This window comes from Oryza sativa, chromosome 5 (genome assembly GCF_034140825.1).
Source record: "Oryza sativa Japonica Group chromosome 5, ASM3414082v1".
NCBI classification, from domain to species: Eukaryota; Viridiplantae; Streptophyta; class Magnoliopsida; order Poales; family Poaceae; genus Oryza; species Oryza sativa.
In genome coordinates, this window is record NC_089039.1 from 13,850,670 (window position 1) to 13,921,078 (window position 70,409).

At 40.8% G+C, this 70,409-nt stretch overlaps 7 protein-coding genes and 1 pseudogene across 9 annotated transcripts in view; 5 read left to right on the forward strand and 3 right to left on the reverse strand.

Moving 5' to 3' along the window:
- The first annotated feature begins 899 nt into the window (after positions 1 to 899).
- On the forward strand, positions 900 to 10,553 carry LOC4338362 (transcription factor IIIB 60 kDa subunit). 2 transcript variants are annotated; one of them, XM_015785297.3, is made up of 20 exons: positions 900 to 1,223; positions 1,522 to 1,634; positions 1,799 to 1,880; positions 1,962 to 2,037; positions 2,113 to 2,198; positions 2,391 to 2,467; positions 3,235 to 3,291; positions 3,363 to 3,475; positions 4,278 to 4,357; positions 4,428 to 4,514; positions 4,700 to 4,780; positions 5,845 to 5,982; positions 6,059 to 6,244; positions 7,751 to 7,835; positions 7,947 to 8,005; positions 8,136 to 8,216; positions 8,298 to 8,372; positions 8,458 to 8,541; positions 9,655 to 9,702; positions 10,114 to 10,553. In XM_015785297.3, exons 2-20 carry the CDS (start codon positions 1,573 to 1,575, stop codon positions 10,279 to 10,281), a joined length of 1,725 nt encoding a protein of 574 aa, XP_015640783.1. In that variant the 5' UTR covers positions 900 to 1,223; positions 1,522 to 1,572; the 3' UTR covers positions 10,282 to 10,553. The 2 variants fall into 2 exon arrangements, with proteins under 2 accessions (XP_015640783.1, XP_015640784.1); XM_015785298.2 differs by having other exon boundaries at positions 1,016 to 1,223; positions 1,821 to 1,880.
- Positions 10,554 to 11,859: 1,306 nt separating this feature from the next.
- On the forward strand, positions 11,860 to 14,040 carry LOC9271601 (uncharacterized). Its single transcript, XM_015782435.3, has 3 exons — positions 11,860 to 12,008; positions 12,558 to 13,485; positions 13,656 to 14,040. The coding sequence occupies exons 2-3, from the start codon at positions 12,580 to 12,582 to the stop codon at positions 13,752 to 13,754; spliced, it is 1,005 nt and encodes a 334-aa protein (XP_015637921.1). The 5' UTR covers positions 11,860 to 12,008; positions 12,558 to 12,579; the 3' UTR covers positions 13,755 to 14,040.
- A 9,611-nt stretch (positions 14,041 to 23,651) lies between these two features.
- LOC4338363 (pentatricopeptide repeat-containing protein At5g16860) lies at positions 23,652 to 26,825 on the reverse strand. The gene has a single exon (XM_015782316.3). It carries the CDS (start codon positions 26,077 to 26,079, stop codon positions 23,842 to 23,844), a length of 2,238 nt encoding a protein of 745 aa, XP_015637802.1. The 5' UTR covers positions 26,080 to 26,825; the 3' UTR covers positions 23,652 to 23,841.
- A 5,945-nt stretch (positions 26,826 to 32,770) lies between these two features.
- On the forward strand, positions 32,771 to 33,373 carry LOC136356639 (uncharacterized; annotated as a pseudogene).
- A 12,375-nt stretch (positions 33,374 to 45,748) lies between these two features.
- LOC4338364 (disease resistance protein RGA2) lies at positions 45,749 to 50,904 on the forward strand. The gene is made up of 3 exons (XM_015785241.3): positions 45,749 to 46,006; positions 46,317 to 50,174; positions 50,477 to 50,904. Exon 2 carries the CDS (start codon positions 46,686 to 46,688, stop codon positions 50,145 to 50,147), a length of 3,462 nt encoding a protein of 1,153 aa, XP_015640727.1. The 5' UTR covers positions 45,749 to 46,006; positions 46,317 to 46,685; the 3' UTR covers positions 50,148 to 50,174; positions 50,477 to 50,904.
- A 944-nt stretch (positions 50,905 to 51,848) lies between these two features.
- Positions 51,849 to 57,300, reverse strand: LOC4338365 (uncharacterized). 2 transcript variants are annotated; one of them, XM_015782281.3, is made up of 7 exons: positions 56,878 to 57,300; positions 55,472 to 55,571; positions 54,325 to 54,384; positions 53,894 to 54,008; positions 53,345 to 53,427; positions 52,741 to 52,802; positions 51,849 to 52,326 (listed from the first exon to the last, which is right to left on the reverse strand). In XM_015782281.3, the coding sequence occupies exons 1-7, from the start codon at positions 57,060 to 57,062 to the stop codon at positions 52,224 to 52,226; spliced, it is 708 nt and encodes a 235-aa protein (XP_015637767.1). In that variant the 5' UTR covers positions 57,063 to 57,300; the 3' UTR covers positions 51,849 to 52,223. The 2 variants fall into 2 exon arrangements, with proteins under 2 accessions (XP_015637767.1, XP_015637766.1); XM_015782280.3 differs by having other exon boundaries at positions 51,849 to 52,329.
- Positions 57,301 to 62,757: 5,457 nt separating this feature from the next.
- LOC4338366 (leucine-rich repeat receptor protein kinase HPCA1) lies at positions 62,758 to 68,626 on the forward strand. Its single transcript, XM_015784189.3, has 19 exons — positions 62,758 to 63,039; positions 63,699 to 63,825; positions 63,942 to 64,013; positions 64,176 to 64,250; positions 64,387 to 64,458; positions 64,574 to 64,735; positions 64,823 to 64,897; positions 64,977 to 65,048; positions 65,137 to 65,205; positions 65,293 to 65,361; positions 65,452 to 65,526; positions 65,619 to 65,690; positions 65,765 to 65,896; positions 66,040 to 66,458; positions 66,539 to 66,670; positions 66,761 to 66,900; positions 67,007 to 67,226; positions 67,398 to 67,633; positions 67,829 to 68,626. The coding sequence occupies exons 1-19, from the start codon at positions 62,952 to 62,954 to the stop codon at positions 68,351 to 68,353; spliced, it is 2,832 nt and encodes a 943-aa protein (XP_015639675.1). The 5' UTR covers positions 62,758 to 62,951; the 3' UTR covers positions 68,354 to 68,626.
- A 620-nt stretch (positions 68,627 to 69,246) lies between these two features.
- Positions 69,247 to 70,409, reverse strand: part of LOC4338367 (uncharacterized) — an 8,306-nt gene continuing 7,143 nt past the window's right edge. Inside the window, exons 13-15 of the mRNA XM_015784190.3 lie at positions 70,348 to 70,383; positions 70,033 to 70,107; positions 69,247 to 69,571 (exon numbers count right to left, since the gene is read on the reverse strand). Coding sequence (XP_015639676.1) covers positions 69,503 to 69,571; positions 70,033 to 70,107; positions 70,348 to 70,383 — 180 coding nt within the window. The 3' untranslated portion in view covers positions 69,247 to 69,502. The remainder of the gene's footprint in view (positions 69,572 to 70,032; positions 70,108 to 70,347; positions 70,384 to 70,409) is intronic.

Here is a 70,409-nt window from a genome sequence, read left to right on the forward strand (position 1 = left end):
ATAAACAGAAAAGCCAAGACCGAGACCGAACTAACTGATTACTTTTTTTTGCGACAAATACAGGGAGCTTTATTAAATCATATCAAGATTACATTCTTGAGCAAGAAGCTCAGAAACATTCCCTGGAGCCTGCAGGCGCCAAACGGGTATCGTTCCATCGATCGGTGGTTACCTCTGTTGCGCCACCGCCACCACCAGCCAACCCATCAGTCGAGTTCTCGGCTTCACCCTTCCAATTCCCGAGTTGGCTTAACGAGTCAGCTAGCTCAATTCAACTCATCGAGTCGAGCCGACCTGATAGTACTATATAAAACTGATTGATTCATATTACTACGACGTTTTAGAGCATCACCAAGAAGTTTTCTAAACTGAAAATAGGAAATAAATAAGTTGATCTCCCTAAGAGAAAGCCTAAATTTTATCAAAAAAAAATATTTTTCTGGAAATATTTTTTTTGATAAAATTTAGGCTTTCTCTTAAAGTGATCAGTTTAGAAAACTGAAACAAATTTTCGGAGAGATTATACGTCTGTTGATGCTTAAGGCTGTGTTCGGTAGAACAAGTTCGCATCCGGAACAGAATAGTGATCACAGAAAACAGAGCGGTCTATTAGCGCGTTATTAATTATGTATTTGCTATTTTTTTTTCAAAAATGGATTAATTTGATTTTTTAAGCAAATTTCGTATAGAAAATTTTAAAAAAACACACACCGTTTAGCAGTTTGAAAAGCGTGCACGTAAAAAACGAGGGAGAGGGGTTGGGAAAAGGGGCATCCTAGCTGCAGCCGAAAAACCTACATCCAGTTTGTGGAAAACAAAAAGAAAAAAGAAAAAACCCAAAACCTAACTACTGTAGCCTGTACGCACATCTATCCCCCATCCGCCGCCCCCTCCCTTTCGTCTTTCGTCGCTCGCTACTACCGTGCCGCGTGCCGCCTCCCTCGATCTCACGATTCGCCTCCGCCGCCCCGTCCTGTTCCCCAACGCTAGCTCCCATTCCCCACGCCTCCCCTCTATTCTATTCCCGCTTTCCCTATCTTCCAAAGCCGCCGAGCCGCGCGGCCGAGTGCAAAAAGGAAAAATATCGGTCCCCGCGAGCTAGGGTTTACCACCCCCCCCTCGTCCACCTCTCTCTCTCTCCGGGTGCCCACGCCGGCGGCGAGCTCTCCTCAACTGCGCCGCCGAGAGCCCCCCCGCCCCCCCTGTTCGTGGGGGAAGTACAGGTTCGCAGTGCCACCCTCTGTGTCTACTAGTGAAGTTTCAGTTTTGGACTATGATTTTGTTATTATGCTCCATTATGTTGGGAGATTGGGATTGGGGAATTGAAACAGTCACGTGAATCCAATTAGGCAACTAAAAAAACAAAAACAAAGAGAGTACAAAATAGGGAAAGGCGAAAAATTGAGAGGCACCGCACTGGGGATGTTTGATTGCTTATAATTCAATGGCTGATCTGTAAATGTTAGCCATTTCGGCTTGGAAATGAGTGGAAAAAGCTAATTAATCGGAATTTTTTCGCAGGCTGATCTTAGTTGGGGGGGTATACTCTGCGGTCTACTTGCTACTCCAGCAATGTATTGTTCTCACTGTCAAGATAACTGCCCCGTCGTAAAGGACCCTGACAAAAACTACACGTGAGGCCTCCCTTCCTGTCTTTTTTCTCCTTCCATTTCGATGCAAAATCAGCTAGTACAAATTGTTTATAAGCATGGCCTTGTTGGTCACTCTTAAATTTCTGTGTACCAGCTCTAACACTTTTGTGCGCGTGTCATTATGTAATTTTTCATATGGTGATCAGATGTTGTGGTTTGTGTGGGAAGGTTCTTGATGATCAGGTTTACGATGGTGAGCCAACTTTCCAAAAGGGCGCCGACGGGCAGGTTGATCTTTCACTTTGCTTCTAATTTGGTTTGGTTTATTTATTTTTCACTTCTCATGTTGGTTGTTTTGGAGCTTTACAGGCCCGGTTGGCTGGTAGTATTCTATCAAGCATTGAGAGTGGTAATTCAGTATCCCATGAAAGAACTATAAATAAAGGTACGACTTTGAGGTCATTCCTCTATCTCATTTTGCTGCCACTTTGTGGGCTAATTTCATGCTTTGTTTTTCCAGGAAGAGAGGAGATTAGGCAGATTGTCAGCAGCTTACATGTGGCTGGTGGAGATACTATTATTAGCATGGCTCATCGCTATTATACAGTATGTATCTTTGTTACTACTACCTCCGTCCCAAAATATAACAACTTTTAGCTTTGAATCTGGACACACAGTTGTCCAGATTCATAGCTAAAAATGCTTATATTTTGGGACGGAGGGAGTAGTCAGTAGCTTATAATTTCTAAAATAATATGGTACATGGTGATGCTGATGTTTATTCTTGTTGAAGTTTAGCTAGCTGTTGACAAGAATTTTACAAGGGGCCGTCGAACAACTCATGTTGCTGCTGCTTGCCTTTATATTGCCTGCCGGTATGCTACCACCTAATTACTTTGTTGATTTATTGAAAGTCTTCTCACTCATTGTACTTGTTTTTTTTCTCAAGCAGTACCTTTCAATAGAATTATTTCTTGAGCATGATTCTTTTCTTTGTCATTGAACTTATAAAATGCCTAAACTATAACACAGCTAAGCTATTCCAGACTATAGAGCATGCATGGTGAACATTTGTGATGGGTTTGTTTAATACATATATATTTTACCAAGCACACAATCTGAACATTGCCATGCATGGCCCTCAAATATATCTTCCATGTGGAAAGGAATGCTGTGTCCTAAATTTTCAAGCGCAGAGTACTTAATGGCCTGGTTATGCTATATCTCATTTTTCCCTTTAGGAGAACATAATACTCCCTGTAATTGCAAAACAAATCCTAGGATTTGACACCGGCCAAACTTTTTAACCCTTGATCAATGGTCATATTGGAAAAAATAACTTCCATTTCTCTAGAGAACATATAACATCCATGATTGTCTTTATCCATAGAAATACATGAGCATGTAGGTGGTTATAGAAACTAGCAGTCAATGTGGCTCATTGTAGATTATGTCCATGTCCCAGATGGTGTGCTATATTTGCAATCATAGGTCGTACACAGTATTTTCATTAGTTATTGCTGTTCTTAAGTTGTCCAGCATTATTTTTTTTCCTATTAGTTCCCTTGGATATCTGTTGTCAAGTTTCAAACTTTTGTTGATATTCATTCCTGACATTCATTATACCTAATTTGTGTGCTAGGCAAAGTAAAAAGGCATATCTTCTTATTGATTTCTCGGACCATTTGCAGATAAGTGTGTAAGTGCCCCATTCTCCTGCCCTTATCTTGTAGCCCTTAGTGACATGGCTCATCTGGATTTTTCTTTCAGTTATGTCCTAGGTGCTGTTTTTCTGCAGCTTTGCCAAGTTTTGCTACTTGCGGAACATCCAGTTATCCAAAAGCTCATCGACCCCAGCCTTTTCATACATCGTTTTACAGAACGTAAGCCACACTAAATTGTATTATTTAAATTTAGCGGCTGAAAACACATGTGCCATTTCTTGTGTACATCTCTACATTTCCATGCACTTTGAATATGCACATTTGGTTTCTTCAATGTGGGGAGGGGGATTGTTCATGTCATGCAATTATAAGAGGCTGGGCCAGGCTGTTCCAATGTTGGTACCTGCCACATTTGCCATGGAGAACATGTTGGAGTGCAATTCTGTTTGGAAATTGCAATTACAACATGAATTCTGATTCTTAAATCATAGGCGCTGTTTGATTGATTTGCAGAATTGGATCGAAATTGTGGTATTCGAGTCCTGAATCAAATTTTACTCGAAACAGTCATAGGCTCTTGCATTTACACCCCAGTGAGAAGTGGACTGATGGATGGACCATTTGATAATTCTTGCACAAAGATTTATGTAGCTTTTGACTAATTTCTTCACCTTAATTTATCTAATCTATTCAACGTGCTTTTACATTCTTGTGAAAAAATATATAACAATTATTTAAAATCACATATGATATTTATTTTGAACTATTTGATAGATTTGTATATGGTAGAGTCATGTGTAGTAGTCAGACTGGGGCATACTATAGTCAAACTATCTCCTCGCTTGTGTTGCTCATGTGAAGGAGTTCAATTGCAATGCAAGCTCCATCCTTTTATCCCCCCCTTTTCTGAGATCTTTGCAAGGCAATGCCAGAAGGCAATTGCTTGGGTTAGTAAGGAAACCAAACATGTTTAGTCTGATTATTTTTGTTTTTTGTGTCACTTTGTTGGTTTTATCTGTAGGTTTACTGGGGAAGAGGGACAATGCCGTATCAGATACGGCTTTACGCATTGTAGCTAGCATGAAGCGAGACTGGATGCAGGCTAGCATATTTTTCTCCTTCCTTCTTTAGGTTCTTTTTTGTGATTGTAATAACTTGACTTATGTTGCAGACTGGGAGGAAACCAAGTGGATTGTGTGGTGCAGCACTATATATCGCTGCTCTCTCTCATGGATATGATTATACCAAGGCAGATATTGTAAGCCCAAGTACTTTTGTCTGATATACTTATTTAGAATTGTATTCTGAAGTCTTATGCCCTCCTTCTGTATCAGTTAGCATGTATCGGGCACATGCTACATTTTGTATTTTTTATAATTGGACATGAATATGATTCTATGCTACAGCATATAATGACATAAATTTCTGTTTTATGTTTTTTAGGTTGCTGTTGTGCATGTTTGCGAGGCAACACTAACTAAGCGCTTGATAGAGTTTGAAAATACAGATTCGGGTAGCTTAACGGTATGGATTCTCTCTCCAGGAAATTGCCAAATTCATAGGCGCTGTTACTTACCGCATACAGATGAAAATTTGTTGCAACGATGTATTTGTAATAAAGATGGGAATGACAGCGCTAAGTTGATTGTTGGTACAACTTTTCCCTCTGAAAGTCATTCTTAAGCTGTCTATGCTGAAACATATTGTAATTACTATCAGTGTATGGTGTCTGTTATGGTGCAAGTATTTGACATTACTCATGACACTAAAGCAACTATTGACCTAAGCAAGTACTGATTAGGGCAGGGCAGCCCATGTCAACTAGACATGCATTCACTTTCTTTACCCTGTCCATAGAGCTAGTTTTAGGTGCTTATTTTTACCCGTTGGTTCAGCATGGTCTATCTGGCAAAAAAATTGGGTATTGCCCCCTTTCATGTCTGTTTTTTCATGTCATCAATTCATCATCCACAACTGTTATCTACTACTCCCTCCGTCCCAGAATATAAGAAGTTTTAGGGTTGAACACGGTTATTAAGAAAGTAGGTAGAAGTGAGTGGTGGAGGGTTGTGATTGGATGAGTAGTGAAGGTAGGTGGGAAAAGTGAATGGTGGAGGGTTGTGATTGGTTGGGAAGAGAATGTTGGTGGAGAAGTTGTCATATTTTGGGACGGAGGGAGTATATGAATATTCTTTAAGCAAATGAAATAGTATTATGCTAGATTGTAAACGAAAATGGTCCTTGAGGTGTAAATGTGTCATTGTGAAGCCCATTAGGGGTCCATGCAATGGGCGAAGGATGCTGCCTCTGCCCACTACTGCCTAAGCACTGTTCATGGTGCCTTGTGCTAGTTTTATTTAGTTTAAAAATAAGATGAGATTGAATTATTTATCGGTTTGTTTCCTTAGTTTTAGAGCAAAGGGCAAAGGGTTTTTGCCTCTATCATGCACAGTACATCAGGATTAGGATTAGAGGTGTCTTCATTTCATACTTAAGTGATTGGACACATTTCCAGCTCGCATTCAACGTATTGTATCCATGCCAATTTGCATTTGATTAAACATTATATTTTGCTGCCCTCTTGCTAGATTGAAGAATTTTTGGCAAAGGCTGATGAACAAGTGCTTGTTACTAAAATTTCACCAAAGTCTGGAGAAGTACTTTGCAAGCACAAGGATAAAGCTGAGCATTTTGCTCATGGACTCTGTGAAAAATGCTACAACAAAGTAACAGACCTTTACCATGTTCATAATACATCAGTTTTGGGACTTCATTACTCCTGACACATGCATGACTGTTCAGTTTATGAAACTGTCTGGTGGACTGGAGGGTGGCTCTGATCCTCCAGCTTTCCAACGAGCTGAAAAACAAAGGTTGGAGGCTGCTAAAAATGCTAAAGGAACTGCTGCATCTAAAGAGGCAGCACTGGAATCAGTTTGTGAGGCACGCGAATCTGATGTTGAGAATAACATTACGACACCGCCAAAGGTAATATGTTCTTAACATAGTTAAGCTCATGCTTGTTCCCCTATTTACCATACATTCTTCCTTTGTTAGCCAACTAAATAATGTGCTCTTTTAGTTCATTAACAAGGGCAGAAAAAGGTGACTTTTGATCATCTAGATCCTGTACAAGTACAACAGTTTTGTTATATGAATATGTTGCATTCTCATGCACCACGTATATGAGTATAAATTTACACGAAACTGTATATAGGTCCCGTTTGGAAGTGGCAATCAGTAATAATCCGCCCTGGATTATTTGTTCCATGCACCTAAATTATGATTTTTTGAAAAACTCTCTTATATTGCCTTGCTTAGACAACTTGTTCCTAGCTACTACTCCATCTGTCCACAAATATAAGGGATTTTGGGTTTCTCCATTTGTCCACAAATATAAGAGATTCTGGAGTACTTTCCCAATCCATTGAACCATTGCATTTGTTTCTCACTGGTAGTTGCATCATTAGATGAAATCTTTCCCAATCAAATAAAGTCCCGAGAGCATCAAAGTAATTCCACCTTATGTCACGAGCTCCAGGAAGAGACTGGATTGGATATGTGTGGGATGTGGGCGGACGTGGTTTCGGGAGATTGGACGTGCGATGCCCCGTGATGGCGACGCTAGAAGAACGAGATGAGAAAACAGAGAAAGTAGATGAGAAGAGTAGATTGAATTCAAGCTTGATCTTTATTGAATGAAAGATTGCTTATATAAGCTTATATGCAACTGAATTGCTAATTAAAAGAGATAAGAACTAATGCAACAAACCGGAACCAACTAAACAAACTCGAGATAAGATCCTATTGCCAAGCCGTACTGTAGCGCGTCCGAATCACGCCATTCATGCTGCCGTTGCGCGATCTGATTGATCGCCCTCATCACGCGCCGCCGTTCCCGTGCATCCCGCATTCATACGCCTCCGATGATATCCAATTCTGACCATGATACCTTAACCTTAAACTCTGCTAAAAAAAACCTAGCATACTTATATATTTTCGAACTGAAGGAGTATTTGTTAAGTTTATTTCTCAAAATATTAATTTACCGTGTTAATCAAGTAGATCATCCATTTCATTTCACCCGTGTTTCATCACTTTCAAATGGGGCCTTATTTTGACAAAACTATAGTTTTAAGACACAATACCACAAAGCTAGTATCTATTTAGCATTGAATTTATAAAAAGAACTACATATTTATGTTCTACTATAAAAAAAACTTCAGATTTAGCATCTCATCACAAAGCTATGGATTTATAAGTTCTATTAGGACAACAGTGTGAGGATCTAACTCATAAAATCTATATATCTTTTATGGTCTATTTAGTTCTATGATCTGTGGTTTAATCTGCAGTTTTGTTATAATTTTGTGAAATTTCTGAATTTGTGATTTTTTTTCTCTATTTATTAAAACATCTGCATTTGTTATTTCTGTTGTATACCATATAATGTGTTTTTGTAATTTGAATACTCAATTTAACTTATTTTGACAGAATATAATTGGAGATAAGCATTCGACAATTCCTTCTGTGAAAGTTGCTGGTGATTCTGTAGCTACAGAAGATCCTGAAGGGGAAGGTTTGTTTGTTGCTGTACCATCAACGATGATACTCCACAAGAAAATTCATATTTCCATTTTAGGTCCCTTTTGATAAGTTCATTCCTGCTGCATGCATATTTCATCCTTAGGTAAAAATGATAAAGCAGATGAAGGTCCTGAAAGTCTCTCTGATATTGATGATGCGGAGGTACTTCATCCTATCCATGAGATCACTTCTATATATTTCATAGAGTAACTTATTTATGTCATCTTTAGATCTTGAAAGATAATCAGTTAGGCTCTTTATGATTTACTACAGTGCTACTATTAATTTCTAGGTTGATGGGTACCTTCACAACGAGGAAGAAACACAGTACAAAAAAATTATCTGGGAGGAAATGAATAAAGAGTACCTTGAGGTAGCTAAGCTGATTACATAGTAGCATAAGGACTTTCTTATTTTAACCACATAGTGTGGTTCTCAGCTGGTTGCTTTACAGGAACAAGCAGCAAAAGCAGCATTAGCAGCTGAGCTGGCAGCTAGAGGAGTGGTTGTGGAAGAGGGGAAGAGGAAAGTATGAAATGTTTCTAGTGCTACCAACCTTTCTATGCCGTGTGTTCACTGTAGTTCGTGATTAAGCATGGATATTTCATATGTAGAGAAGAAGACATAATGAAGATGGCAAGAACGCAACACCCGCTCAAACACCAGCAGAAGCAACACAGAACATGTTGAAGCGGAAGGTACTAATGGTCAATACACCCCGATGCTTTGTAAGGTTTTTCATTTACTTTTGATGGAGAATAGGAGAGGCTCCACTACATATTAATTTCATATAAGGGAGTTATTTGTAAGCAGTAAAGAATCAGAAGATGATTAGTGCATTTTAATTATACTTCGAATCATAGTTTCACAAGATAGTTTATAGGATAAGTGCATGGCTTTATTCATATCCATAGTATGCCTACTCATGAGACTGTCATGTGGTCCCTGCGCTCAGATGTTCCTTGGCATGTTATAGAAAATGGTTGAAACTTGAAACTGAATGGTTTTAAATTACAATACATCAATACATGGTTAGTCCAAACATGAAAAATTGCAGATTTTATTTTAAATTAGATTTTTTGCTTCCAGCATGACATGCTCTTTAAATGGTCTAAAGAGAAATCTACATTAAACACCTACGGAATGTTCATCTCCACCTTCTTTTGGTGCTTTCCATGTTGTATTAATTAGATCTAATCATGTGCAACAAAATCCAACATTGGTTCTCCAACAATGAAAAAGGAGGGGCAGATGTGCCAATGTTTGTGGTGTTGGTAGGTGAAACTAAACACCTACGGAATGTTCATCTCCACCTTCTTTTGGTGCTTTCCATGTTGTATTAATTAGATCTAATCATGTGCAACAAAATCCAACATTGGTTCTCCAACAATGAAAAAGGAGGGGCAGATGTGCCAATGTTTGTGGTGTTGGTAGGTGAAACAAAGGCCCATAAGAAAGGTATAGAAAACTGTGGACATGTTTGCATCATCTTAATTGGCCCATAAGCGAGGAATTTGCTCCAATAAGCCCATAGCAATTAAGCAGACACCAATTGAATTGAGTAGACACCATATCTTGATTAAGAAAACATGAACACTATTCAGCCCTAAAATTCCTGAGTCTCATATATTTTTCGTACCGCCCACCAAATGCCATTTTCCACATAATCCGTCGGTTTTCTAGTCGTCTACTTTTAGCATTTATTCCTTGTTCCCATGGTTTTCCTATTCATGCATTTTCCATCTTCAAAACATATGGACTAGTAGCATATAAATTAACTAAAATCTAACATATAATGTTGTTACTTGCAGAGACTTGGATCGAAGATCAATGATGAAGCTGTTAACAAACTGTACAATGTATGTTCTCTCGTTTTTTTTCTTTTTACCCACTGGTTTTATAAAATATTTGCTGCTGTGAGTTGAATTGACTATTCTGTTATGCGCTGTGATATTGTCACTATATCCAGAACAGGAATGAAACAACCATGCCACAAGTAGTGTGCCAAGGGTTCTGCGGACTTAAGCTGTCTTAGATTCTTTCATTCAGAACAAGATTTGTTAGCTCTTTTAGAATTAGGAATGGGTCGCAGGGCACTAGTCTGGGTCTGCGACCCATTCCTAATTCCCTTAACCCATGAACCCATGACAGATGCGCCTTGCTCTACCTTCTGTGGAATTACAGTCAGATACTACTACTGACTTCATTATGGTCTACTTTGTTATTTTCTGACTGAAAATACATATTGAATTATTGATTTTTGCGGGCAGACCAAAGATGAAGATGGCAAAGCAGATAAAGAGATGGACTTCAACGATGAGTATGGACAGGACACAGGTGATGGTGAAACATTCGAAGGTGGTTATGATTATCCTGATTACAACTATGATGGCTATGGTGATGGAGCCTACGGCGATTATGATGGTGTTGATTTTTAATACCCGATATATCAATGCTGGGTAGAATTGTTACAATTTTATTTGTGTGTGTATGGCAACAATTATCAATTTTACATGAATAGTTCTGATTAGTTGACGAAAACGGAGTTAATCAGTACTCAGTAGACAGTATAGCAGTGTAGCTCGTTGATTTCTCTGGTGATATGTTGAGAAGCTGTTGTAGTAACTGTATTATTTCATTCAGCGACCTATACTTGCAAGTTGTATATTAAAACAGGCCTCGAAGAAAAAGGAAAATTTTGAATGCCTCATGAGGTATCATGGTCTACACATTCGACAGGAGTGGTGTGCATGTCGTCATTTGCGTGAAATGTTGACTTAAGCTGTCCTGATTGGCGAGCACGTCTAGTTTTGAGTTGCAGTGCACAGTTCTTTTTTTCTTTAATGCAGCGTTGAATGTTTGTTTGCTGTTGTTGATGTAGTCTGATGGTGATGAAAGTAGTGTGCACTTCGTCGTTTGCGTGGCTGTGTTCCTTTCTTCAGCTTTAAACTGTAACTTTCTTGTTTTCTAGCACGTTTTGTAAAGTGTTTTTTGCAAATAACTTTTTATATAGAAGTTTCTTTCGATGATTAGGGCTATTACCTTACTAGTGGTCTGAACCAGTATAATCTATGTCTTCTATGTGTTTGATGTCGTATCGTGTAAATCATCGAATCAACGTACCTCAATACCTTCATAATACGGTCCGTGGGTATCCCTCATCGATAACTGTTCATCGTCTTCCTTAGCCGAAGGCGAGAAACAAAAGAGGGAAAGTCTTCCTCAGCCGAAGGCGAGAAACAAAAGAGGGGAAAGATGGGCACGGTGCTTTGGGTTTACGACTTCACGAGTTGTTGTCGCCGGCAAAATCTTGGTGAGAGAGAAGGGGAGAGTGGTGGAGAACGGTCATGTGGAGTGGGGTTGACGACATCATGAGTTGTCGTCGCTCGGTGCAGCTAGATGAGGTTGGTTTTGCTGGATTCGGCCTCTTCCTCCTCTCTACTGCTTGGATTTGGTCTTATTTGGTCCACCTTGTAGCTCCCGACCTCTCGCGCACAAACCATCAGTGAGGATGCTGCCACCTCAACCGGCCCACTCGTGTTGGCAGCCGGGCACCTCTTCCATCCATAAAGTTTACTGAGAAATTAAAGTTCCCCACCTTTTCCAGGGCGATGCGTGCGAACGAATTCGTAGGCGGACCACGGACGTGAACGCGTGGGAACCGTAGGCGGACGAAAACACAAACGCGCTCCTGAATCGGATGTGTGCAGTGGCCAACGGTGCAAAAGCGAAAACTAACGACAAGGGCAAGCATGAGAGTCAGATGACGTACAAAGAAATAACGCAGTTTCCTTTGCATCACCCGATCCAACGGTTACTCGTATGACGAACAAAGAGGACGGAAGAAGAGGGTGCGAGTACAGAATCATCTCTAATTTTTATAATAGGTAAAGAAAAGATAAATATTAGGAAAGGGGGTGAAAATTAGATCGAATGGAATATTCAGTTTTTGTTAGCAATAAATAAATAAATAAATAAATTCCTCAATAAGAAGGAAGGGGGTTTCTCTTTTCTTTGCTGCGTGCGTTCCTCTCCTCAGGTGGTGACCCGGTCTCCCCTTGCCTCCTTCGGCCACCCTCTCCTCCTCTCCTCTCCTCTCCTCGTCGCCCTTCCATCAAAGCGAGAGATCGACCGACTCCTTTCCCTCCGCCGCCGACTCCCCCAGGTGAGCGATCCTTTCCTCCTCCTCGCGTTGCTCGATCCCCACTCCCTTGTTGTTTCCTACCTGTACTGTATTGCGCGCGGTTCTTGGGGGAAAAAAAATCCTTTCTGATTAATATACAGAATTATTTTAAAACATCAATTAATTCTGTTTTTTCAAGTCTCTCTGGCTCTCGCTCCGGCGTGTGCGGCGCGTGTTAACGCTGATTCTTGGTAAAGATGTTCGTCTTGATTGAGGGCAAGGCGATTGGTCATACTGTAATGGGGGATTAATTATTTGCAATGTGTCCTCTTGGTGCCTGAAACTCTGAATTCTTTAAGCATTGTCATCCTCCTAGTAAATTATATATTCCATCGAAGATAGATAGTAGATTCTAGGACGAATTCGATTTGGACATAGCAATTTTCTGATATATCTAGTAAATTATATATTTAATTCCGAAATGTTGGGTGATACAGGTATTTGCCTTTCACCTTGAGTCGGCCCCAATTTCCAATCTTGATCTTGACTTCCGCATATGAATGTTGCTTGATCTGTATTCGACCTATGCAGGTGCTGTTGATCGCTTTGTGAAATGGAGCTCCCAGTTGCTGATCCTGGGCCGGTGAGGGCTGAAGGATTGCTTCTGCAGTGTCCCTATTGTGATTCAGAGGCAATGCACAAACTCGCGCAGTTCTTGCTCCCCGGCTTGGCTGCGGTATGCATTGACTGCACGACAGGCGATCTCTTCAGGAAGCCATCAGTTGTCGCCGTTGACATGAGGAAGGAAATGGTGGACTACGTCACGCAGAGAAGCGAGACATTCATATCCGATTCGCTTATCGAATCAGAAGCAAGTCAGGATCAAGAGAACGAGATGCCGGAGGACCCTTTTGAGATCGTGTCCATCTTCATGGATGATTTTAGTAGCACGAAGAGGAACATTATCGGCCATGTCTCTGGGTGGTTGATGAGCGACAGCCGCGAAGATAAGATTGATGACTTTGTCCAAGAAATGGAGATGACCCGCTTCTGGCCGCTGGAAAGGAGAGAAATTATTGCTGAGGTCCTCCTCAAGAATGTAGACCTGAAAACCAAGTACCACTGCCCTGAGAAATATGAAAATGAAGAACGTCTCGCTGATCATAAGGCCCAGTGTAGCTTCAGACCTGTTACCTGCCCCAATGATGGATGCCGAGCGAAAGTTTCTGTTCGCTGCATGCAAGACCATGATTCAGCTTGCCTGTTTAAAATCCTTACATGTGAGCAGAACTGTGAGAAGCGGCTTCTGAGGCGTGATATGGATAGGCACTGCGTGACTGTGTGCCCCATGAGGCCCATGAAATGCCCTTTTGGCTGTGATTCCTCCTTTCCTGAGCGTAATCTTGAGCAGCACTGTTCTGAGTTTCTTCAGGCACACCTCCATAAACTCCTCAAGGCTATTCATAAGAAAGGTTTTACAGATGAGGGGCTCAAGGACCATGCTCTACTGCTGGAAAAGGTTAGGCTCCTGATCTTGTTAATTTACAATGTGTAACATACGCTTTTCAATTAAAATGGCTGCCTTATTTTCTTGATTTGGAAACATTGCTGTCAAACTATTGTGAAAAAGAAGACATACATGGACTGCAGCAATATGATTTACTGAAATAATCTGGTTTTGTTCTGCAGCATGACAATGATGGTAAACTGGCTAAATCTCGGGATGTAAGATCTCTTACTAATGTTGTAAAGAATCTTGAAGCCAAAATAAAAGATGATTCGAGTTAGAGTGGATGGCGTCTCCAGAGCAAAATGCAAGTTTTTTTTGAGGCAGCAAAATGCAGCATGGATATTGAATGGTATAGCTGAAGAGTTGTTTCCACTCACAGTATACACAGAAGAGTACAAGATTCTGCACGTTTTTCCTTTACAACTATAATTTTCCCCTCATGATTTTTCTTTTCTCAAAATCGGTTAGTTTTTTATGGTGTAAAAGTATAACATTATTTTATCCTTGCTATTTTGTCCAAGGAACTCTTTTTTTTCATATAAATTGAGAATAATTTATCAGGAATGCTAATTTTTGTTTAATTTATGGAAGGGCGATGCTTGAAGTAAGGGATGTTTTTCCCAGTCTAATTCCGTTCCCTGTACCAGCTAAATACTCCCTCCGTCCCAAAAAAAGACAAACCCTGGTTTCCGTGCCCAACATTTGACCGTCCGTCTTATTTGAAAAAATTATAAAAAAAATTAAAAAGACAAGTCACGCACAAAGTATTAATCATGTTTTATCATCTAACAACAATAAAAATACGAATTATAAAAAAATTTCATATAAGACGGACAGTCAAAGTTGGACACGGAAACTCAGGGTTTGCCTTTTTTTGGGACGGAGGCCCACTAGCTGAAGTTAAATGCTATTCCTCACAATGTTATTATTTGTTTTTTGGAAACTTTTTTTTTCAATGATCCAGATCAAGGTTAGGAACACTAGCATTTATCGGTAAACTGTTGGAATAGTTTAAATTCAAATTTTGTTTTTCGATTTACACTTAGTACCGTTTACATGCCCTCACATGTATAATGCCCATTGATAGGATATCTCCACCTCCTACAAGTTGTGTCGTTTTCATTTATCATGGATTCGTGTATGATGTTTATTTCAATGTATAAATTATTACAAGAATGTCAAACATCTTTTTTTTCAACTAGTCCCTGATCGGTAACCATTATTCAAATTCTTTTTTTTTTTGCTGGGAAAACCGTTATTCAAATTCTAATATTCGATTTAGATTTACAGTAAAATCTATTCCCTCTATTTCATATTATAAGTTATTTTGAATTTTTTCTAGCCAAATTTATTTAGGTTTGACAGTTTATTAAAAAAATTAGTTCGGTTAAATGTAACATTGAATATGTTTTTTTTCCAAATGTTGCTATATTCTTTTATTAATTTGATCAAACTTAAAAAAGTTTGACTAGGAAAAAAAATCAAGCAACTTAAAGTCTTTTTTATATGAGGGGAAAAAAGAGAATTGAAAAGATACGCAAAACAAGGTGAGCTTTAGCGAACGATTAATTGAGTATTAATTATTTTAGATTTTAAAAAATAGATTAATATGATATTTTAAAGCAATTTTTCTATAGATTTTTTTTATAAAATAAACATCATTTAGTACTTTAGAAAATATGCGCGTAAAATACGAGGGAGTTTTTCTGTATCTACCGAATCAATTTCTCTCAATCAGTTTTATGATATGAAACAGAGGGAGTAGATCGCTAATTACTGGTCAGGCTTGGGTGACTGGTACTTTTTGCAAATACTGGTTTCCTAGGTTTTATCCTAACAAATAATCTGGCGATATTTTACGGTGTTTGCATTTTAAAAAGGGTAAAAGTCTATCGCTGCACAATGAAAGGTACCACTTAAAAGGTTGATATAGTTACTTACTCCCTCCGTCCCACGAAAATCCAATCCTAGCATCCCAAGATAGAATTAGTGGAGGATAGAAATGACTAAAATGCCCTTAATCATTGAAAAAAAGTAGTAAGAGTAATAATAGGTAGGTAAAGGGTATTAAAGGGAGTTTTATCTCTAAAGAGTAGGTAGGATGGTAGGATGGTAGAAGTTGGTTTTTTTATGGGACAAAATTCAAACTCTAGAAGTTGAGTTTTTTTTTTGACGGAGGAAGTAGGCGGTAAAAGTAAAATGATAATTTTCGTAGGAGATAGAGAATGGCATAATTGTTTTCGATATTAGTTCCAGGTACATAGGTGCATACAATGCCTCACTAACTGTGTGCCCGGTAATTTACATGACATGTTTTTTAGATTTACATTTTTTCCTACGAATATGGTCACGCAGTAATCCTCTAGATTTTCATTTTGTTTTAGGAGCACGATTGGTTAAAATATGATCGAATGTTTGCCAGGTTATTTTGATATTTACATTTTATCACAAAGAACATCTAACCTTGGTAAAAAGATCAGTGGTTAGTAGGTTCATGTGTAATTCATCCTCAATACGATATATTTATATTGTTTCCACGTGTTTGCGTCATCTCCCCGATGAAATTTAACTAAAATGTCTTAAGCAATTAAATAGCTTATTTCCTTACAGTTATTTTGTAATGTATCGGGTAAAATGGAAATCACATGCATGCTTGGATAGCATGTATTGTTGCCATTGAAAATTAACTACCTCTTTGATTTTAGGATTTATGGATTTAGAATAAGGTATTCGGATATATGGATCAACGTGCGCCTAATCTACAGATTTGCGAACTAATCATCTATATAACCAAGCATAAGGAAGATAAGTACCGATTCTTTTTTAATACGTACCGGTTCAATCAAGAAAGATATTCACATCAAACAAAATTACCGTTGTTTTACTAGTTACTTACCCTACTGCAATTGGTTATAATAATTTTATTTCACATCTTGCCCTTGCCTTTCTCTTAGATCAACGATCCACATTGCACCACCTCTCAGTACCTCTACATATCTCACAAACTCCGTAAAAGATCTTAATAAACTTAGATGAATGTGAGGCCATAGGCCACACGTTTTCCTTCATATCCCCGAAAACTATATCGTATCATGTAACAAATAGTCTATAACAGCTAACTATGCGTCCAAACAAAACTACAGCATATGCATAGCAACTCGTTGGTATCAAAGGTACCAGGAGGTAAAAAATTTATACTAAAAAAATTATATTACCTTTATGGACGTGACTACACAGCTAGTAGCTAGTGGTAGTTAGTTTGTCTAAACCAGCTACCACTCCATTTATGAGAGACATTATCCACATATACTTCAAATACAATTTTCTCTTAAACTACTTATCCGATTTACGATCCGATTGCACCGTTATGTTTGTAACAATTAAATCTTTATAACAAGATCTCACATGATTATATTCTAATAAAAAAATATAAATTACTTTTATAATATATCTAAATTACTTTTAGATTTCACTAAATTACTTCTTAACATGTAAAAGTAAATTAAATGAAGTCTAAAAGTAATTTACATATGTTACAGAAGTAACTTGTAACAAAAAGAAAGTAACTTTAATGAATGTGTCGACGGAGGATACCCGTAGACTGGATATAGAGGGTATTGTCGACGGGGGATACCCATAGACCGGATATAGAGGGTATTGGGGTCTGTTGGTACGAGGATCTACATAGTACGACATCAAGCAAACAAAAGACAAGGATTATACTGGTTCACGCCCCTTAGCAGGTAATAGCCCTAATCCAGTTGGTATGGGATTATATGATGGAAACCACAGATTACAAAGGGAATAGAACTCGGTGATATCGACGAGACCGTAGTCGAGTTGGCCCGACTAGATCTCCTAGTGACTTGGCTCTTGTAAGCTCCGGCTTCGTAGGCTGTGGTGGGTGTGTTGGCGGTGAGATTCGATGCCATAGATCCTGCCAGGGGGTCCCTTTTATACCGCGGTTCAGTCGATCTCCAAGTAGAACTTGGAGATATCGGACCCCTCACGATATGGTAAAGACCCAGTCTCGTCCGAGTAGGACTCTTTCCATCCGTAGATTCTGTTCCTATCATGGGATAGATTTCCTTAATGTATACGGAAACTATTCGTACACGCGCGGGTATACTGTATCGGTACCCATCGTATATCCAAGGATAGAGGGCATACCTTATCCGTAACCCTGACATTTAATTGGATGTGACTACACAGCTAGTGGTAGCTAGTTTGTACTCCATCTAGTATCTCCTTTCAACTTAAAAAATACAACAGTATCTTCTTTTCTCATTCTACATGAAAAACAAAAATGAAAGGGAAAAAACAATCGATGATTAAACAGATTCATAGAGAGTTACTTTTGAACCATGCAAAAGTTACTTCCAATTAACATTGAAGTTACTTTTAAAAATTGTTAAACTTATGTGTGTTGATCCATGCTGATTAAATTTAATTTCTAGATAAAGTCATATTTTTATCCCTACAACGAATTTACTCCTATTGTCGTGACAAAATTACTGCCGTTTTGTTTTAAGTTACTTTTATAATATAATATATGTAAATTACTTTTAGACTATTAAATTTACTTTTATATGTCTAAGAAGTAATTTAATCAACTCTAAAAGTACCTTATATATATATATATGATAAAAGTAACTTACATATAAAATGAAAGTAATTTACAAATATAAATATTTTTTTCATCGTAATATAATCATGTAAGATCTTGTTGTGAAGATTTAATTGTAACAAACACAATTATATAATCGAATTATAGATTGGATAAGTAATTTGGGAGAAAACTTTGTTTGAAGAGAAAAAGGACGTACATGTATATTAAAAAAATGCATGCATGTAGTACTATGTAGTAGCTAGACTTCTCCACGTAGGCGTCGCTAGTTAAGACAAAATCGAGAGGCCTCTCCAAATAGATTTTATGTACCTTTATACTTCCTCCATCTATTTTTGATAGTCATTTTTTTTAAATCTGAAAAATTTATTTTTGATAGTCATATTTCAATCCAACAACATATACTCTTAATGACTTTCTCGGATTTAATGTATGTCTCACTATTCTTCCACATATGATTGGCTACATGGCCATTGAGAAATATAAATATTAATGAATCGTTTGTTTACGAGGAATGACTAGTAGCATGTTTAAATGGATGATAAGTAGAATTACTTATCCTTGTTCTGTGTGACAAGATGAAATATGACTATCAAAAGTAGATGGAGGAAGTATTTGCTCTAATAACCTCTCGATACCTCCTATTGACCATAAAAATCCCTATAAAGAAACTTTTACTACAAACACTGGAAAACTTGAATCTTTCTTGCGGTAAAGACATTGATTGTAGTATGTTAGTACCATCCAAGTCTAGAACGCCACTGATTCTAAAACAATTTCATGTACGTCCAAAATATATAAGTAAAACGAAATATGAAAAACACCTTATGCATGTTGTACACGCCTCTGAAATCATCCAACTATGCGTTGTAACCACCTTATACTCGATGTTATATTGTAACCTTCCTCACTGAAATGTCTTCAACACCTCGAAATTCTGAAAAACAATTCTATATTGACATTTGCCAACATGTCAATTTAAGGTTTACACAAACACATGATTTTCTACGTAAAGTGGCACACGGATTAAATAAATAACCAGGAAAATTCATATTAGTTTGGAGTATGTTTCCTAGAATGATTTACAATAAAAATCGGTTGACAACTTGTTTTTCTTAAAACCCATCCAACAACGGGTTAGAGAACCTTCATGCACCAGAATTTTGGCATTATCATCACCAACTTTAAATACAGAAGCAACTTGTCACGCAGACTCTTGACAAGTTCACTTGAGTCGGCATCAATTTTGTGTCATGTTTTAGGATCAATTCTGAACATCAGATCAGAGGTGTACTTTCCAGTTGAAATTCTACAGTAACAGAAGTTGTCTGCACTACACTGGAAACACCATTGCTACTGCTGTAGTGATTTACTACAATTAACTGTAGCACAAGACTCATTTCAGTATTGATGCACCTCTGCAGTAAGGATCAGTTTCCGTTGACACTGCTTCCTCTTTTTTTCCCTCAAAAACGCATGAGAGCATTGCTCCCATTTTTATCAAGGTAATAAGCTGCATATGGTGTCACTTCAGCTAACAAGACCAACCTTTGCAGATCAACCAGTCCAATTAATCAGGAAATGGGCCATGCTAACATTGAAGTCCAAAAAAATCTCATATGACTGCCTGCTACATCATCTCAATGGCTAATGATCATCTTGTTCTGCTAACACTACAGATATAAATTAAGTGAAAAGATTCAGGACTGAATTTTACAGCTGCAGAGGGGCACTTGTATGTCTTACCAGCCAGGGTCAGATGCCTCCCAGCTGCCATCCCATGGATAACTGCTAGAAAATAAAATGTACAACTCTGATTCCTTATCCGTTTGTGCTACAAATAGATGTCAAGTCAAAGGAGTAAAATTATAAACACATAACCATGGAAAAATCAGGGGAAAACACAGCAGTCCAACAGGAAAAAAAAATGAGTTTAACTACAGCCCTCAGAACAAACAATGGCACAAGATATGATGGAAATATAGAGGCAACACATGGTCTTCAGGAGAAGTTAAGTGCAGTTCAACCCAGGGTATAAATGATCCACATATTTCTCATAATATAAAAACTAAACAGGAATAACATAGCTCCTGAAGAAAACGATTTCAGAATTTCAGGCTATCTGAACAGTATAGGATATAGTAAAATCTCATCGATCACCAAAAAATCCAAATAAAGCAATAGCAGATATTCTCATGGATAGTGGTAATCTTGGACAAATTTGAAGATCATTACAGCATGACTCCAAGCATATATACACAAAGAGACATGCACAGAACACAGAAGATCCAGGATATTATATTCTAACTCAGAACACACATAGTTTGTCTAACTAAAGAAAGCATCAACGGATTAGATAGACACACTAGTGAGAGGTTTCTGATGTCAAAGGGTGGTTCACTGAACTTTACAATCTGCAATCAACTGTAGAACGAAATTGCTAGAATTAATCTCTTCTACATTTGAACATACCTGGCATCAAGTGTGACATGTGCAGTAGTATAGCCCTTCATGGAATCCAAATAGAAAAACACTAAAAAGGGGAAGAGCTTAGACATAGTCAATCAAGAGGATAAGGCCATTGGATTGTGAATGTGATTCATCCATGCAAACAAGATTTGCTATGGTCAGTACTCAGTAAACACTAAACAATATGGAAATAATGTAGGCTAAGCAAGTTGTTAACATTGTGAAGACGTGTGACATCCAAAACCTGAAAAATCATGATGGATTTAAGGCAACAGGAATATATGCTTTACAGATAATCTGACAGCATGCTTTATGAACATTCGAAATACAACATCACCAGTGGCGGATTCACTGTTGGGGCTGGTTGGTGTGCCAGCCCCACCTCTAATCCCTGCTCTTAATTAGTCATTAACAAATCTAATTAGTCATTAGTGAAGAAATTTCCCGAATAGCACAGGCTACCTTAGTTCTTCTACTGCCCAAACTGATAAAACAGAACATCCTCCGAGTATAAATAACAATATATTCACATATATTTGTGAATATTTTAATATAGCCACAAATCAAAATAGAGAGTTTTTTTTATCATATGCACATTTGGTTTTCATTGGAAAATACTTTAGTTGATATACCTTTATTTGTTTTAATCATACTCCCTCCATCCCTAAATATTTGATGCCGTTGACTTTTTTAAATATGTTTGACCGTTCGTCTTATTAAAAATTTTAAGTAATTATTAATTCTTTTCCTATCATTTGATTCATTGTTAAATATACTTTTATGTATACATATAGTTTTATATGTTTCACAAAAGTTTTTAATAAGATGAACGGTCAAACATGTTTAAAAAAGTCAACGGTGTCAAATATTTAAGGACGGAGGGAGTATTATATTTTTTACACTAGCACCTCCTCAATTTACACCCTGGATTCGCCACTGAACATCACTGAAACTATAGTCTTATGTTATGTCCAAAGCATTTTGTGGATTCAACAAACATCACATTTGTGAGGCATCTAGTCAAATATTTTTTAAAACTTCAAAATCATGTGCATAGAAAATATGAGTTTTCAGATACTGACAGTTGCTGAAAGGAGAAGCACTCTAATCAAGAATAAATTTAACAATCAGTCTAGCGCTGGCAAGGGGACAAAGAAAACGGAATCCATGCGAGGATAGTAATGGGACTGGGTTCGCCCAGGGAGATGGCTAGAGAGTAGGCAGAATTTTCTGGGAGCAAAGTCATTAAAAAGACTTTGTTAAACGCATTAAATTGATGGACTTCTGATCAAATCACGAATGGCCATGATGTCCTGTATCATCCAGCAATCATATATCAGAAAATTTTAAATTGATGCCTTTAAAGCACAAATTATTTGTTTTGGGGAGATTTGGAGGTAAGGATCCAACTTCAAATATGAGGTGTTTGATCAAATCAAGCGCTAGCTAGGACTACTTGTATCAACGCTCCATGTATAGCCAAACTGATGCTGGTGCTGTTATAATAAAGTATAGATACACATCTAAATTTTGGTCAAAAAATTGGAATATCCATGATGGCATGATGTTCATGTTGCTATTTACACGTCAAACAGTAGTGTTGCATGGATCTCTTCACTTCTGGCATATCAGGAAGCATGTGCAGTAACTAAACAAGTTGATGAATACAAAACACAGAACTATTTATAATTGCAATTCCCAAGCTGATAAGATCAAATTGGTGAAAATTTGCAATTGCTTTTATTTACAATCAATGAAGTTTACTAAGAACTTATGTATATCTGTAAGGAATCAGTAACACAATTTCTAAAGTGCTGCAGAACAGAAGCAGGTGAATCTGAATTGAACAGTACGCAGGTGACTTTCTTCACCTCAATATTAGACAAACAATCGTTACTTTATTGTCTAAGCAATTCTAAGAAAATTATATCGCAAAAAGGTCCAAATTTGGCATATAGTAACGCAGTGAAATAATTTCCCATCCTGATAAAGATTATTGATTAGTTTCCATACCTGCAAAGGCTTCCTATGCTTGCAGTGCATGCATTTGTCAGGAGGCACCAACAAGGACAGCTACTGATCTTTGAAAGAGCTAGCTACATAGCTACATATGTCAGATGGTACAAGAAGCAACCACAATTAGATTGACATGCAAAATTCGATTAGGACCAAAAGAGTTTACAAATACCAAACCTGTACTGCAACAGATCTGAAAGCTACAATATTACTCCAGAAAAAGCAGAATAATATAAATATCTGTCTCCAATTCTCCATGAAATACAAAGAAGTGCTTGAAATGTTTGCAGCATATATGACATATTTTTATTCCATATATAACATATTTGCTATTCCATATATGATATATTTGTAATTCCAAACGATAGATAAGCCAGCTCTTTCCATACCTAATCAGAAACTAATACACAAAGGTAGTTAGCAAACTGAGTAACTGGTTTTGGAGAATACAATGGCCAGCCGGCACTGAGCAGCCATATTTCTAAGGCGTTGTTCGTTTAATCCCCAAGAGAGAGGGATTGGAAGGGAATAAATCTCCTTCAAATCCACCCATAAGAGGGATTAAACGAACAAGGCCTAAAGGGGTTTCATGTATGTAGGTGTAGAACCCATAGGGCCCATGAGTTATATATACTACCGCCATCCTTAAAAGGATGACATCATAAAATGCATGCGGTCAAACCTCAAAATGTTAAACGATTAATATATGGAAAACATATTAGGATTTGAATATGAAAATATATATTAGTAGATTTGCTATGAAAAACTATTTTATATAGTTATACTTTTATTAAGTTTTATAAATACATAGTTTGAAAAATTAATGATCGAACATGTGCATGGAAGACTGACGATATCCAAAATATAAGTAAAAAAGAATGGAGGTAATAATATGGTGGTATAAGTCTCACACTCTTACATGATGAGTTTAATAAATAGGTTAAGGCCAGAGTATAAAATTAACAGTTCCAAAAAAATAACTCCGGTTAATGCAAGTGTAAGTAGGGTAAGGCCTGATAGAAGGGCTAGAGATTAGTGATCAAAGTATTGTCTTGCAAATATATTGTGATAGAAATTGTTATCAAAGTTATATTTAGGAGACCATGTTGATGCCCAAAATGATAAGTTTTCATGGCTAGAGTATAAAGAATCTAGATTACATCAGTATTCCTTACTGTGGGAAAATATCTAGTAATACATTGTTAACTACTTAGTTTATGCTTCTACCTCTGATGCTTTCACAAAAGAAACCCTCACCAATAGCCACCACATGAGCATGAACCATTCTTGAAATGATGAAAACGACTGGGGTCGCGCACTACGATCTCATGGTCCACAATCTTGGAAATGTAGGTGAATGCGCTATGGCAATCACCACATACACGCAGGTTCTTTGTGATCCTTATTGGGCAACCAGGGAAAGTTGTGAGGAGACCATATGCAAGAGCAAGTTTCTCACTGTGCTCAACAAGAAGATTATTTTTCTCTTCCTCATCAACATCATGTAATGCGAAGTTTGTCTCAGGAACATATCCCATAGCTTTGATGCGATCAATTAGACTCTCCAGAAGAGCATAAATTTGTGGGGATAGTGGGTGTGATCGATCTCCGACAAAGAAAGATGCTGTGCCCTTTTGACCCTGGACCCAGCTGCATCCTGGCCTCTTCTTAATTCCTGATTTCTTCATCAAGTGCCTGATCCTCGCTACATCCTTCCACCGCCCTGCAGTGGCATATATGTTGGAGATAAGCGTGTAAGATCCATCATTTTCAGCATTCATCTCGACCAGTTTGTTCAGAGCATGTTCAGCAAGTTCAACATTTGAATGTACTCTACAGGCACTCAGTAATGCAACCCAAACTACTGCGGTGGGCTCCATTGGCATATCCTTAACTGTTTTCCATGCCTTATCTAATCGCCCAAAGCGGGCCAGCAAGTCAATAGCATAGGCATAGTGCTCTGCCCGAGGTGTCAAACCATAATCTGCACTCATGCTGTCAAAGTACGATAGACCTTGATCAACCATTCCACAATGACTACAAGCATAAAGAACAACCAGGAAGGTTATATCGTCAGGAACAAAGCCTGCTTTCCGCATCTTGTCAAATATGTCCAGGGCCTCACTACCACGACCGTGCATTCCATACCCTGTCATCATTGATGTCCAAGAAATAGCACTCTTTTGAGACATGCTATCGAATACATGCCTAGCTGTATCAACATCCCCACACTTTGAGTACATATTAATGAGGCAGTTCGCCACAAAGTATGCAGATGAGTCATATTGGTGATGACGAAGCACATAAGCATGAATCTGCTTACCTATACGTATGGCTGCCAAATGTGCACAGGCCATCAAAATGCACGAAATTGTATAAGCATTTGGGGCTACTCCATATGGTTCCGAAATCATCTCCACGAAAAGCTTGAGGGCATCATTTGAGTCCCCATATTGTGCATGCCCCCCGATCATGACAGTCCAGGTGACAACATTGCGTTCCTCCAGAGGTATATCATCAAATATGGAGCGTGCAGCTTTGAAGCTTCTGCACTTTGAGTACATATCTATTAGCGCGTTGTACACCATAAGATCCTCATCCTCACCACCAAAATCATTATCCAAGGTTAGAAGACAGTTCTTTAGGGAGTAGGCATGAATTTCCATACCCTGAGAAAATGCTCCCAAAGAAGCGCAGGCAGACAACACAGAGATGATTGTGACACAATTTGGCAAGGACCCAGAAAATATCATTTGACGAAATACATTGAGTGCTTCATGGCTGCATCCCCTCTGAGAATAGCCTGCAATTACAGCAGTCCATGTTACCATATCTAATGGGATATTTTCCTTGCGCATGTTCTTGAAAAGCTCAAAGGCTGCCTTAAAGTTGCCACTTTGGGAGTACCCAGCCACCATTGCGTTCCAAGAAACCACATCTTTGAATTCCATCATGTTGAAAACCTTTACCGCATTTTCCATCAAACCACACTTAGCGTAAGCATCAATCAGGGCATTACCAACAAAAACATCTAGAAATGTGCCATTACGAATAGCATTACCATGGACTTCTTTAGTTTGAGGTACTGCCTTTAGAGAACCACATGCAGGGAGTATGTTGACAATGCTAATGATGTCTGACCTTTCATTTGTAGGCTTCTCATGGACAATCAATGTCATCTTTGAAAACAGATCCAATGCAGTCCAAGCATTACTACTTTTAACATGGGCTGAAACAATAGAGTTCCATGAGATAACATCATCAATACCCCTCTGAGTTATTTCATCAAAGATCATGCTGGCTTCCTCCAAAGAACCACAACGGGAATACATTGCCACCAACGCATTACATATGAAGACATTGGACTCAAAGCCATTGCAGCATATCAATCCATGGAATGCACTACCACAACGGTATGAAGGTAGCTCTCCACATGCTTTTAATACATGTGGTAGAGTAAAATGGTCCAGCCTAGTTCCAGCACGCAGCATGCGGCAAGAGACATTAATTGCACTGTCAAGGCGGCCTTGTTTGATGTGTTCTCGGATAAGTAGATTCCACCACACAGCTGGTGACGGTGTAACACGTTCCAACACCAAGAGAGCATAGTCGGTAGCACCACAAGCAAGATAAGAAGCTACGACACCAGTACCCAGAGATCTTGGAGATATAAATGGTTCGGATGGCAATGCTGGCAGTGAGACTGACAATAATGGTGTGGGCAAAGAAAGAAGACCAGAAGCAATTATCTGTTGGTGAATTTGATGAACTGTATTTGCAGACTTGCATTCCTTCAATAGGGATGCAAAGTGACTAGGATAAACATCTACACCAACGCATGCTGCCCTTGCACCTTAAAGGAACCGTACTCCAATTGGTTTTACCGCCTTAGGCAAGTTCAAAAGCATAGCTGCAGTAGAATACCATTATGCATAATGAATCCTCAAAGAAACAGCCATTGCATCACTGTATGACCAAAAATAACTGAATTAGCAAAAGCCATCATACATATTACATCAATCTAATGCAAAACAATGTAATGTAAAGGAAGAATAAGTCAAAGATCACAAAGGGGAATAGGCATGCTATCCATCAGGGTTGCAGAATCAAAGGTAGTTTGTAGTATCCTACCATCCTGTAAAATCCTTCTTATCTGGATTATTGGGGTTTTAACAACCTAACATCATGCAAGATCAATTGTCAACTCCCAGTGACAATATTCATGCCCAAAGCTTGTACTATGTAGCACTAAAGCATTGCGATGCTTACAAATTATCCACCTGAGCATGTGACTGTAAATGTCCATTTCATCATTTCACTTCAAATGTCAATCTCAGGACAACAGTGGAAATACTAGCCCTAGTAGGAAAATTTTGACTATTTATGTGTGATAAGGGGGTATAACATGAAAATAATTTGAGCTGCAACAGATGCACACATAGACATGACTATAGGTTTACCAAATTGTCAGAACGCACGAGAGAATGAGAAAGGAAGAATAATAACAAAGGAGCAACTGTTTGTACCTTTTGTATTCACAAACACTGCAGTTCAAATCAACCATGAGAAGCAACAGTGGAATGATTTTAAATCAACCAGGAATGCAAACTAAATTGTTCTTTATATCATATCAACGCCTCCTAAATCTATGAGGAGTATGTGGAAAAAATTCGAAGTTCAGTACTACAACTAATAAGACAAATCGAAGCCATTGAAGGGTGTCAACTTTTCTCACTATACCATGTCCCATCCATTTTGATTCAATTCTTTGAAAACCTTACAACAACCAGAACACAATGGAAAAAAAAAGATAAAAACATGAATGGTTCCACTTCTTACGATCTAAATCTTGAAGTCCTGGTACAAGTTCCCTTGTTTCAATTTAGAACAACTGAAATCCATTTTTTAAGGAAACCTTTGATAATTGGATTTGCTTGTACTACTCTCTATCTGTGGTCTGTACTATTGATTAACCATAAGCATTTATTTTGAGCAATAAAATCTAAATCTGGCATAATAATTCATAGTAACAGTTTTTCAAAATTAATTGACAACATAAATAATGATTTCATTTTTTTGTTGGGCTTAAGCGGTATATGGCATAACTATCAACACTGGAAGCAGTGGGAGTCGGCAATGTATAATTGCCAAAGAAGAAAACATGAATAAAGGAAAGTAACCATGAAACTTCATCATCCTTCAATTTCTATCAGACACGATTAATTGCCGATGCTGAACCCGTCCCACTACAATGTATAGAGATTTTCTTTAAATACAGTAAGCTATATGTTTCAGTGACAAAAAAAAAGAGAAGAAGATCAAATGGAGCACATGTGGGAGAGCCACCGCCACAGCACCAGCACCAGCACCAGCACCACTGGAGTTGGAGAGGAGCTGGGAGAAGGAAGAGCTTTGTTATTACCTGTCCTCCAGGCGTCCGCGCGCAAGAAGAATACGTCGGAGCCGCAGGCACGGAGGTGGCGGACGACGGAGGGCGCCGACGAGCCGCAACAGGCCAAGGCACAAGGCAGTGGCCGGAAGGCAATGGCGTCGAGCAAGCGAGGGAAGGGCCAGCGGAGCGTCGGGGCGGACGCGCGGAGACCGGGGGAGCGGAGCTGCAGGGCAATGCGGCGGCGGCGGCGTGGCTTGTGACGGAGCCGCCCGGAGTCTGGGTTTTGGAGCGGCCCAATCTGTAGCCACACGTACGGCCCATAATGTTATCACTTCCTGCAACTAGATCGACAAATCTTAATTGATAAAGTCATCATAAACACTTCCAACTATATACGACCATCTAAAGATTAGATTGGGTTGACATTCTATGATTGACGAAGTCACCCAGACATCGACTCATAATAGTCTCACTATATAAAAAGGAGAACTGCTAGACCACGGAATCCAGCTTAGGCCTTGTTCAGCAACAGGGGAGTCATTTCCCCAGGGAGATTCACCCATGGGGGGATAGGGTTAATCCCTGCGTCCTCACCCAATCCCCCCACCCCACGGGGGACAGTTGATCCCTGCGGGCTGCATTCTCACCCAATCCCCTGTAATTTCCCCATGTCTCCCTTGTGCTAATTCACTTGTTTGGTTAAGAGGGTATTTGGCTTGGATTACACATACAACACCAAATTATTACAGAGATCATTCTTAAATTTATTCTAAACTACAAAAATTCGAAAAAATAAAATATTTTTTTAAAAAAATGACAAAGTAGAAAACCATGAAATGACAACAGAAATTCAAGGAACTTCAAAAATATGGCCCAAAAATCTGAAAATATTCCAAAATGTTCACAAAATAATTATAAAATTCTAGTAAAATATGCTGAGTAGAATTATAAAATTTTAGATGGTTATATAATTATTTTATAATTATAAAACATCATTTACTCATGGGAGCAATTGCGCGATGTCTTTGTCCTTAACTTTCGAGGCACCTACGAGGAGCCGAAGACACAGCAGCATCTACTAGGCATTCGCCAGAGGCCGGGGAAATCGATAAGGGGGTACATGCGTCGCTTCTCGCAAACCCGGTGTCAAGTACAAGACATAATCGAGGCGTCTGTCATCAACGCCGCTTCGCCTGAGCTACTCGAGGGCGAACTCACAAGAAAAATCGCCAACAAAGAGCCGCAGACGCTTGAACACCTGCTTCGCATCATTGACGGGTATGCAAGGGGTGAAGAGGATTCCAAGCGACGGCAAGCAATTTAGGCTGAGTATGATAAAGCCTCCGTCGCCGCTGCCCATGCCCAAGTACAAGCTCAGGTCGCCGAACCACCTCCTCTCGCTGTTCGCCAGCCTCAGCCGGCGAACCAAGGACAACCGCCAAGGCAAGGCCAAGCTCCCATGACTTAGAGGAAATTCAGAACCGACCGTGCGGGCAAGGTTGTGATGGCTGTCGAAGAAGTTCAAGCCCTCCGCAAGGAGTTCGATGCCCAGCAAGCAAGCAACCATCAGCAGCCCGTTCGCAAGAAGGTCCGAAAAGACCTTTACTGCACCTTCCACAGACGCTATTTGCACACCACAGGGGGCAGCTGTCGAAGCACCTCGCGAAGCCGTTCAAGAACAAGCACCCCCAGCCGAACAGTGCCAAGATGTGCAGCGCAGAGTAATCCAAGTGATTATAAGGGCCGACCTGACGAATCAGCTGTCGAAATGGCAAAAGAAGATGCAGCTCCGAATGGTGCATAACATCACTTTGGCGGGCGAAGGGGCCCCGCAATATCTAAGCCAGCAAATCTCTTTCGGGCCGGAAGATGCCGAAGGAGTAATGTTCCCGCATCAAGACCCTCTGGTGATCTCGGCCGAGTTAGCTGGCTTCGAGGTCCGGCGAATCTTAGTCGACGGAGGGAGTTCGGCCGATGTCATCTTCGCCGGAGGGAGTTCGGCCGATGTCATCTTCTCCGCCGAACTTACTGCCAAGATAACCACGAAACCACGAAACCACGAAGCGAGGCCGGTGCTTGGGGTAAGGGCTAGGGTAGATAACCCCAAGCACCGGCCTCGCTTCGTGGTTTCGGCGGAGAAGCAGTCCAAGTTCTAGGCCAAGCGCAATTGCTGGTAGCTTTTGGCACAGGCGAAAACAGACGCGAAGAGCAAATATTGTTCGACATTGTCGACATCCCGTACAACTACAATGCCATCTTCGGCCGTGCGACCTTGAACAAGTTCGAAGCCATTTCCCACCACAACTATCTCAAACTCAAGATGCCTGGCCCGACAGGAGTGATCGTGGTCAAGGGGCTTCAGCCTTTGGCTGCTTCAAAGGGCGATCTGGCCATAATCAACAGAGCAGTGCATAATGTTGAGGCCAAACCACATGACCGGGCGAAGCACGCGCCAAAGCCCGCCCCTCACAACAAGGTAATCAAGATACAGATTGATGATGCCGATCCCACAAAGCTTGTATCGCTGGGGGGCGACATAGGCGAAGAAGAGGTTGAGAACATCCTAGAGGTGATCAAGAAAAACATTGATATCTTCGCCTGGGGCCCTGATGAGATGGGAGGTGTTTCGACAGATCTCATCATGCATCACCCGACAGTCAAGCCGGATACCAAGCCAAGGAACAGAAGCTACGCAAGATGTCAGTTGATCACCAAGAAGCAGCAAAAGCCGAAGTCCAAAAGTTGCTCAAGGCTAGGGTCATTCAAGAGATCGACCACCCTGAATGGCTGGCGAATCCGGTAATGGTGCGGAAATCAAACGGCAAATGGCGCATGTGTGTTGATTTCACAGACCTAAACAAGGCATGTCCGAAGGATGATTTCCCCTTGCCACAGATCGACCAACTCGTGGACTCGACAGCTGGCTGCGAACTCATGAGCTTTTTGGATGCGTACTCCGGCTACCACCAGATCCACATGAACCCGGCCGACATCCCCAAGACAGCCTTCATCACACCATTCGGCACCTTTTGCCACCTCAGGATGCCTTTCGGCCTGAGGAATGCCGGGGCAACCTTCACCAGGTTGGTGTACAAGGTCCTTTACAAGCAGTTGGGGCGAAATGTGGAAGCTTATGTCGACGAAATCGTTGTAAAAAGCCGCAAGGCTTTCGACCATGCGTCCTACCTGCAGGAGACCATCGACAACTTACGCGCGGTGGGTATGAAACTAAATCCTGAGAAGTGTGTTTTTGGTGTTCGCGCGGGCAAGTTGTTGGGTTTCCTTGTTTTTGAAAGGGGTATCGAGGAGAACCCCGAGAAAATCGATGCCATTCAGCAAATGAAGCCCCCGTCGAGCGTACGCGAAGTACAAAAGCTCGCAGGCCGAATTGCGGCACTCAGTCGATTCCTCTCAAAGGCAGCCGAAAGAGGTTTGCCCTTCTTCAAAACCCTCCGGGGCGCGGAAAAGTTTACCTGGACACCCGAATGCCAAGCAGCGTTCAACGAGCTGAAGCAATATCTGCAAAGCCCGCCCGCTTAGATCAGCTCTGCGGCGGAGCTATCTCCCTTCGGCTTGCATTTTGTCGCCCGCACTGCTATCAAGTCCCAAGTGCTAGCTGACTTCGTGGCCGAATGGACACCGGCATTCACCCCTGAGCCCGAGCCCGTTGAATAACCCTGGGTGATGTATTCCGACGGTTCGTGGTCGCACAAGGGGGCGGGTGTTGCGGCAGTACTCACTTCGCCGGGGGGTGTGCCGATTCGGTATGCCGCAAGGCTGCAGTTCAACACAACCAACAACGCGGCAGAATACGAAGCCATTCTTCTAGGCCTAAAAAAGGCAAAAGCATTGGGGGTTCGGCGCTTGCTCATCCGAACCGACTTCAAGTTGGTAGCAAGTCATGTTGATAAGTCCTTTGAGGCAAAAGAAGAAGGAATTAAGAGGTATTTGGAGGCTGTTTGGTCTATGGAAAAGTGCTTCGCCGGCATAACGGTCGAACACTTACCTAGAGGCCAGAACGAGGAAGCAGACGCCTTGGCGAAATCTGCTGCTTGTGTGGCCCACATTCGCCTGGCATCTTTTTTGAAGTCCTATACGCACCAAGTGTGCCCGTAGAGAGCCTGGATATTATGGCAATCGACCAGGCAGAACTGGGCGAAGATCCAAAAGACTGGCGAACCCCATTCGTAAGGTAGCTCAGAAGCGGTTGGCTTCCGGAGGACGAAGCAGAAGCAAAGCGCCTACAGCTCAGAGCCGCAAAGTACAAGATGGTCTCGGGCCAACTATATCGCTCTGGGGTGCTCCAACCTTTGCTTCGCTGCATCTCTTTTGCCAAAGGTGAGGAAATGGCGAAGGAAATACACTAGGGGCTCTGTGGCGCACACCAGGCCGCAAGAACAGTAGCCTCCAAAGTATTTCGACAAGGTGTGTACTGGCCCACCGTGCTGAAAGTCTGTGTTGAGCAAGTCAAGAAATGTCAAAGCTGTCAGCGCCATGGCCGAAGCCAAACTGCGCCCCAATACGAGCTGAAGCCTATCGCACCAATTTGGCCTTTCGCCAGATGGGGGTTGGACATCATTGGGCTATTCCCGGTGGCGCGAAATGGGTACAAGTTTGCAATTGTGGCCATCGAATACTTCTCCTGATGGATTGAGGCCGAACCACTTGGCGCGATCACTTCGGCAGCAGTACAAAAGTTTGTATGGAAAAACATTATTTGTCGTTTCGGAGTGCCAAAATAGTTCATCACTGACAACGGCAAGCAATTCGACTCTGACAAGTTCAGAGAGATGTGCGAGGGGCTAAACCTGGAAATCAGGTTCGCGTCGGTCGCGCACCCACAGTCAAATGGGGCGGCCGAACGCACAAATGGTAAGATCCTATAAGCACTAAAGAAAAGGCTTGAGGGGGCAGCGAAGGGTAAATGGCCGGATGAAATGCTATCTGTTCTCTGGGTCCTTCGGACGACCCCCACAAGGCCAACCAAGTTCAGCCCATTCATGCTTCTCTATGGCGACGAAGCAATGACCCCAACAGAGCTAGGGGCTAACTCACCAAGGGTGATGTTCTCTAGGGGCGAAGAGGGGCGCGAGTTGTCACTTGAACTCTTGGAGGGGGTGAGAGTCGAAGCACTTGAACACATGCGCAAATACACCACAGGCACTTCGGCAACTTACAACAAAAAAGTTCGACCGACGGAGCTGTTACCTGGCCATCTCATCCTAAGAAAGAAAGCGAACCCAGTGGCGGTTGGCAAGCTTGAATCGAAGTGGGAAGGACCGTACCTCATCAAGCACAAGTCCAGGACGGGCTCCTTTCGCCTGGCGACACTGGAAGGTGAAGAGTTCGACCATTCCTGGAACACTGCCTCTCTCAAGCGTTTCTATGTGTAGAATGGGTGGCACCCAAATCGCCAACTTGTAAAAATGTACATATTGTTATGTAAGCCTTTCGGCACTATGTAAGCCCTTCGGCACAAAAATGCAAAAAAAACAGGAAAATGAAAAAAGACAAAAAAAAACTGGATGTGGGCTATTATCCATCCCGGAGGCCCGAACCAGTATAAAATCTTTGTGTCTTTTGCCTTCTTATTTGTATGATTGATAATTTGTGGAAAAACCCTAAGGCAAACGCCTGATCAGCAAAAATGCCAGGGGGCGAAACGAATCGGCCGAAGCACCGTTCGCCGAACGTTGAAACCGCAACAGCTTGTTTCGGGAAACAACTAACCGAACACCGTTACATTCGATCAAAATGAAAGCACAAGTGCTTCCTTGAACGTAGAATAAAACAGATCGAAAACGGAAGCCGAAAGCTAAAAAGTCATAGACCTATTTCGCTAATACACGCAAAGGGGCCGACACGTTCCGACCTAACGAAAGCACGAGAAGTGACAATGCAAAAAATTGTGAAAAGGAAATAAAGCACATCTTTCTTGACTTCGAAGAAAATATATATCGAAGAATACAAACCCTACATCATGGTACAAGTAAAGAAAAGCGATGGCTCTACAGCCCAGCTTACAGATAAATTACATCTTCGCCCCCACAACCGTCCTTACTCTCTACGGAATGGTCGGACGAACTAGGTTCGTCATCACTACCAATATCATACACAACCCTGAGAGGAGAAGGGGGCGAAACACAGACTAGACTGTAACGACGCTGGGAAATCGCCTCCTGCCGATCAGACTTCTGATGGTTTCGCCAAAAGCAAACCATATCCTCCAAACATTTTGAATGAACACTATCGTAATCTTCCAAGCTTTGCCCGGGGTGCGCCCGCATCCAGCCAGCAACCTTAAAAACCTTATAGCTGTGGCCGTTATTATCATTTCACGATAAACGGGCCGAAACGGGCATCGCACCTTTGGCAGACCCTTCAACGCCACAAACTTCTCGTTTTTGCTTCGCCAATTCCCAGAGGGGGGCCAAATGCACAATTTTCAGCGAACATCCTGATAAACAGTGCAGAAAGGGCAAAAGGCAAATTTCATAGTAAGAATGGGCGAAAAAGAGTAAATATTAGGTAATGCGAAAATGGCGCAAGCGCATACGCCAAAGGCATCGACCATAAAAAGTGACTAAGACCGAGTCATACATTCCAAATATCCAAAAGGCCATTTTCGGCTACAATAAGAAGGGTAAGGGGCCATCAGCCAAATATACATTGTTCGCCTTTCGTGGCAAACGCAAAAAGAAAAACTACAAAAATCTAAGGAAAGGGCGGAGGGCCTCACACCTCTAGGTGATCCTGGGCATCGCCTCCACCCCCTCCGACCGCCGCATCCTTGCCTTCGCCCTGGTCTACCACCTCTGCCTTCGCTAGTTGCTCCAAAAGGCGTGCCTTGGCAGTGGATCGGACGTCCTTCTGCCAGAACTGTTTCCGCCATGCGCGGAGCGCGGGCGAAACGTCCTGCGCACTAACCTCCCAGTCCCCCTTCGCATAGTTAGGGAACTCGGCGACGTGCTCACAGCCGAACTGTTGCAGAACGCCCATAGTGAAGGCCGCCGATACACGTGCACAGCAATCACTTTACGTAGTGGCGCAGTCCGAAACCACACCACCAGCCTGCTGCGTCCACTCCGAGAAGTCAAAGGCAGAGGCATCTTTGGCGGGGACTCCTCGCACCCTCGCACCCATGTCGAAAAGGGCAAGGCGGAGCGTTTGGCACGCCGTTTTCGCGGACTCGGTGGCTTTCGCCATCTCCCACAAAAACCGCTGCCACTCCTCCGCAACGCTTGCCTCAGCCTTGCTGGCCTCCAGGCGAAGAGCCTCTATCTTCGGCTCAGTAAGATTGTAATAGTCGGTCAGCGCAGCGGAATGGGCTTTTTCCTTCTCCAGTTTGGCCTTAAGGCGATCGACCTCAGCTCTAGCCTTTCTTCCCTTCTCCAGTTCAGCTTGGAGTCGCTTGTTTTCCACCTTCGCCTCCTTGAGGGTGTTGGAGAGGGCCTCCATCTCCAAACTCTTGCGGCCTATCTCGTCATCCTTGGCCCGAATACGGCTCCTAAATCCGTCAAGATGGGCCCGCATGGTTCGCTCTGTCGAACAGTCAGCCGCAAGAATCTGGATGTAAGGTAAAGCGGACGAAGAGAGCAAATGTTAGTTATGGGATCTGTAAGAAGAAAATAAAGACAAACAAAAAGAGAGAGAGCGAACAGCATACCTGAACCGCCAAGCTTTTAATAGCAGAACACCCTTCGTCGAACTCATTCAGCTCGGTGAATAGGCTCGGGGTGCCGACAGGTGAGACAAGGTTGCTTACCCCCACGACAAAGGGAATAAGTTCCACCCAAGTCTCGAAATCGCCAGGGGTGAAGTGGGGCGCCGCGAGAGAATACTCCGAGGCAGATGTTTCGACGGCCGCCCCCTTCCCCTTCGACTTGACTAGAGGCGAAACAACCGGCTGACGCAAGGGGCTTCAGAAAACCCTAGCCGCAACCTTCATGACACGATCAGTGGAGGCTGAGGCCCCGGCGGCGGCACTGCCACCCGCTCCGCCAGCGTCGATCGAAAGAACGGGGGCGGTCGAAAGATCTAAGCTGCGACTAGCGGGCGAAGTTGGGGTTTCGTCAGAAGACTCATCGTCGCTGAAAACACGAGCAACATCAACGAGTCCTTTCTTCTTGGCGGCCTTCTTAACCGGACCCCCCTTCACCACCTTGCCCGCCGAAAACACAACTAGCGCCTTCGCCCCCTCCAAATCCTTTCGATGAAGGGGGGAGCTATTCGACTCCACCTCGGTCTCGTTATGCCCTAGACTTGGAGTAGGAGTGTAGCCAGGGGTCTTGGTGCGGTTTTCGACCGCCTCGTCCGCAGCCTTTCTGGCCGCAGCCTCCGCCCCCTCTTCTTCCTCCCCTTCCTCCTCGCCGTCACGATCTTCGACGTCGTCCCTGTCGTCGGCGTCAGAATCGGAGGAAGCAGGGACCCTTCGCTTCCTAGGGGCCAGTTTCACTTGTCCGTGCGTCCGCTTTCGCGAAGGCTCTGCATCGTCGTCGGCCTTGTTGTGTGAGCAGCTGGCTGTACTCGACGACCGACACGTCGCCAATCATCTTCCGGGCTTCAGCGTCGGCCTAATCAAGAATCAATACTGCGAAAATAAAAGATGTAGCCATATTAAGCGTCGAACCGGGAAAAATAGCGAAACAAAGAAGCGCATAGCGAAAGCGGAGTCTCACCGTTCGTCCCCTCAGGAGGAACCAGCTTCAGCAAACCGTCGACCTCTTCGTCTTGGTCAACCGCGACTTGCCACGACCGGGAGAGGGGAAAAAAGCGAAGCATGCAGAACTCCTCCACCAAGTCGCGGCAGCTGAGGCGGGAGCAGACCTTGCGCAGCAAGGCGAACCGTGCCTCCATGGCGCCGTCCACGGTGATCTTGGGTTTCCGGTTCGGCGCAATCGCCCTGCGCCGACACCGGAGGGCCTTCGCCGACTCGGACCTAGCCTCGAAGGGGATGGTGTGATAGAACCACCTCGCCATCCAGTGGTGATCCTACTTCCACATGGCGGCATTCACCGGCCAAAGATCGGAGCGCTCGGGGCGAACGTTGAAGTTCATGCTCCTGAACACCGTCTTCTTCGTTCCGACCGGGGTAACCATCGTCTTCGAATTCATGGTGCAAAAAATATGGCACCGAAGAGTTCGGTGCTAGGTTCAAACCCGGAGGTCCGGCACGCCCAGTCGAAGATGGCGAAGGATCTCCGACAACAACACGTTGCACGGAAACCGAAGCCCCGCCTCAAAAAAGACGGCGAACACCACCGTCCGGTTGTCGACGAGCTTCGGTACCACGGCCTTCCCCGGGGCGAAAGCCTGCCCCTCAACCAACGCCCCAGAGCTGACCAACTTCGCCAGCTCGCCGTCATCCATGAGAGAAATCCCCAAAAAGGTGGTGGTGTCGTCGTCAATCCGGCCGGGATCGGGCCCTTTCGCCGAAGCGGGGTTTGGCTTGCGAGGAGCCATGGTGAAGGGTGTGTGCAGTGGCGAACAAAAAGAACCGACGGAAGATCTAAGGGGTCAAGGGGCACCATGAAAGGAAAGAACGGCGGAAGAAAGCGCGCGCGGTGAAAATGACAAGTGTGGCGGTGAAAAGGGAAAAGAGGGGAGAATATATAGCCCACCCAGGCAACGGTTCGCCTACCCACCAGTAATAAAGCGCAACGTCGCGAGGGTAGGCGAAATGGTAAATTCCCATCGACTTAGCCGCACAGTAATAAGCCCATGTAGGGAAAGCCCATTACTGTTCCTTTCGGCCCGGGGAAAATAAAAAGTAACTCTACCATCCGCAAGAGGCGAAAGCTACAAAACAATACCAACCGAAAAGACACAACACACTTTATTTGCAGGAATAATATAGGTTTCGGCAGGAGCATCGGTCGAAAGGGGGCGCCACATACCATACCACATGGCTTGCACGGTCTCGGCCGAAGCTCCTATCTCACCCTTGCCCGTGAGGGGCTTGTTGGCGGTATGGCATGAGGCCCTTCGACCAAACCTGCCGAAACCATGCGACCAGTGAGGATTCAAGCCTGAGACGTCAAGATTAGTCAGGGCGAAGCCCCCATGGCGAAGACTATGGAACAAGGACGGCGAGGGGCGGAGAATCGCGCGGGTACCTCGCCAAGCCAAAGGCCTCTTGGGCGAAGAATGTGAGGCGAAGAGTGTATGTCGAAGGAAGACGACTTCGCCATAGCAAGTTCGGCCTCACGAAGGCCGATGAGGCCATCCTAGCATATCAAGCCTAGCGGCCATTGGGCCAACAATCGCCTGACGGCCCATTAAGAGCCCATGTACCTCAATTACACAGTATACCCATGTAAATGTCCCTTTCATAAGGGCAACCATGTAAATTCCCCTGTATAACCTAAACCCTAGTAGTAAGAACCTGTAATGAGGCTATAAATAGTCTCATAGGGCCATGTAATGGGGGGATCCCAAGAAAAATTCTCAATTCAATACACTTTACTTTCTTTCCAACCACTGTTGAGTAACCACGTCTTCCGACGTAGGCAGTTGTCATTTCGACAACAACTTATATAGGGGAGGATTGGATTAGGAAAGGTGGAGTCGTAGTGGGAGTAGGACTAGGAGGGAGGGGAGGGAGACCGACTCGGGCAAGGGGAGGGGGAGGCGCGCGCGGGAAGGAGAGGGGGAGGGCGCGGCTGGCTAGGGAGACGGGGAGGAAAAAGGAAACAAGGGGGCTAGGACTTTCCCAAAAAGAAAAAAAACAATGCGGTGCCGTTTTAGGAAAGGAATGAAAACGGTCCCGTGAACTGACACTGATACGGTTCGTCATGCAAAACGAAACTGCGGACTGAGAGGGGAGAGAATTAGGCACAATTCACAACCAAAGGCAAAGGAAGAAAAAATCTAACTTGACACTTTTAACTTAGCAACATTGCCTCTGGTGATCTAATATTTACTCTTTAAGTCCTGTTAGTGATTTTCAGAGCAAAGAGAATTTGGAAAAAAAGTTTCTACCTGACAATTCCGATTATTAAATGCATGGTTAACAGGGGTTTTCTCCTGGTTAACCAAAGCAAATTCTTGAAGTCATAAAACTCCGGGTGTGACACTGTACTACCATTTAAAAGTTTACTCAATATTTGCTGCTGACAATATGTTTGATTTAATTTATATTAGCTGCTGCCATGATTGTAAATGCTGCTAAGCATTTGTTGCTGGCCAGCTAAGGGCCTGATTAGATCCCTTGGTAAAATTTTTTACCCTGTCACATCGAACGTTTGAACATATGTATTAAGTATTAAATAAAAACAAAAAAATAACTAATTACACAGCTTGTATGTAAAATTGCGAGACAAATTTTCTAAGCCTAATTAGTCCATGATTTGACAATGTGGTGCTAACATTTGCTAATGACGGATTAATTAGGCTTAATAAATTTGTATCATAGCTTATAGCCAAAATCTATAATTTGTTGTGTTATTAGTCTATGTTTAATACTTCAAATTAGTATCCGTATATTCGATGTGACGCGTCAAAACTTTTCACCCCTGCATCTAAAAACAGCCTAACTCTATGGTGCTAGGCAAAAGAAAATAATCACGTAGGTTCCGGGGCAAGGAAAATCGAACTTGTGATATTTTCCTTACAAGATAATTTTACCAAACAACATTGTACCACAAATTTTTATACCTCGAGATACTTTTTAGTATAAATTTGATATCTCTAATATAAAATTTAGTGCCCCAATATATTTAGTATCTGGAGGTAAAAAGAATTTTTGTGTGCAAAATATGGTGTTGATGGTAAAACACGCGACTGTGTACTACTGTACCAGCTCGCTTTTTTGCCATATACACACAAGTTGCATATAAGTATACAATTACAATCTATTATATTATTAAGACAGCTCGAAAAGAAGGCACCACGTTCACTGTGGGGGCTAGAAATTCCCACATTAATCGAAGAAAAAGAAAAAAAATAAAAAGGAGAGTTCAAGTAGAAGTACAATTTAAAAATAGCTGAAATTCGGAATTAAAAATAAGCAATATTGAAAGAAGTTTCTATATAAGAACCCAATACGAGATTAATCAAAATTCGAAATAAAAATAAAATCTATTATATTATTAAGACAGCTCGAAAGGAACCACGTTCGCTGTGGGGGCTAGAAATTCCCACATTAATCAGAGAAAAAGAAAAAAAAAGAAAAAGGAGAGTCCAAGTAGAAGTACAATTTAAAAATAGCTGAAATTCGGAATTAAAAATAAGCAATATTGAAAGAAGTTTTGTCACGCCCAGAAATTCACTAGTAATTTCCGAACTTATTTGTGCATAAAATCCTCGTCTAGGAATCAGCCGAGGTACACAAACTGACAATTTAATATACAAATCCATCATAATAATAACGTTTCACACTTACAAAAGAAAAGAAAACAGCAGCGGAATAACGGTCTAGCGATGGCTTCAGCTCCACTCCCACAGGCAGCTCAACTGGAGTATAAGCCAAACGTCTTCTCCTTCTGGATCTTTTTTCTTCAACTGAGGTTGATTGATTATTGCAAGAATGAGCATATGACATACTCAACAAGCCACACAGCAAATATGCAAGTGCACAAGGATACCAAAGGATGGCATAATATAGGCTCATTTGCAAAAGCAGCATTTAGCAAAACATTTAAGAGAAGTAAAACAGTGGAGTAATTAATCAGAAATTTTAATCAACACTGAACAACACACCCATGCTGCACAGGCCCAACCATCCTGAACAACCATACCCGGTTGTACAGATCTAACTCCAAACCAGGAGCTAAACAAATTATTACCAGTTATAGCATCAATAATTATTGTGAGAGGTGTGAGACTAATCACGAAAAACATTGCTCAACCCGCCCATAACCGCGGGCACGGCTATTCGAATAGTTTTACTCTGGCCAGAGGTGTACCACTGTACCCACAAGACACAGCCTCAACATCATGTCTACCATGCGTCGCGATACTGGAAAGTACCCGAATAGAGGCTGTGACAATACCCTTTGCACAACACAACTCACCACAGTGCACCATTCCTGGATCATAATCACCCCCTTATAAAACAAGGCATGGACTCCCCAGCGACCCCCGTGGGCTTATCTCCGCCACTTCTCAGTCTGGTGCTCCGCAATGAACCATGCTGTACAAAAGGTAAAGCCGTTGCCCACGCTGGCTTGTGGTTGGCACGGTTAATGTTTCACAACAGTAGCTCGCGAACCGGTCCTTAATTGCCATGAGCACGACCTTCAAAACCATGTGCTCACAACCCACCATTAATCATATTTTAATTACCAATTAATTATCATAACACGATTAACCATCGTGAGCTACCATTAAATATAACCATAAATAATAATGTAGTATATATGATTCATCCCATTAGTGAGCTAATGTTTCTAAGCATTGCTAAGCAATTATATCTAACATCTAGTTGAACCAATATATATAAAGCTCAACTAGTCAAATTATAATATCCCAAGGTATCAAGGAATAGAGTAATCAATGCAAACAGGCCATAACAAAGGAATAGATTCACACCACCCAGTGACATTCGAAAATAAATGCACAGTTGAAATAAATAGAGAATTTAAATATAGGATCAACATGCTCAAAGGATTGTGTTTAGGATCTGTGTGACTTGCCTTGCAATAATCGGTCTTCAATTAATCTTCTTGAATACTTCCAGCGCACTCACGAACCTTCGCAACGACGAAAACGACAAGCTAACACGCAAAACAAAGAAAAAGACTAATAAAAACCAAATAAATAGTACATATAAAGTAAACAAACATGTAGATCATAATTTTAGATGAATTATGAGACTTGAACGGCCTCATTCTGACTTCATATGAATTAAATATGAATTTTACAAGATTTAATCTAATTAAAGCCCATTTAAAAAGAATTAAATAAATTTAATTCTATTTATGGATAATTTTAATATGTAGATCTTTATTTTATACAACTTTAGAGACTTGAACCAACTAAACCCGAGCTAAGATGAATTAGTTATGAATTTTTAAAGATTAAATCGGATTAAAACACTTATATGGATTTTAATTGAATTATGACGCAATAAAGAATTATTTTTGAAAAGGAAAAGAGGATTATTGCGTCAGCGGCTAGGGTTTGCGGTGGACCGGGTGCACAGCGGCGGTCTACGGAACGGACGGCCGAGATCTACCCTATCCAAAACGAACGGCCGAGATCGATCGGTCCACGGCCGGACCACGAGAGACGACGACGATGACGTCAGCGACGACGTCACCACCAGCGGCGGCTCGGGCGCGCATGCTCGCCGGCGAACGACGGCGCGGCGGCGCGAACGGAGAGCACCCACAGGTAGCGGACGGCACGGCTACCTCACCGGTGACCAAAACGGCGGTGGAAGATCAACGGACGGCGACGGCGTCGAGGAAGAAGCGGCGGCGACCTTCGGCTTGACGACGACGGCGGTGTTCCGGCGGTCGACAGCGACGGCGGAGGGGCGGACGAGGACGGCGACGCGACGGCGACCACGATGGCGGCCTTCCCGAGCGACGGCGACGACTGGAGCGACGGCGGCGCACGGCTGGAGCGGCGGTGACGACGGCGGCGCGAGGTCTCACGGGGCTAGGGCGCTACCGACGGCGAGAGGCGAAGGCAAGAGTGGCGACGGGTAGCGGCGGGCTTGGGGGTCCTTTTATAGGGGCAAGGAGGCGGCGGCGAAGGCCCACGGCGACTGGCGACGAGAAGGAAAGATTAGGGTTCGGAGGAGAGAGATCGATCCGAATCGAACTCGAATCCACGGATTTCCAAACGAAATTAGCCGACGATTCCATAAGAGAAAAGATAGAGTGGATCGCGAGGATCATTTCCCCTCTATCGATTCGGCCGGAGATGGAAAGGAGCGACGGAATTTGGAAGGAGACGGCGGCGGCACGGCGCTACGTTTCGGGCGGCGGGCGGCCGGAGGTTGACGACGACCCTGACAGGTGGGGCCCACCTGTCAGCGGGAGAGAGAGGAGAGCGGCGGCTCGGTTGCGGGCCGGCTTGGGCCGAGGAGAGAGAGAAAAAGAGAGAGGTTTTGGGCCGACTTTCGGCCCAAAGCCAAAAGAGACTTTTAAAAACCTTTTTCAATTTAAATTATTCATGAAATGCAATTCCATTTATTAAAAATACTTTCTTGGCTCAAATAAATCCCGGAAAAATCTAGGAACTAAAGATTCAAGAGAAGTATTTAACAAAATTTTATCTAGCCCAATTTTATATTGAGATTTAGCAAATTAAAATTAGATCTTCTCTTTTAGGCTTTTAAGATCATTTCTAATAATTCCTTTTAAACAACAATTTATAATTTAAGGATTTTTAAACAAGAAAAGCTCTTAACAATTATAATTAGATCATTAATGATCAAATAATTACTAAACTGTTCTTTGTATCATTTAGGAATTGAGCTCCGAAAAATCCGAGAAAATTTCAGAGAGTATACTTAATCATGGAGAATTTAATAAAAATTAGATCCATCCATGCTTTAAATTTAGGAAATTTTATTTCCCACATTTAACTTCACTTGTAAATTAATGAACATTTAATATAAATTCTAATAATAATTTATTAAATAATTTATAAATCCTGAAACAAAAATCAGGATGTGACAAGTTTCCACATAAGAACCCAATACGAGAATAATCAAAATTCAAAATAAAAATAAAATAAAATCCAAAATTAGAAAAGGAAAGGAGAGTGCAAGTAGAAATACAATTTAAAAATAGCTGAAATTTGTAATTAAAAATAAGGAATATTGAAATAAGTTTCCATATAAGAACCCAATACGAGATTAATAAAAAACTGAAATAAAAATAAAATAAAATCCAAAATTATAAAAGTAAATGAGAGTTCAAGTAGGAATACAATTTAAAAATAGCTAAAATTCGGAATTAAAAATAAGGAATATTAAAAGAAGAGTCCATATAAGAACCAAATACGAGATTAATTAAAATTCAGAATAAAAATAAATAAATCCGAAATTAGCAAAAGAAAATAAAATAAGAGTTCAAGTAGGAATACAATTTAAAATTAGCTGAAATTTGGAATTAAAAATAAGCAATATTAAAAGAAGAATCCATATAAGAACCCAATACGAGATTAATTAAAATTTAGAATAAAAATAAAATAATATCTAAAATTAGAAAAATTAAAAGAGAGTTCAAGTAGGAATACAATTTTGAAACAACTGAAATTGAAAAAAAAAATAAAAACATTAAAATAACACAATACGATATTAACTAAATTTTTTTAAAAAAATTTTGAAATTAGAAAAAGAAAATTAAGATTTCAATTAGGAATAAAATTTAGAAATAACTAAAATTTGTGATAAAAATAAAGATTATTGAAAGAAAAGACCATCTAAAACACATGATGAGATAAATTAAGTAACATGCCTATAAAGGAGTAGAGTGGTGGTGGTTGATACGAGATATAAAAATTGTTAATAAAACACCAAATAGAATCCTACTGATGATTAAAAGGAGGGACTTCAGGCAGGCCATGAAGCAAACGTGTAAGGCGGTTGTCGGGACTTCTAGAAAGTAAAAAAAAACAAACCCCAATGATAATAATATTTAATTTTAAAAATCTCAATGACAATAAAAAGGAGAAGCAGTGGGCGGGGTGTATAAGAGTATAGTTGCAGAGCCGCCGACGGTTGATGGGACTTCTAGAAAATAAAAAATGAATTCCTACGATAGTTATGTTCGATGGTTAGAATCACAATGACAATAAAGAGTTGGCGGCGGACGGGCTGTAGAGGGGCATAGTGGCATCGACGGGATTTCTAGAAAATAAAAAATGAATTCCAACGATAGTTATGTTTGATTTTTAGAATCACAATGACAATAAAGAGTTGGCGGCGGACAGGCTGTAGAGGGGCATAGTGGCATCGTTTGATGGGACTTCTAAAAATTATAAAAAATTAAACTGCAAGTCCAATTTTTAAAGGTTTGGAACTTCTAAAAAGTAAAAAAAACAAATGATAATCATATTTGATTTTAAAATCTCAATGACAATAAAGAAGGGAGGCAGCGGGCGAGCTGTAAAGGAGTACAATGGCAAAGCCACTGACGGTTTGGCGGGACTTCTAGAAAGTAAAAATGAACCCAAACGATAATTATGTTCGATTTTTAAAATCTCAATGACAACAAAGAGAAGAGACATCTAGAAATTACAATGGCAACGTTTAACGGGACATCTAGAAATTATAAAAATAAAATCCAACGTGACAATAAACTCTAAAAATTATAAAATCCAATTTTTAAAGATTCCGAGAAGAATGAATAGAAATAGTGGTAGATTGAGCAAGCAAATAAAGAAGGAGATAACATAAGGGGTAGCAACTGGTGTGACTTTTGAAAACTATATAATTAGAAACACGAGGATGATAAGGTTTGGTCTTAGCAACTGGTGTGACTTTTGAAAACTATATAATTAGAAACACGAGTATGATAAGGTTTGGTCTTTTAAAATCTTAAGACGATGAGATAGCTAGATAGCTATTTAATAAATTTTAAGTAAAATCATACTAAAAAATATATGATTTTGTTTGGGTGCTAGCCGCGCAATTGCACGCGCCACCCAACTAGTTACAATACAAATAAGCTCCAATTAAATGTTGCACAGATACTCCTTTATTTTTCTGTAAACATTAAATCAGACGGGCCAACAATGTCAGAGGAAAGGGAGTGGAGTAGGAATCTTGGTGATCATAATTTCACAGGCTCTTATTTCTCTCTTTCCTTGACTCTCTCTCCCGGTCTCCTCTCTCTCCCCCACACGGCTTCACCGGCGACGCGAGCTCGGCTCCGGCGACTCGAGCTTGACTCTGGCGGCAGTGGCGGGCGGCGTGGCCTTGCGATTTGGCGGCGGGTGCAGGCTGGTTTGATCGTCGGCGTCAGCGCGGGCTCGATTTCAACTGTGCAAGCTCGAGATCGCCGGTGTAGTGGGCTCCACATCGGCCGCGCGCGGGCGCGAGCTTGGACTTCGGCGGCACTGCTAACGTACAGTTCCTAACTCCTAAGATCAATTTGTTGCTCTCTCTTTAGTATGCCTGGTCAATTTTTCATTTTCCATGAATTTTGGGGTAATTCATTTTTTTTAAAAAAAAAAGAGAAAATTTGGGTAACTAGGGTGAGTTCAAATATAAAAAACATGATATGTTGACCTCTTATTCTAATTCACAATGTAAGTTAACTTTCCGTTATTGATTCCAGAGTTTCATACTAATTGTTGCAACAGTAGTGCTGCTGCCATTGAATTAGTTTGGTCTAAAACTAAATGTAGTTGCTCCTTTTGCAATTCCATTCACAGGGGTTAGGCAAGATACTTTGAAATATGAGTGGAATGGAAGCTGCTGTAGCATCTGGGCTGTTGAAGGTCGCAGGACACAAGTTAGTTTCACTGATAGGCAGCGAGTTTGCTGCCATAGCGCGCGTGGCCGAAGACCTATCTGAGCTCCATGGTATACATGGTGAAATTACTAGCTGGCTGTCCACAGTTCGTGATGGATCAATAGAGTGTGATCCACAGTTCCGTTGGGTGATTAAATTGAAGGATGTTGCTTATGATATTGATGATCTACTCCATGAAGTCCAACTAGAATATGAGAAACACAAGATACACAGCAATGGTGACAAGCATGCTATATTTGACACGTTACGTGAAAAACCAAAGTGATTTATGTTCCGTCGCAAGATGGCCCGTAAGATCAAGGATATCAAGGTGAAATATAATGAGATTGTGCGACAAAGAAGGGATGCCAATACTATACGCAGTAGTTTACAAGTGGATCAACCTATTCCTAGCAGTAACATGATAATCGGGGAGTTGTCCTTGTTGAGTAATGTTGAAGAATCAAAAATACCTATCAGGGACCAGGAGATGGATACAATTGTATCTATGCTTGTAGACTCTAATGAGGGAGAGAATTGTTGGATAGTTTCCGTTGTTGGGCTAGGCGGGTCCGGCAAAACTACTCTGGCCAAACACATTTGCCATGTCAACAAGATAAAGGAGCTATTTAAAGAGAGAATTTTCTGGGTCCATGTGTCTAGAGAGTTTGATGTGCAAAAGCTCATCGGCAAGCTATATGAAACTATCGTTGGCAGAAAGTCAGATTGTCAACCCCAACAGCAGATGGTCCGTGAAATTTCCAAGCAGTTATGTTGTAATAAGTTCCTTCTTGTTCTTGATGATGCTTGGCATACGGATGGGTATGAGTGGGGACAATTCATGGTGCATCTACAGGATAGGTCAATTGGAAGTAGGATTTTGCTAACTACTCGTGATCGAAAGGTTGCAGAAGTAGTCAAATCCAAACAAATACATGAGTTGGTGTTCTTAACAGAGTCTGAGAGTTGGAGCTTGTTCCTAAAGTGTTCTGGGTGGGTGGAGGATGATTTGGGATCAGAATTTATACAGCTTGGAAAAGAGATTCTGAAGAAATGTGGTGGGGTACCTCTAGCAATCAGAACTATTGCAGGTGTCCTCTGTGAAAAGAGGGAGATAAGTACTTGGAGAGCCATAAGAGGGAGTGACTTATGGAACGTTGGGAGTGTAAACGACAGGGTGTTTGCATCCTTAAAGTTGAGCTACATTCACCTGGCAGATAAACTAAAGCAGTGCTTTACATTCTGCTCCATATTTCCAAAAGGCTATGTGATCAATAAAGACAGATTGGTTGCACAATGGATAGCCCATGGATTCATCACGCCGATGAAGGAAGAGCAGCCAAAAGATATTGCAAGTGAATATTTTGATTCTCTTGTGAAAGCTGGCTTCTTTCTTCAAGATACGATTGAAGAGTTTGGTTACTTGCACAAGATGCATGACCTGATTCACGATCTTGCTCAATATTGTGAAAAGAATGAAGTGGTGACATCTCGACCGAACAGTATGTCTACATATCAGACACACAAATGCAGATATTTATCTTTGACATCAGGAAATGAGAAGGTCAAGAGGGGCTTACTTGACAAGGTTCATGCTTTATATATGTCTGATGGCAACCTATCATTCGATAAACCAGTTAAGAAGAGTTGCTATATCCGCAGTGTAATTTTGGACAATGAAAACTGTACCACTTTTCCACCAGTCTTGTTGAAGTTTGAATTTCTTGGATATCTTGAAATCCATGGAGTTGATTGCAAGAAACTTCCTGAAGCAATCTCCGGCTGTTGGAACTTGCAGTCACTTCATTTTATTCGGTGCAGCGGATTTGTGATGTTACCTGAGTCTGTTGGCAAACTTAAGAAGCTAAGAACTTTAGAGCTAAATTATGTTATTGATCTTGAGAGTTTGCCGCAGTCCATTGGTGATTGTCAAGGTCTTCAATCCTTGCAACTACATAGCTGTAACAAACTTCAAGGCATGCCGACTTCGATAGGCAGAATTGAGAACCTAAGGGTGCTTCATATTACGTCGTGTCCATGTATGCAAAAACTACCGTCAGAGCCCTGTGGGGAGTCCAACAACCTGGAGATAATCAACTTATCTAATTGCCACAACTTCCATGGCCTGCCAAGCACATTTGCCTGCAAAGCATTGCGTACTCTTAATCTTTACAATACCAAGATTACCATGTTACCTCAATGGGTAACTTCAATCGATACTCTAGAATGTCTAGACCTTGGATATTGCCACGAGCTCATGGAATTTCCTAAAGGTATAGCAAACTTGAGAAGGCTTGCAGTTTTGAACTTAGAGGGTTGCAGTAAACTACGTTGCATGCCATCAGGTTTCAGACAACTGACTCGTTTAACAAAGATGGGTTTGTTTGTTGTTGGATGTGATGGTGATAATGCAAGGATCTCAGAGCTTGAAACCCTTGATATGATAAGTGGTAAGATGAAAATTATCAACCTTAAATATACGCTGGATCCAACTGATGCAGATAAGGCCAGCTTGAAGAGGAAGAACAACATAAAGTATCTGGAGTTGGACTGGTCTCGAGGTGAAACTGAAAAGGAGTTAGTAACAGATATGGTCATGGAGCAAGACCTGGCTGTGCTGAACGCTCTTGAACCACCATCCCGAATTGAGGAAATATTAATATATTATTATGGAGGTCCCTGTTTGCCATGGTGGATGAAGAAGCAAACTGATTCTTCTTGCTGGGAAAGCACAATGTTAAAGCAAACCAATCCATGTCAGCTTATTTATCTAACTAGAATGACACTACATGAAATTCCAAACTTGAAGCATATGCAAGGACTTGTTGAGTTGCCTTTGCTGAATTACCTTGAACTATTTGGATTGCCTAATTTGGAGGACATGTGGACCACGACAGGAGGTGCAGAAATCAGGGGTGATGAATTGCAGGCAAAATACTGTTTCCCTGCCCTGTCCACCTTATGGATAAGGGGCTGTCCGAGATTGAATGTGGTGCCCTACTTCCCATCATCTTTGGAGAGACTTTTTTTAAGAGAAAGCAATGATCAGCTGCTATCTTCAGGCAGCTTCTCCCATCTCCTTCCTCCACTTGCCCATGAATCTTCTCCTTGCAGCAATGCGCACTCAGCGGTGCCCCGACTGAAGGAACTAACTATAATTAAAATGACAGGATCATCGTGTGGTTGGGATTTCCTGCAGTACCTTGATGCACTAGAGTACTTCAATATTTTTGGCAGCAATGACCTAACACAATTACCTGAGAGCATGCGAAGCCTCACCTCCCTCCACAAGCTAATCATCCACGACTGTCCCACCTTTGGCATGCTGCCAGAATGGCTTGGAGAACTGTGTTCTTTACAGTCCCTGTTTATCAAGGGGACCCCAATGATGGACAGTCTCCCTCAATCGATTGGCTGCCTTACGTCCCTCACGCACTTGACTATTGCATGCGATAATTTGAAACAGCTGCCTGAGACGTTTCACCACCTCACCTCCCTTCGAGAACTCGACTTGGCAGGATGTGGTGCCCTGACTGCACTGCCAGAAAACATCGGGAAACTCTCTGCACTTGAAGCACTATATGTCGGACCGTGCTCTGCCATTCAATGCCTGCCCGAGTCCATAAAACACCTTACTAATCTCCGGCGATTGAACATTTCTGGTTGCCCTAATTTGGTCAAGCGTTGCGAGCAAGAAGTGGGGGAAGACTGGCAGCTTGTCTCTCATATTCCTAATTTAATAAGTGACTAAGGCTCTGAGGGCAGCATCCGACCCTTGGTACGTTCTGGAGTACCTGTCACTGATTTGCTACATCAGCTTGTGTTTGCTAATGTTCTAAGGTCCCTGCTTTATTTTTATGTATGAGTATTGAGTTTACAGTAGTCTCTTATACTGGTACTAAAAGCACTTGTATGCTTCGTATTTCAAGTTTCAACACAGTCTTGCCTGCCTCTCTTCCCTAGAGTGTGGTTCTACTTGTTCCTCCCAATATAACATGTCCTCTACAATCGCACTCCTGTTTTCTTCTCGTAATGATAGATTTCATGCCGATGCTAATAAACTACGCTTCTTGCGTACAGGTTTTCAGATTGGAGAAAGTGATAAGAAGGATTGGACTGTCGAAGACTGTCTGCTGAGTACATTTCTTCTTCTGCTGGACCATTCAGAAAATGCTTCCGTGCTTCTTTTGTACTGTATGCTGATCATCTTAGATCTATACCGTTTAAAGAGTGTGGAGACTACAACTTTACTCTGGATCTCGTCTTTTGTACTTCTGTATATTGGTCATCTTACTCTGCTAGAGTCTGGTCTCACTACACGCGTTTGGTTAGCATGTGACATGTTTTTGCTACTTACTCTTGTGGTTTCTGTGAGGAGTCACATTTGATCGATCAATTACTCTTGAGCTTCCTGGAAGCGGTGGTGATCAAGCTTCTTTTCCTGACTAAGCGATATCCTAAACTGTACAAGGGAAGGATATATATATTTGTAGTCTGCTTTACTGCCATTTCATGTTTTGCTAAATTGTCAATTCCTTATCCTCAGATTCATCGTAAAAAAGTATGTTTTGAAATCATGGAAAAAAGTCTAATCCATAAAAGTTGGTGATTGCATGGCCCTTTCTTTATGTATCATTTTAGGATGCAGGCCGTGGCACCTTCGTAGGTCACTACAGTAGTTCATTTGAATTCCTAAAAGCTTATGAAAACATTCAGCTAGTTCAAGTGTGTGTTCACTCCTATAAACATTGATAAGGACAGAATGAAAAGGTTTTACTCCTATTAACATTGAGAAGATAACTGGACAAAATGCAATCTGAAAACCGCATATAAGCAGGCAAGATGTTCTATGAAGAATCCTCATATCGTCCTTGGCCGATTGAACCGGAAACGAAACCATGCCAATTCTATCACGCAAACTCGGGTAGAAAATATTAAATCCATTAAATTCTTCTTGCTTGACTTGAATAGATTCCTTGACCACCTTACACGGGAGCTTGGCCCCAACAAGGCCAAATAGCAAACTAACCAAATCTTATCTTTAACTTCTTGTCTTTTAACTTAAAACATATCTATCTCTTATCCATAGCAGCATATCTCCTAATTAAATAAAAGCAACCAGCCATTGCGGCCGGTGCTACAGTAACCCTGCAGATAATTAGCACAAAGTACGCCTAGATAAAATTCATTAATCCCAAATTGAACAGGAGAATATTATTCATTAATCCCAAATTGAACAGGAGAGCAAGCATGGTACGCATGGCAATAGAAAGAAGGGTAGAACGGCGGCGATAATATTGGACAAAGCAAAACATTATGCTACTTACTGTAAGGACTGAACTTTCTGAAGTTCTGAATTAACTAAGAGCAAACACCATATCAACTCGTAACAGGACAAGAAGGCAACAGATCAAGGAAACTAAATTGGAGGAATCGAAACACCAGTGCCAAATTAAGAAGTTTTGCTTGTATTATATCATGTCCGAACATGTAAGATTGGGCTGAATGCCAGTTCTAAACATAACTGAAACAGAAAAGATGCTATTTCTTTCGACACTGTACAGAAGTTAACCCCTATGTTTTTTTTCTACAAGGACTAGAGGGCTACGAACTTGTTTCACTGAAACTGCTGGCTTTGTACACGGAGCACCTACTATCAGCTGAACAAATAGAACCAAGGTATAGAATTGTTACATGGCTGGATTTAAGATCTGGACAGCACAATCAGACATCTGGAATCTATAGCGACAAAGCATATGCAAATAACCCATCTATCTAAACTGATCTTCATGCACAATTGATTTGGTTGAGCAAACTGTTGCACATATCATGTATGTGGAGGCCTCGGCAACATAGAGTTAGCCAGTTCTTCATTCAACTTTACAGGAAGGGGTGGCATCTGCCTCATTATCTCAGGAACATCGCCTATCCTGCTATAAAATTGAAGAAATTGTTGTTACATAATTGCAGTTTCACAGGACAAGTGATGAAACAACAGCAACTAACTTAATCAATAAATAACATCTGTATTTCAAGATCACATGGAAGAAAGTGTTCGGTTATTAAAATGTAGCAGAAAAGCATTGATATAACAAGGAGGGGACTAAAATGACATTGCAACTTATTGATATAGAATTTAGGCCAGTTAGAAACTTAGATTCCAAAGTAAGGGGACTACTTGGGGTACAATCTGAAGTGGAGAAGAAATGAATTTACTTTAGAAGACTCAGGAATGAGAGAAAAAAAAAACATAAGAGCCAGATAAACAATCATGGGAAGACAAATCTGGTACTCAAATCCCGAGTTATTCAAGATTGTACAAAAAGCAAAGTAGAGAATCTTACTCCTTCAGGACTGCAAGTATATTATCCCTAGTTTGACATAAAAGAGGGATGTTCTCCTGCACCTACAATAAATGCAATCATTATTAGAATATTGACAGCATAGCAAATATCAGGTGAATGTGACAGGTATCAGTCATACCTTTGTGAAACAAAACAATCATACAAATTTCGGAAGAAAAATATTTGGAATACATTCTTTTAATATAGCATACATTCAAATGGCTGCTCCTTTCCCCAACGTACAAGTATATAACCATCATGAAATGGGTACTAATAAAGTAAAACACCTACAGTTCAATGGAAATTGCATTATGGGTTTCCTGGACCCGTGGTTCTATTACCAAGTGAAATTCTTCTAGAACCTTGCAATTATTGATAGAATGCTTGTCCATGCGTGATTTACGGGCAACTTAAGAAACTAATTGCAACACTACATCTTCAGCGACAATGCATAAGAAACTAATTGCAACACTATATCTTCAGCGACAATGCAATGTAAACCACAGCCAATGTAGATCATAATAGCCAAAATATTATTCATATAATCTTATCATGCTGGGGCTGAGTGCTGAAAAAATAACAGAGAAGATAGAACTAGAAGTACCTGCATGTTTGAAATATTGGTATAGATCTGGTTCAAGATCTGTGCATTGTGCTCAAGAATTTGACCAGTTTGGCCTCCAATTGCTGCAATGACATGGAAAGCACTGATCAAATATAATATCTTAATTCAACGCTTAAAATCTCAACATAGTGATAATTGTTATATTAATGAAGATGCTTCTAAAGTTACAGCATGCAACTTCCTATTCCTATTATATTTAAAAGTAAATAGTACTCTACTACTGGATCACAAACAGGATAACATCATACAGTATAAATATTTGCAAGCATCATGTTCTACTATTTACTCTATTTTAAATTTTCATACATGCTCTGGAAAACTTCAGGTTTGGACAAATTACAAATAAGTTCAATAATATATATTTTACATAATAAAGCAGCATCAACAAGGTCGAAGAGAAAAAAATAAAGAAGGAACAAAGGATTAAATAGCCACATGCCTGGAACCATAATATCAAGAAAAAATAAAAGCAAACAAATGAGACAAGAAAGTACAAAATATGAGTGCTAGTACTAACAAAACACTTACTTTTGTATGACACATCATCATCATCCATGGGAAGAACTGGAAGAGAATATGGAGCAGCATTAGGTCGGGCCACTAGGTGAGCTGGCCCTTTTGATGAAGAATCATTGGCTCTCTCCTACAGGTTAGTAAAAAAATATACATTTTAATCATGCAAGAAATTTAAAAACAATGATGCTTCTTTTAAAACATCTATTCATTTTTACATATTTACATCCAAACACCTATGCATTTTTACATATGTGAAACACTGACTTTGCATGTGCCACCTTCTAGGTTGCTAAAACACTTAAAAGCTAGTAATCTGCCTTTTAAAACTTCACTAGAAAGAAAGAATGTCGGTTACCGCTTTCATGAAATCAATAGCTTGCCAAATCAGGAACAATAATAGTGATAAAATAGGGAATCAGTAGACAAGTGAGCCAGATGGTAACCTTCTTTTCTTTGTTTTTCTTAGATGACTCTTCCTTCCTTTTCTTGTTACTCTCCTTTTTCTGCAAGAGATGAAAAAGTTGATGAGATTATATAACAATATTTGTTAGGCAGAAGAACTATAGTGCATGTAATATGAAACATCAGAATGTTTGAAAACAAAATTCACTAGACATAACTATCTGTTGATGGCAATACTGGTCAGTTTGCATGGTTATTACAAGCCTACAACTTCAGTTAATTTTTATAATAAAAAACAACTATGATGCATGACTTGGAAGGATTCATTTCTGAAAGCCGACTGATTTTGAAACAGATGATGTGATTTTGGCATTGATGTAGTGTGGATGTAGATTTAATCGTATTCACTAGTGAAGAAGATAAAAGATGATGATCATGATCATGATCATGATATAATAATAATAAGAACAGTAATCATGATGAAAGTTGTAGGTGGTGCTCAATATGGTATTAGTAATGGAGATGCTAGAACCTAGCATCTATGTTAGATTCACTATATAAACCTGATACTCCCTCCGTCCCAAAATATAATAACTTTTAGCTCTCAAGGTTTATCCCAAAATATAACAACTTCTTGACCAACATTCTCTTCTCAACCAATCACAACCCTCCACCATTCAATTTTCTCACCTACCTCCACTTCTCAACCAATCACAACCTTCTCCCATTTAATTCTACCTACTTTCTTAATACCTGTGTCCAACCCTAAAAATCCTTATATTCTGGGACGGAGGGAGTAATTGCACAAGGAACTAGTAACAGGCCATCCGGAAACCATTGGCTAAGCATAGCAAAAAACAAAGTGAAATTACTTGATTGATTTAAACAATTAAGCAACTAATAAACATAATGAGAATGATAAAATAATAATATGAGGTACTGAATTATCTCAAATTGGTTGATTGGCATGGGATGCTTGATAAACATAAAAGAACGATGTATTATAGAATTTTTGGGTGGGAAATTCGGATGCGCTAGATATATTACTTAATAAGACAAGCTGAAGCAGTGAAACATAAACCCATCTGTCAATTATCATAACCACAACTTTCCTGTATAGAACGAGCTAAAGCAAAATAAAGAGCAAACAAATATAGAAGTACAGCAGGTGATCAGAATCCAACTTACAGCCATCCATCTGCAACGCAGGGCCACATCTCGCACTGTCTTGTCAGGCAGATTCATAGCAATTTTTGCATAGCGAACTACAGCTGCATCCGCCGCATAGCTACAATAGGTGTAGTCAGAAAGTAAGATTGATTAACTTAATTGTTGCTACATATAAGTGCAGGACATTGGAGGATTTGAGCTAGCTTAAATGAGGACAAAACAAAAATAGTACAATTCAAGAATTCAGATTCCGTACAACAATTGTGGTAATGATGGGGACATTAACCAAGTGCATGAGGCCACTACATTTATTGCCAGAACAACAAAGAACAGATAGTGTTACATACACACTACGAACCAGAACAAGGTGGCTGCACAATATCCCACGGTCCGTCAGTCCCACCCGAAACGGATAGACTGGTGTTATGTGAAACTAAATTTAAGTTTACCCTGGTGTAAAGTAGAAATTTATGCTTAAGTCAGTGCATTGTGAAACGTAAGTCAATCTAAACGGTGCAAGTTCTCAAAAAAAAACAAAAATCTAACGAGTGCAAACTGTAATTTACTCTATTAAATACAAGCCTCCACCACTGCACTGAGTAATAAAACGACAACTGAAATCCTACTACAGGCCATTTAAGAATTCATCTAGCAAGGAAACCCTAACAAACAACATGATAAATGCATGCCTACATTTTGCAGAAAATGTGCGTGTTCCACAAGTCATGGTACTAATTTCCATTTGGGCTTCCAAATTACCAACCAAACTCCAACGCCATAACCGATGGCAGTTATCCGTTTCTATACAAGCACTTGAGCATTACCATTTCCTTGTCCTGTTCGCAAGTCATGCAGCAACTGGCATGACCTGAGCCCTAACAGTAACATCGCCATTGCAACTACGACAAAAGGAATTTCATCCTAGATAGATTATATGACAGCAGCTACAACTGCGAAATTATACTCTTATCATAAAGGACAGAAAACCTTCTATAACCACTTGCTCATGAATGACAACAAAAAACCTTGCAGATATTGAATAGAAGATGGGGAAAAATAACCTAGCCAAGCATAACTACTCCCCATAAGGAAGCATGCAAACATTCCTACCCAAGGATAACTTGCTATCATTCACTAGTAAAGGAAACAAGTAAATATTCCATCCTAGACGGGAAAGTGGAGAAACTATAGCAAACATGTAGTAAAATAATTCCATTCTAGATGAGCAGTGGTAGATTAGAAAATAATCACTAAAACCACCATACCCACGATCCAAGAACTCCCCAAGATCGATGCCATCTACAACGCTCTTCCACCTCCTAACCAGACTATCAATCAAAAGTAGTAGAAAGAACGGACTATTCCAGAGAATCCTCCTTCTACGAGTTATTAGACGAAGGGAAGAGAAACCCTAGAAAACTCACCTGGCCAGCCCTCCTTCGAGCACGGCCTGCTCCTCGGGCGTCCACCGGACGGAGAGCCCCGGGTCGTGGCGCAGCGCCGCCGCGGTGCTCGCGCCCGGCGGCTGGGCCAGCGCCGGCGCGGGGGAAGGGTTGCGGTGGTGGGGCCCGCCCAGAAGCACCCCCGTGGGGTCGGCGTTCGCCCCCATCTCGCCGCCTGCCACCGCCGCCGCCAACTCGGCAACCCCCCCTCAGGCCAGGGGACGACGGTCCCGCCCAAACCCGAGGGAATCTCGCGAAGGCGCGCAGGGATTCCGCGGAATCAGAGCTCTGCGCGGCCGGGCGGCGGCGTCGGCGGCGGCGAGGGTTTGGATTCTCCGGTGGCGCGGCCGGCGGCGAGTCGGGGGACGGGGAGCGAGGAAGGGAGAAGGGAAACGAATGAATTTTGGGCTTTTTATTTTGTGGGGGGTAGATGGATGGATGGCCTGGATTGGAACTCACTGTGAGTAACTGCCTTCAATCATGAAAAAACGGTAAGTTCCTGCCTTCCTGCTTCAGTTGAGTCTTCCTTTCACTTTTTTTTTTTGCTAGGGTAAATATGAATTGAAGGCTTCCACTTTTATTTTTCCGCGTATATTTTTTAAGCGTATGTCTCCATTATATGATATATACGCGTTCCGGTTTATATATAGATCGAGAGTTAGAACACTTGTACTACTTGCCTCATCTATAGACGTGTGTCTGATTAGGTAGGTTGATATATAGACGCGTGTTTGACTAGGTACGTTGGTACGGAGATGTGTGTCCGACTAGATACACATGATACATGACCCCACCTCATCATGGGGTCGACGTTCGCCTCCATCTCGTTGTCTGATATCATTGTCGTCCCTGGGAGACGACGGTCCTATCGAGTCTTACCTAAATCACTCAGAGAGGCGGACGAATTCTACTTGTATGATAGTCAAATCAGAGCTTCACGCACCCTTGGCGGTGGAGACAATGAGCGTTTTTAGACTATCCGAAGGTGGACGATGGCGAACGGGGGACAAGAAGTGAGAAGGAAGCGTGAGATGAATATGTGCTTTTTTGGGGGTCTTGGGGTTAGATGGATGGCTAGAGCTCACTGCCTCCAATCATGCAAATGATTATATGTGAATTTCTCGTTTAGTCGCATCTCCATTTCGTTTGGGTAAAGGGGTAATGTGAATATGAAGGTTTACGTCCGTGTTTCTGTATATATTTTATGTTTCCGTTATACGTTGCATCCCACTCTAATAGGTTAATATATAGACGTGTGTTTGACTAGGTAAGTGTTACATCTAATATTTGTCTGATTAGATGCACATGAAGTATGATATGCGGCGGCGGCGGCGGATCCGGAAACGGAGGACTTGGTGGCCGCGGATCCAGCGTGGGGGATCTCCGGATCTACCATGGCATCTCCGGTGATAATGACGATAACGATGGGAGGGGCGGAGCCAGCACCAGTCCCTCTCCCGTGCACATCCCGCAGCCCCTCCACCTACAACGACATGATGGTTGCAAGCGACTACGACGACGAGGATGGTGTTGGAGGCTTCGAGCGACGATGACGGCGACAAAGAAGGCTGTCGGTGGCGGCTGTGAGCTTCTACTGTTAGGGTTTCTTGTTTTTTTTCGATTTTCTCTTTTCGCAGTCGAACGAATTAAGCATTGGCATGCATAAATCCGATTTTTCGCATGGTTGCCCTAGCTGCATGCAAAAATCCGATTTTCACATACTTTTTCGTGCATGTGGCAAGAGCAACCGCATGCAAAAATCAGTTTTGACCGTATGCCAAAATCGATTTTGTAGCAGTGATAGGATGTGTTCTAACTTCTAATCTGGAGTTAGGTTGGGCTATCGTTTATCGTGAACATGTTTCCTAAACTGAAAATGATAAGTTTCGTGAAAAAAAACTTATAAAAGATTCTTAAAGAATCAATAAATCCATTTTCTAATTTTATAACAATTATTACGTAATTAATGAATCGTGTGCTAGTGGCTTGTTTAGTTTCCGCGGTACTCCCTTCTTTTTCATATTATATTGACTTTTTTTCTAGTAGTTTGACTAAATTTATAGAAAAATATAGCAATATTTTTAACACAAAACAAACATATTACCAAAAGATATAGAATGTTAGATTTAATGAAACCAAATTGGTGTCGCAGATATTGCTAAATTTTAATAAATTTAATTAAATTTAAATAAGTTTAACTAATGAAAGATTAAATCCTTTTATAACATGAAACAAAGGGAGTGCTACATAACTAAATAGAACTGCTATATCAAACTTAGTGCTATATAGTGTTATATAGTTGCCTTATCAGCGATTAGCGGTTACACAGATGGGTGAAAAGAGCTTAATATGCTGTCAATCATGGAATTGTTTATTTATTTATTTCGGTAAGGTTCTATCAGTTTCATTTCTCCTTTCCTTTTTCTTTCCGAGGATAGGGAAATTGTCATGTGAAACTGCAATTTTAGCTTCTATTATTATTATTATTATTATTATTATTATTATTATTATCTTTTGACCAGATAGTATATATTATTAATTATTGGATGGCGTGTGCATGTATATACATATGTTGTGATCGTAGAGACATGTGTCTATGTAGGTATACGAGGTGCAAAACGAAAAACGATGCATAATTAAGGTGTATAGGCAAGAAGCGTACTTGATGCATATCTAATTGTTTGTGTTATTTAGTGTGGGTAAAATGCCTACCGTACGTGGTTCTCCAGCACAATCCAAATGTTTAAAATTGGTAAGTGCTCTAAATTGGAATAGAAAAGGAAACGGTGAACTTTATCATACGTTTCCAAGTATTTCAATTAAACTTGGTGCTATTATAACTTATAATAAATCTTGCTAGCTCCTTGATGCGAAAAAACTCAATTTTTTAAAGAATACACTCTCTAAATATGGTCATTTCCTATTAAATCTGGATATATGGGAAGTGCCAAACAGCAAATAGATGTATATTTTGAAAAAAAAATGTTTCTTCACTCGAAGGTATCCATTTGGCTATGTCCTCATATAACTATGTACGGATCAAAATATATTCTCATAAAATCTATTGGCTATTGCCTCCCACATGGCGCTACCATATTTAGTCCGGGTATTTCAACTCCCGGATTCACGGTCCTAGTTGCATACCCGGGAATAAAGGGGTTGCTAACCGGGAGTGTAGATGTATTCTCCCGCAGTGTGATATGCCCCAAAGACAATTATAGAAATTATAATACTATATTTATGTATTTATAATAAAGTGTTCCTTAATATAGATAACTTACTATTGATCAATGAGTATGACTTATTCATAATACTTCTTATGTATGTTACTATTTCTAAATAATTTCTAACTAAATGTCATAAAGTAAATTGCACCTAACCCCACCTATTATATCTAAATTGCACAAAACCACAGGGGTTTTGTTTGGTACGTGGCACATAACCACATATATTATAGCCATAAAGTTCTACAAAACCATACTATTGATGTTTTTGACTTTCATCTAGTTCTATAATCATATTTCAAATTTATGGTTCTTTATCCATCATATAAATAAAGTGAATATATATCACATCCATATGAGTACAGTTTTTTCAAAATTTGACACATGAGTATGTTAAATTGGTTAACGATGTAGTTTTGTGAAATTTATTACTATAATACATGTGGTTATGTGTGACGTGATAAAATCCTTACGATTTTACGTAACTTGGACCATAATAGGTGAGGTTTTTATGAAATTTACTGTTGATTGTTCCTCTTATTAAAATAATCTATGTAAGTATTATGTACAGTATTATAACTTGTTTTGTCAGTTAGGGCATTTTGAGTTATAGTTCTGTATATTTGCACTAATTTTTTTTATTATAATGAATGGTCAAATGTCATGTCCAAAAGTCATCAGTGCCATAAAATTTAAAACAAAAGGAATATATGTGTGTGCGTGTGTGTTTTAGCATTACAACACATTTTGGGTCAGATGATAGAAAGTAAACGGTATGGAAAGTCCATGATGAATACTGTTCGGTTTTAAAGTATACGGATGATTTTTAAACGTTCGTGAAAATTCAGGATGTAAAGTAGACTTTTCGCACATACAAACTGTTGGCAGTTGGTCTGGCTGTTTTGCATTTCAGTATTGCCAATTTGCAGTCATTTTCGGACCTGTTATTATTTGCTATTTCTAACCTTGTCAAATTTTTACAATAGTGAAAATTGGCCATGTCAATTTAATTTTTTTTATAAAGATCAACTAGGGTTTTGTTTTACTACTGATATTTTATTATAAAATAAATTAATCATCAATGTATAATATTGAAATCCGTATAAAAAAACTTGGACATTTATATTTTTATATTTTAATTGGAGGCCAAATGGTATAAATGCTAAAAAAAATGTTAACCATGACTTTTTTTCACACTCTGTCCAAAGTTTAATTTTAAGGTTTACAGCCTCAGCATAGCATGACCATTAATTGCTCTGATGAGATTTTTCTCAGGTAGCATAGTAACAAGCTCGGAATAATACATCCTCTTGCCAATTCCCCGAGTAATGTTTCAACGGCAATTTCCAACCACACTTTTTTATCGCCATATGTATTAGAGTTTTTGCCAACAAAAATTAGTACAGGTTCTTATACTTTATTAAATATTTTTTCTGCCCTGGCGTTGAACTGTGATCACATGATCATTGAAAAGACCTTCAGCCAAACTATCATCAAGTTGCTCCCTGTCCTCTGGATCAAAATAGTTCAATAATCAATACCAATTACCAAAGGTGCATGCATTGTTGCTGGAAACAACATAGAAAAAACAGCCAAACATTTTAATATTGTTCTAACCAAGATTTGCCGGTGCGTATGCATGCATCAAACTATATGAACATCAGTAGTCCAGATGAGGTGCCTAAGCATCCTTTTGTTTTCAAATCCTCTCTCCTAAGTCAAAATGTTCAAATAATGCTAAAAAGGATAAATAGATTAGTTATAGTAGTAGTACACGAATGGGTTCTGGAAGAGATTCTCCACTCACTTATTTAATAGAGACTTGTTTGACCATCATGCATCAACCGGGTGCCTGTATATATGTTGCCATCGTGTTTGTTGACCTGGTTAGCCACCAAAAAGGCAGACGCGTTTAGGAAACGGTAAACAGAGATCGCACGTTAGTACACTGATACTAGAACCTGACATAATTTTCATAAATCAATTATGAAAAGATGAACAAAAGTGTAAATTCTAAATGATTTAAATTTGTCAAAATTTGCCTGAAATGCATGGGAAAAGAGATCCATTTCAGCTAGTGGCAAGAAGATTCTTCTCTTCTTTGCTCTGTCATCAGCAAACTTCAAAGAACTCATCTACAAGGATTAATTAGTCATTACCAACCACATGGATTTTAGTACGGAAGAATTTGTAGATTATTTATGCAGAGAGAGTGTCAAACCTGTTTAATTCTCAAATTTTTTTCCTAAAAATATCACATTAAATCTTTAGATATATGTATGGAGCATTAAATATAGATAAAAAGAAAAACTAATTGTACAGTTAGGGGGGAAATCGCGAGACTAATCTTTTAAGCCTAATTAGTCTATAATTAGCTATAAGTGCTACAGTAACTCATATATACTAATGACGGATTAATTAGGCTCAAAAGATTCGTCTCGCGGTTTCCATGCGAGTTATGAATTTTTTTTTATTCGTGTTCGAAAACCTTTTTCGACATCCAGTCAAACGTCCAAAATTTTTTATTTCACCAGCTAAACATGCCGTAACAAATGTGAATGCCTTTAGGGGAAAAAAGAAATGAAATTTCAGTGTTTTGGACTGGGTATACATCCAAAAGTGCAGGAAGAAAGCTCCTGTATTTCAGCATAGGCAAGCCACTGCTTCTTGCCTTCTTCCATCTCGGAAATTTCGTCCCTGCGCCTGCGCGAGAAAGCTTGGTACTTTTTCCAGGGAGGAGGAGGAGCTGCAGGAGAGGATCCCAAGAGAAACATTGGAAGAGAAAAAAGAAGCGCTTCTTTTGCGGTTCTGGCAGAAGAAGCAGGGAAGGGGATGGTGAAGAGGCGGCTGTTCTTGCTGCTGTTCTTGTGCTTGTTGGCTGGGTCAAGAATCGCTTCCGCTGACACCAATCCGCAAGATGGTAAAGCTTGTTTTTCCTGGTTCTTGCAGTTCTTGCATGCAGATTAGTTTGATGAGGGTTTTTGCTTGTATTCGATGTCCCATTCCGACGATTCACCGTGAAAAATAAAGGTTCAATTCCGGAGGTCAAGTTGTTTTTAGGGGGAATTTTTAGCGTCTTATAAGCATATTTGGATTGGGAATTCAGTTTTAGTAGCTTTTGGTGTTCAGAAATCTTGGGTTGTATTCCCTCAAAAGAAAAAAAAAATCTTGGGTTGTGATCTACTGTTCAATTTGTCTGGATTCTTTGGATTGGGTTTGGTGGAGATGGCCCCAAGAAAAGATGGTAGAGGGGAGAATTGCCTTCCTCTTCTTTTTTCCAAAGTTTCTTAGTTTCATATTTTTACAAAAACAAAAATAAAAATAAAGGAGTGGCCATTGACTCCCTTGCAATATGATATTGTTGGATATACGCATAGACATGATGCATCCCAATTTTTGCAGCCCCAGAATCAATGCTGATTGATTTTCTTTTACCAAATAGATTTTGTGGAGCTTTAATTCAGCAAGTAATAATAACTCACATTTCACTATGACTCTAATCTAGTTCTAATTTTAGCATCCGTGGCTTGGCCTAAAAGTTGGTTGACAAGTTGCTATCTCCCTCTTTCGCACTCGCAGCGGCTGCGCTAAGATCTTTGATGAAGAAATGGACAAAAAATGTGCCTGCTAGCTGGAGGAAGTCCAATGATCCTTGTGCGAGATGGGATGGAATTACATGTGATAGGAACTCAAGGGTTACATCACTGTGAGTAGAGTTTTTTTTTTTTTTCTGAACAACGCTATGAGTGGAGCTGATCCCATGATGTTAGTAGCTGTTCAACATCCTGAATTTGTTCTTTCTCACTCTATTGAATGCCGCAGAAATTTATTCGGTATGAACTTGGAAGGGACTCTAAGTGATGATATCGGAAACCTGACTGAACTGACGGTCTTGTAAGTTCTACTGCTACCTTGATTACGTAGCCTTCTTTTGTAGCTTGTAGTAGAGCTTTTGTAAGAATGTACATTCCAAACTAGGTTCAGTGTCATAAGATGCCTACGTCCTATGGTTTTTCATGACGACACTGAATCACCAAATGATGAACTCCATCGCAGGGATTTATCCTCAAACAGAGGTGTTGGTGGTACTCTCACACCGGCTATTGGGAAGTTGGCTAACCTTAGAATTTTGTAAGTTGCAACAGTTCTCCATAACAGACGAGGCGGCGCTCTTACTATGAAATATACAATCTTCTGTTTGACTGTTTGCATCTACAATCCATAATTACTACTTACCATCTGATGTGTAAGTTGAACTATTGTGCAGAGCATTGATAGGTTGCAGTTTCAGTGGTAATGTTCCAAGTGAACTAGGGAACCTGTCACAACTCGATTTCCTGTAAGATCATTTGGGCTATCATTTGATATTTGACTGTTAAGCTTTTTTGTTCATCTGAAAAGGTTTTCTGTTATTCAATCTCAACGTAGTTCTTTTATTTGTTTCTTGTCCATAGCGGCCTGAACTCCAACCAATTCACGGGCAAGATTCCGCCATCATTGGGCAAGCTGTCCAAGGTTACTTGGCTAGACCTTGCTGATAACCAGTTGACCGGACCAATCCCAAACTCCAGGGACCATGGATCTGGGTTTGATCAGCTACTTAAGGCCCAACACTTGTGAGTGTCATAAGTAGCACAAGTACATTATTGAGCATATTTGTTATCTGATCATCATTCATCCCTTGTTCCACCTTCCTTTTGCAGCCATCTCAACAAAAATAAGCTGCAAGGTTCGGTCCCGGATTTTTTGTTCAACTCCAGCATGGATCTCAAGCATATGTAAGTTCCAAAGTCCAGGTATTGTCATATTAACTCTATACTTTGGAATGCAATATATGTGAAAGATTTTCGTGTCCAGACTTTTTGACAGGAACAACTTTAATGGATCTATTCCAGCGTCTATTGGGGTACTTCCAAAACTTGAAGTACTGTAAGTGCATTAACAGAACTTTATTTAGAATTGCTTTTCAGATTTTGGGGGTTTGTGTATGATTTTCTCCGCTCACTCTCTGAAACAGCCGTTTAAATGACAATGCTTTCACGGGTCCGGTTCCTGCAATGAATAACCTGACGAAGCTCCATGTTCTGTAAGTTGTGATGCAAACCATTGCGAAAATCAAATTGAGCTGGCCACTGTTGCGTCATTTATAACATTTTTCTTTGGAAATATCCAGAATGCTGTCAAACAACAAGTTAAGTGGACTGATGCCTAACTTGACTGGAATGGATATGCTCGAAAATGTGTAAGAACTTAATGCAAACTTAATAGCGTATTTTCAAATGATAATTTTATCTGTCACTATGATTGACAGGTGATATGGCTTTATTTGTAGGGATCTAAGCAACAACAGCTTTATACCTTCTGAAGTTCCAAGTTGGTTCACAAGTTTAATCAAATTAATGACCCTGTGAGTTGTAATGTGATATGAAATAATGAATGCACCAATTATGCAGTTTTAGATCAGTACATAATAATACTCTTTCCTTTTCCTTGTTGCAGCAAAATGCAGTCAGTAGGTCTTTCTGGGCAACTGCCGCAGAAGCTTTTCAGCAACCCCAACCTGCAATATGTGTAAGACAATATAACAATTGTAGCACATATACCATTAGTAAATCTAAAATACTGACTTGTTGAACATACTCCAGAGTATTGAGTGACAATCAATTGAATGGTGTACTTGACATGGGCAATATCAGCGATGAACTTCATGTCGATGTACGGAACAACAAAATTATCTCACTTGCAGTGTACAACAGCTTCACAGGAGAAACCCTTGAGTGCGTATCGTGCTTCCTTCCTTTTAGTAAACAGAACTACATGTTTCTTCGACCAATAATTATGAAATGGATTCAAGGAACTTTGTTTTGATTATTTAAATATTCTAACATGTTCTGAAGATTTGCTACTTCTCTGTTGCCAGGCTTGCAGGAAACCCAGTCTGTGGTGATTCACTTCTGTCAAGCATGAAGCCATGCACAGACCTGACAACTGAACCTCTACACAAGCCTCCTTCCATTGATGTCCAGTGTGCAAATCCATTTGTCGAAACCATCGTTTTTAGAGCTCCTTCTTTTGGAGATGTTGTTAAGTTCCTTCCTTCGCTGCAAGCCAACCTCTCAAGCAAACTAAACAGCTGCACCCCGAACAACCTAGGCCTGGTGTACTCGAATGATGATGCATACCTGAACGTGGATATTAGAGCATGCCCAGTAAACCAGAAGAGATTTAACTACTCCCAGGTGCTAAACTGCTTCAATCTAACCCTTCAGACTTACAAGCCACCAGAGATCTTTGGACCTTACTACGTGAAGGCACACCCTTATCCATTCCATGATAAAAGTGAGTGGTTCATCCCTTCAGTGACTTTTATGTGCAACCAAATGAAGATAGGTTCTTATGTGCGGCTGTCGATGTTGCAGCTTCTCGAGCTGTGTTGATTGGTGTTGTGACTGGATCCCTTCTCCTCGTTATTGGGCTCACACTTGTTGGAGTTTACGCTGTGCGGCAAAAGAAGCGGGCTCAGAAACTTGTTTCTATCAATGATCCTTTTGGTAATTTGTTGCACCTCATGGTCTCATTACTGATTGTCATCATCTCATGTTGCTTTACCTCCTTTCTGATCTTTTTATGAACTTTTTCAGCATCATGGGGATCAATGGGACAAGATATTGGTGAAGCACCGAAAATCAAGAGTGCTAGATGCTTCACACTGGAAGATCTCAAGTTGAGCACAAATGATTTCCGAGAGATTAACGCAATTGGGGCAGGAGGATATGGAACGGTAATTAAGCAAGCCCATCAATTGATGAACTGGAAGTATAGCATTTTTTCTTTTGCTTCCCATCTTTAGAATAGCTCCATAATCGTATTTGCATCTGATAAAACAGGTGTACCGAGGAAAGCTTCCTGATGGACAACTGATAGCCATCAAGAGGTCTAAGCAAGGGTCCATGCAGGGTGGGCTTGAGTTCAAGACAGAAATCGAGCTCCTTTCTAGAGTCCATCACAAGAACTTGGTTGGTCTTGTTGGTTTCTGCTTTGAGAAGGGAGAAAGGATGCTTGTTTACGAGTTCATACCGAATGGAACGCTAAGTGAGGCCTTGTATGGTAAGATTTCCCATATGATCTTATCAAGTCAATGTACAAGATACATGCCTTGTTGCTTAACCGCTCACCGCTGAAGCCAGCTGCCATAACTGTTCTTCCACAATTTCTACTAATCACATAAGATTTTCTCCCTTATATCAAATGAATTGATCACAAAATTGGTCACTGTAGGTATAAAAGGAGTACAATTGGACTGGAGTAGGAGACTTAAGATAGCTCTGGATTCAGCTAGAGGGCTAGCGTACCTCCATGACCATGCCGATCCTCCAATCATTCACAGAGATGTGAAGTCCACCAACATCCTCTTGGATGAGAGGATGACCGCGAAGGTCGCAGATTTCGGTCTCTCCTTGTTGGTATCAGACAGTGAGGAAGGCCAGTTCTGCACCAACGTCAAGGGAACACTGGTAAGGCTGCATTTTGTGACATAGAGAAGCTTCTTTAGCAACCATTGCAACTCATATAATCTTGAGAACAATTTAGATAATTTGTTTTTTTAACGACTCGCACCAGATAGTGCGAAGTTCATATCGATATAGTAGGAAAAAAAATACAAGATTACAACCCTATCACTTTTTTTTACACACTTGCTATTGTTGCAGGGATACCTGGACCCGGAGTACTACATGACACAGCAGCTCACAGCGAAGAGCGATGTGTACAGCTTCGGGGTGGTTCTTCTAGAGCTCATAGTGGCGCAGCCACCCATACACAAGCAGAAGTACATCGTCCGGGAGGTGAAGACGGCACTGGACATGGGAGACCAAACGTACTGTGGCCTGAAGGATGTGATGGACCCGGTTCTTCAGAAAACAGGGGATCTCCGTGGTTTCGCAAGGTTCCTGAAGCTGGCATTGCAGTGTGTCGAAGATCTAGGAACCGACCGGCCATCGATGAACACCATAGTGAGGGAGATCGAGGTGATAATGCAGGACAACGGGATCAGAACCGGCATGTCATCGACGAGCTCTTCGTTCAGCATCGACTCGAGAACGATGATGGCCGCGCCAAAGTACCCATACTCCAACGCATCGACATCGTCGACGGCGTTTGATATGGATAGCAGGGCCTTTGAGTACAGTGGGAAGTTCCCTTCTGAAGGCAGCCTGAAGAACAGGGGCACGTAGGAGGGTATGGTCAGTCAGGTCAGAGGTGTACAGCGGATGAAAGGCCTGTTCAGAATAGCAGATTTTACGAAGTGTGAAAAGAGGATGGGGCTGCATATTTATAGGATATTTAAGGATCAAACTACACTGTACAGAGGTCATGAACTTTACAATTCTTTTGTCTTGTGAGAAAAGAAAGAGCAATTCTTTTTCTTCGAAATAGCGTATAAAAGTTAACCATGTAATTATGTAACTTACCTTTGCTCAATGATAAAATCATCAGAGTTGTTTGTATATTAACATTTGGAAGCATGAACCCCACAACAAATACCTGCAAAACTCATGTGAGCAGGGGGGCGCAACAGGGGAAATGGCTGCAAAACTCGGAACTTAATTAGGCACGTTTAACTATTGCATAATACTATATACCCTCAATTTCTAACTTGACAAAAAAAAAACTAGGTGAAAAGACGAGGAACGGATAGCATGGTTTTTGCTTAAACTCATCAGAAAAGGAGTCTAGCCGTGCTGAAGACCTGACGAAACTGAGTCCTAATGGGTTCGTTTGGTTTGTTGCCGAAAAAACTGGCAGTGCCAGTATGTTGGCAAGGCTATTCAAAAGCTTTCAATTAACTTTGTCAAAATTTTGGCATCAAACCGAAAAATCGACTTTGCCAAAATTTTGTCTATCAATTTTTTGGCTTGCCATTTTTCCTTTTTTGGGTATGGTTAGGAATCAATGTAATCCAAAGTTCCAAACAAGCCCTGAAGTCCCTGGACAAGAAAAATCACAGGCGAGCGAGTATAGTTCAAAAGCACGCATAGACTCCAGTTTGGGCTCCGCTCTTTTTGTCAAATCTATCACTGTCAATTTGAATGGAAGCAGTCAGTTTCATATCATTAGCGAGTTTCCGTAAACACGAGCACACAAAGGTACATATATATATATATATATATATATATATATCTTACAGCTCACATGGACGCCAGTGAGCAGCTGTTGTGTGTGTTGTATCGTCTGAACCCTGAGGATTACAGCGCCGCTGTCGCATGCGGCTTGCTAAAAAGAATTGTGTTACAACATCTGTGTGAAGAGGGCCTGTGGTATATCTGCGCGGCTATTCCGTCGCAGGGAATGGCCCTCGTCGCTTCGTAGAGAAGCAGGCTCCATCAGGGTTCCGCGGCGGGCTCTGCCGGCGCGACAACCGGCGGCACGGCGTCCACCTTGTACCGGAGGCTCTGTCGTGGAGGAAAGCATCGTTAGTAGTCTTGTAGATTGAACCACAACGGAGATGGGGCTACAACTTTCTATTCCATGTCACATCGGATGTGTAGACACTAATTTGGAGTATTAAATATAGACTAATTAAAAAACTAATTTCACAAATGAGAACTAATCCGCGAGACGAATTTTTTAAGCCTAATTAATCCATAATTAGCAAATATTTACTGTAGCATCACATAGGCTAATCATGGATTAATTAGGCTCAATAGATTCGTCACGCGAATTAGTCCAAGGTTATGAAATGGGCTTTGTAATTAATCTATGTTTAATACTCTAAATTAGTGTCCAAACATCCGATGCGACAGGGACTAAATTTTAGTCCCTAGTTCCCAAACACCCCCTAAAGAAAATAGGAAATGGCTTTTAAGACATTGAGTCATTTGGAGCCATCCTTGAAAATTTGCGTGCATCATACCTTTTTGAAGAATGACGAATATGAGTTGTCCCAAACAAGCTTGTATGATCCGGCAGAGACAGTGCAGAAGTTACCCTGTGTAGGACAAACCAAAGCTGAAGCATTCAAAACTAACACAAATGAAATGCATTCACATCATAGCCTCTTAAAACTGAGCCTAATTCAGAGATAATACTGTTATATTATTTCCAAACCCATTCTTCTAACTCGCTCGCTACAACCTGGATCTATCGATTGGACAAACAGAGCTATAAATGGAATCCAAGAATATGGTATTTTAATTTAAAGAGAGCATAAGCATGAAACTGCACTCACTTGGTCAGCTTCATATCGTCGGTAGGGAAGTATTAACTGCAAAACATACAGTTCTTGTTACA

Bases quoted from the DNA above. Each gene is read 5' to 3' on its own strand.
- LOC4338362 (XM_015785297.3), top strand. From the start codon at position 1,573: ATGTATTGTTCTCACTGTCAAGATAACTGCCCCGTCGTAAAGGACCCT. The intron at 1,635-1,798 runs GTGAGGCCTCCC...TATGGTGATCAG, and splicing joins GACCCTGACAAAAACTACAC to ATGTTGTGGTTTGTGTGGGA. The intron at 6,245-7,750 runs GTAATATGTTCT...TTATTTTGACAG, and splicing joins ACATTACGACACCGCCAAAG to AATATAATTGGAGATAAGCA.
- LOC9271601 (XM_015782435.3), top strand. From the start codon at position 12,580: ATGGAGCTCCCAGTTGCTGATCCTGGGCCGGTGAGGGCTGAAGGATTG. The intron at 13,486-13,655 runs GTTAGGCTCCTG...TTTGTTCTGCAG, and splicing joins ATGCTCTACTGCTGGAAAAG to CATGACAATGATGGTAAACT.
- LOC4338363 (XM_015782316.3), bottom strand. From the start codon at position 26,079: ATGCTGCGTGCTGGAACTAGGCTGGACCATTTTACTCTACCACATGTA.
- LOC4338364 (XM_015785241.3), top strand. From the start codon at position 46,686: ATGTTCCGTCGCAAGATGGCCCGTAAGATCAAGGATATCAAGGTGAAA.
- LOC4338365 (XM_015782280.3), bottom strand. From the start codon at position 57,062: ATGGGGGCGAACGCCGACCCCACGGGGGTGCTTCTGGGCGGGCCCCAC. The intron at 54,009-54,324 runs GTTACCATCTGG...ACTAACCTGTAG, and splicing joins AGAAAAACAAAGAAAAGAAG to GAGAGAGCCAATGATTCTTC. The intron at 52,330-52,740 runs GTAAGATTCTCT...TCAATTTTATAG, and splicing joins ATACTTGCAGTCCTGAAGGA to CAGGATAGGCGATGTTCCTG.
- LOC4338366 (XM_015784189.3), top strand. From the start codon at position 62,952: ATGGTGAAGAGGCGGCTGTTCTTGCTGCTGTTCTTGTGCTTGTTGGCT. The intron at 65,897-66,039 runs GTGCGTATCGTG...CTCTGTTGCCAG, and splicing joins TTCACAGGAGAAACCCTTGA to GCTTGCAGGAAACCCAGTCT. The intron at 66,671-66,760 runs GTAATTTGTTGC...GAACTTTTTCAG, and splicing joins TTCTATCAATGATCCTTTTG to CATCATGGGGATCAATGGGA.